Genomic DNA, 72,089 nt, shown 5'->3' with positions numbered 1-72,089 from the left:
TGGAGTGGCCAGTCCCATCAATTTACTTAACATTAATAATAGTAATATTATAATAATAATAATATTAGAGCCAAAGTCGCATCACATTTCAAATTAGTGTCAAATTTTCACATGAGGTTGAAGTCTTGAGCAAATAAATTGAGGGAAAACCGGAGAAGGAAGTCTTGAGCAGATAAAAAGAGGGAAGGGTAAAAGCAAAAAGTAAGAGGAAGAATAATAAAAGAAAGAAGAGACCACAGGTGAACTGATCAGTGCTGCTTGGGTCATTAATTTTATTTGTAATAAGGTCTAGTTAATGTAGGAAGGTGAGGGCGTTAATTCCCTGGAATAAATGGGGACCCCTTATTAGTGGCCAGGCCAAAACTGAACGTGGCTTCGTGCAAGCCTGACTTTGCCCTGGAATAAATGTGCAAGCCACGTTCAGGGTGAGTTTGGTTGGGCTTTTTGAAAAAGTGCATAATGAAAAAGTTGAGTTTTTAAAAAGTGCATAATGAAAAAGTGATTTTTCAAAAAGCTGAGTGTTTGGTAAAAGCTGTTAAAAAGTGCTTTTTAAAAAAGCTGAGTGTTTGGCTAGCATTTATAAAAGTTGCAGTTTAAGAGATAAATTACCAAAAAGGACAATGTATATATAAGGGAGTTTATTTCATACTTAAATCAACTACTTCATATACTTAAATCAATTTTTCTCTTTCTAAAAAAATTATTTTTTTTCTCATCAATATTAGCTAATAATAACCTACCACTTAAGATTTATTGTGAAAGTATTGTGAAAATATTGTGATAAAAATTGATACTGATTTTAATTTGAACATACTATTAAAAAAAAATTTCTATAAAAATTATTTTTTTCTCACCAATATTAGCTAATAATAACCTACCACTTAAGATTTATTGTGAAAGTATTGTAAAAATATTGTGATAAAAATTAATACTGATTAAAATTTGAACGTACTATTAAAATTATTTTTTTCTCTTTCTATAAAAATTATTTTTTTCTCACCAATATTATTTAATAATAACTTACCACTTAAGATTTATTGTGAAAATATTGTGATAAAAATTAATACTGATTAAAATTTGAACGTACTATTAAAATTTTTTTTTTTTTCTTTCTATAAAAATTATTTTTTTTCTCACCAATATTTACTAATAATAATTTACCACTTAAAATTTATTGTAAAAATATTGTAATAACATTCTCTTCTTCTTCTTTTTTTATCTTTTTTTTCTCCTCCACACGTTACTGCATTTCCTTATCTTTCCCTTTTTTTTTTTTTTTTCCACTCTTTTTTTCTCCTCCACCCACGTATAACTCCTTTCCTTTATTTCCTTCTTTCCTCACTTTTCCCAGCCACTTCTCCCATTCTCTAGAGCATTCCACAGAGCTCTCCAACTTCCTCTTGTGTTTTTTTTTTTTTTCTTCTTCTTCTTCTGCAAGAACTCATCCGTCCACAGAGGTACTCCCATCTCTTTTTTCATCTTTTTTCTTTATTTCTTTATTTCGTATTTCCTTCTTTATTCTTTTTTTTTCACACTCCATAGAAGATGATGATGAAGAAGATGAAGATGATTGAAACATAAGGATTTTGGGTTTGATTTTGAGTTGATTTTGGGTTTGATTTTGGATTTTGAGTTGATTTTTTTTTTGTTGTTGTGGATTTTGGGTTTGATTTTGAGTTGGGTTTGGGATGGGTTTTTTAATGGGATTTGAGTTGATTTTAAGTGATTTTGTGTTGATCAGATTAGAGAAATAAATTTAAAAAAAAAAAAAAAACTGAGGAAGAGGCAGAGGCGTGAGTGAACTTGATGAGAGGTGTTGAAGAAGACGAAGAAAGGAGAATTTGGTAATTGTCCAAGATTGTTCAACGGATACCTTAGAACGCGCACTGGCTTTTGGCAAAATGGACCGGAGGAGCTCCATAAGAGATTGCGCGTTTTATGCCTTAACTGAAAACGCAACTTTTGAAAAAAGTTGCGTTTTGGGCTGAACCAAACACGCATAAAGGTCTGACTTTTTGAAAAAGTGGCGTTTTGGGCTCAAAACGTTGAACCAAACGGGCACTCAGTCGGCCACTTTTAAGGGGTCCCCATTTATTCCAGGGAATTAATGCCCTCGCCCACCGTCTTTGAACGTGTTCTTTTTCCTAGGAAATCACATTGCCGACTTTGAAGCAAATTTTTAAATTCCCAGAACATTCAAGCGCCTATGTTGCTTGATGTTGCTTGATGCCGTATACTCTTTTATTCAACGAAAATCTAAGATGTAAAATATGTGAGGGAGCTTTAATGTACATAGTAATTTATTCTTTGATTAGATTCTATAAACGAGTAATTCTATGGTACCCAAAAAAAAAAGGGTATAATACCCACTAGAAGGTAATCTGTTATATTAAGTTATTTTTTTCTTACATTTGACAATTTCATCTTCATATTGTGCAGTTCTAACATCAAATGTAACAGTTATTTTCTCAAATTTGGTGGTTCCCTTAATTTTTTTTCACATTTGACGATTTCATCCTCACATTGTGCAGTTTCAACATCAAATCTGACACTTCTTTTCTCACATTGTGCAATTCTCTTAATTTGGTTTCATCCTCACATTGTGCAATTCTAACATCACATGTGACAGTTCTTTTGTCACATTGGATGGTTCCCTTACTTTTTTCTCACACTTGACGGTTCCATCCTCACATTATGCAGTTCCAACATCACATGTGACAGTTCTTTTTTCACATTTGGTGGTTCCCTTATTTTTTTTCTAACATTTGACGGTTTCATCCTCACATTGTATAGTTCCAACATCACATGTGATAGTTCTTTACTCACATTTGGTGGTTCCCTTACTTTTTTTTCTCACATTTGACAGTTTTATCCTCACATTGTGCGATTCCAACATCACATATGACATTTCTTTTCTCACATTTGATGATTCCCTTTTTTTTTTTTTTCTCACATTTGACGATTTCATTCTCACATTATGTAGTTCCAATATCACATGTGATAGTTCTTTGGTCACATTAAGCGGTTCCCTTTTATTTTTTCTCACACTTAACGGTTCCATCCTCACATTATGCAATTCTCACATCACATATGACACTTCTTTTTTCACATTTGGTGGTTCCCATACTTTTTTTCTCACATTTGATGGTTCCATCCTCACATTGCGTAATTCCAACATCACATGTGATAGTTGTTTACTCACATTTGGTGGTTCCCTTACTTTTTTCTCACATTTCACGATTCCATCTTCACATTGTGCAATTCCAACATCGCATGTGACAGTTCTTTTTTCACATTTGGTGGTTCCTTTACTTTTTTTTCTTACATTTGACAGTTTCATCCTCACATTATGCGATTCCCACATCACATGTGACATTTCTTTTCTCACATTTGGTGGTTCCCTTACTTTTTTTTCTCACATTTGACGGTTCCATCCTCACATTATATAGTTCCAACACCACATGTGATAGTTCTTTGGTCACATTGGGTGGTTCACTTTTATTTTTTTCTCACACTTAACGGTTCCATCCTCACATTATGCAATTTTCACATCACATATGACAGTTCTTTTCTCACATTTAGTAGTTCCCTTACTTTTTTCTCACATTTGACGGTTCTATTCTCACATTGTGAAGTTCCAATATCACACGTGACAGTTCTTTTGTCACATTTGGTAGTTCCCTTAACTTTTTTTCACATTTGACGATTTTATCCTCACATTATGTAGTTCTAACATCACATGTGACAGTTCTTTATTGGGTGGTTCCCTTACTTTTTTTCTCACACTTGATTGTTTCATACTCACAATTTGCAGTTCTAACATCACATATGATAGTTCTTTTTCTCACATTTGGTGGTTCCTTTACTTTTTTCTCACACTTAATTGTTACATCCTCACATTGTGCAGTTTCAACATCACATGTAACAGTTCTTTTCTCACATTTGGTGGTTCCATTATTTTTTTCTCACATTTGACGGTTTCATCCTCACATTCTGCAGTTCCAACATCACATGTGACAGTTCTTTTGTCACATTCAGTGGTTCCCTTACTTTTTTCTCACATTTGACGGTTCTATCCTCACATTATGCAGTTCCAAGATCACATGCAACAGTTCTTTACTCACATTTGGTGGTTTCTTTATTTTTTTCTCACATTTGACGATTTCATCCTCATATTGTGTAGTTTCAATATCACATGTAGCAATTCTTTTCTCACATTTGGTGGTTCCTTTACTTTTTTTTCTCACATTTGACAGTTTCATTCTCACATTGTGCGATTTCAACATCACATATGGCAGTTCTTTTCTCACATTTGTTGGTTCCCTTACTTTTTTTCTCACATTTGACGATTTCATCCTCACATTGTGTAATTCCAACATCACATGTGATAGTTCTTTGGTCACATTGGGTGGTTTCCTTAATTTTTTCTCACACTTGATGGTTTCATCCTCACAATATGCAATTCTCACATCACATATGATAGTTTTTTTCTCACATTTGGTGGTTCCCTTACTTTTTTCTCACATTTGACGGTTTCATTCTCACATTGTGAAGTTCCAACATCACACGTGACAGTTCTTTTGTCACATTTGGTAGTTCCCTTACTTATTTTTCACAATTGACGATTTTATCCTCACAGTATGTTGTTCCAACATCACATATGACAGTTCTTTTGTCACATTAGGTGGCTCCCTTACTTGTTTCTCACACTTGACTGTTTCATCTTCACATTTTGCAGTTCTAACATCACATGTGACAGTTTTTTTCTCACATTTAGTAGTTCCCTTAACTTTTTCTCACATTTGACGATTTCATCCTCACATTGTGCAGTTCTAACATCACATGTGACAGTTCTTTTCTCACATTTGGTGGTTCCCTTACTTTTTTTCTCACATTTGACAGTTTCAACCTCACATTGTGCAGTTCCAACATCACATGTGATAGTTCTTTTGTCACATTTGGTGGTTCCCCTATTTTTTTCTCACATTTAACAGTTTCATCCTCACATTGTGCAGTTCCAACATCACATGTGACAGTTCTTATTGTTGGGGTTTATGCCCTAAAACCTAATTTATTGGCATGTATTTAATAATTAAATTGTTTAATTATATGAGACTATCTATAAATGAACTAAAACATTATCATAGTCCATGAGATGCATTGTATGTGATTTATGTGAAAAGTCACAGAAGATATAAATCACAAGTTCTTTGTAAACTCAGAAGTTTAGTTCGTAGTCGGTGATGAAATTGGGCGTTTCATCTGCGAAGACTATAACATATCAACTAAGATGATTTGTCTTGATCATGGAAGTGGAGACTTCTAGTTGGTATGTTGATATGTTTTAAGAGTTAAGACATATTGAATAGGACCGCTGTGAGATTTATTATTCTCCTAACGACTGTCAAATGAATAATAAATCTCACGACTTCTATTTACATCAACTCTAAATCCTGAGAGAATAATGGACTCCGATCATGAGATGTAGGTTACTTTGATATATCAGGAGTGAGATCTATTAGTTACGGTCAAAACCTCGCATGTTGGGCATCCGCATTTAGTGTTGATGGAACATATATTCTCAAGATGGAATTCATAGTCTCTTAATGGAGATACAAAATATTCCCTTGAGATAAGTTTAATGGATTTAGTTATTCAGAGTGTTGGGCCCAACCACTTTAGTAAGGAGTTACTAAAGTATATATTTATGAAATTGGATTTTATAAATATATGACGAATAACATAAAGGATTAAACCGGGTACTCAAGGATTAAGATGTAGTAATCTTCAAAGTGGCAGTCTATATTCAAGACTTTGGATTACTACGAATATTTTAATGAAGGGGTTGTATGCATAATAAAGTCTTGGGAAATAATTTATTAATAAGGCCTAGAGTGCAATTATATTTATATAGTGGTATTAAATATAATTAATGGTAACTTTGGGCTTGTCAAGAGTTGACGGAAAAGCCCAAGGCTCATTGGAGCTAGTGTCTTATTGGTCCCTTTTGGTCCGACTCCAAGCCACACACTAAAGCCCAATTGGAAAGGCCCAATAGGCCAGCCCAATTAGATAATCAGTTAGTTATAAAGGGAAAAACATACAGAATTTTTATTAGTGAAATAAGAAACAGTGTGTGAGAAAGTGTGAGACACACTTTCATTCTCCCTTTGAAAAACTGATTGAGAGACCACACATCTTGGGTGTAAAGTGGAATTGGAGTGAAAATTAAAAGTGTTCCCAAGTGCTTCTAATCTTTGTTTTGAATTTCTCCACACCAAGGTACGCTATCTTGTTCTTAAATTCTGAAATTTACATTGTGCACGTTATCAATCATAAATGAAATAGATCCTAGTTCGTTGCTTCCACTGTGGGTTTTGTATGAGATACAAAATCAGAATTTTTCCTTCAATTTTCTCACATTCGGTGGTTTCCTTTCTTTTTTCTCACATTTGACTGTTTCATCCTTACATTGTGCAGTTCTAACGTCACATGTGATAGTTCTTTTATCACATTGGATGGTTCCCTTACTTTTTTCTCACTCTTGACGATTTCATTCTCATATTGTGCAATTCCAACATCACGTGTGACAGTTCTTTTCTGACATTTGGTGGTTCCCTTACTTTTTTCTCACATTTGACGGTTTCATTCTCACATTGTGCAATTCTAATATCACACATGACTGTTATTTTGTCACATTTGGTGGTTCCCTTACTTTTTTTTCATATTTGACGGTTTCATCCTCACATTGTGCGGTTCCAACATCACATGTGACAGTTCTTTTGTCACATTGGGTAGTTCCCCTACTTTTTCCTCACGCTTGACTGTTCCATCCTCACATTTTGCAATTTTAATATTACATGTGACAGTTCTTTTATCACATTCGGTGGTTCCCTTAAATTTTTTCTCACACTTGACAGTTCCATCCTCACATTGTGCAGTTCCAACATCACTTGTGAAAGTTCTTTTCTCACATTTGGTGGTTCCCTTACTTTTTTCTCACATTTGGCGGTTCTATTCTCACAATGTGCAGTTCCAATATTATATTTAACAGTTCTTTTGTCACACTCAGTGATTCCATTTTTTTCTCACATTTGACAATTCCATCCCCACATTATGCTGTTCCAATATCACATGTGACAAATTTTTTGTTACATTTGGTGGTTTCCTTTATTTTTTTATCACATTTGACGGTTCTATCCTCACATTGTGTAGTTCCAACATCACATGTGACTGTTCTTTTGTCACATTTTGTGGTTACCTTATTTTTTTCTCACATTTAATGGTTCCATTGTCACATTAGGTAGTACCAACATGACATCTATCCGTACTTTTATCACATTCAATGGTATCCTATTTTTTTTCTCACATTTGATAGTTTCATTATCACACTGTGCTGTACCGACATCACTTTTGACCGTACTTTTGTCACATTTGGTGGTACTCTAATTTTTTTCTTGTATTTGACAGTTCCATTGTCACATTGGCAATACTAATATCACATATGATCGTACTTTTGTCACATTCAATGGTTCTTTTTTTTACTCACATTTGGCAGTTTTATCGTTTCATTAAGCCATACCAACATTACATATGAGCGTAACCAACCCAACCCAACCCCACCGAATTACCTAATAATCAACAAATATATATATATATATAACAAAAATACTCCTAAAGTCTCTAAAATTTTGAAATACCCTTAAATATACTAAAATTACCAAAATACATTCTAACAATTAAAAATTACCAAAATAACCTCAAAACTCTCAAAAATTGTCAGGACATCCTTAAAACCTAAAAATGGCCAAAATGACCCTAAAATCTAAAAAATTATTGAAACACCCTCTAAACCTAAAAAATAATCAAAATACCCTTTGATACTAAAAAAATGACTTAAATGACCATGAAACCTAAAAAATTACTGAAATGACCTTGTAACTTAAAAAGTGACAACAATGCCCTTAGAACCTAAATAACGACCGTAATGCACCTTAAACCTAAAAAATTACCAAAATACTCATAGAACCTTAAAAATTACCGAGATTACCCTGAAACCTTAAAAATTTTGAAAAACCCTTGAAACCTATAAAATGACTAAAATACCTCGTTAAACTTGGAAAAGACCAAAATACTCCCAAAACCCTCAACAATTACCAGAATACCCTTAGAACCCAAAAAATGATCAAAATACCTTTAGAACCTAAAAAAATGACCGAATGACCCTAAAACCAAAAAAAAAATGTCTAAAATTACCCTAAAACATAAAAAATTATCTAAGTAACCAAAAATCCTAAAACAATAACCAAAATTACCCCATAACACTTGAAAATAACCAAAATACCTTCAAAACCCTTTAAAATTACCAGGAGACCCTTAAAACCTAAAAAATAACTTAATGACACTGAAACCTAAAAAATGACCAAAATGACTTCGTAACCTAAAAAATTACTCATATACGCTTAGAACCTAAAAAAATGACCATACTTTTGTCACATTTATTGGTATTCTAATCTTTTCTCACATTTAACAGTTTCATCATCACATTGGGCAGAACCAACATTACATGCGAGAATTCTTTTGTCACATTTAGTGGTTCCCTTATTTTTTTTTCTCACATTTTACAGTTTCATTCTCACATTGTGTCATTTCAGCATCACATTTGACAGTGCTTTTATATTTGGGTCCACCATTAAAGTTACTTTTTTACTCACTAATAACTGCACATCACAATAGCAATTTTTTAATAAAAAAAATTGTAGTTCTAGCATTTTCCTCCTTTTAAAAGCTATTAAAAAAAATTTAGATCTAAAATCTAAAACAAAATAAATATCCCAAAAAATTAGCCCAACCACAATAATTACTAATAGTAAAGTTAAACATTATTAAACTCAATTAATCAATTTTAACAAAAACGAACAACTCAACCCTTTTAAAAATTTTAAACTAAATATTTTTGTCCTTCATAGTTTATCATTTTGACCATAATGAAAAGTGTCAGCCTCATTTGAGTTAGCAAAGCCTCCACCAGCTGAGTCTGAGAGAACCGTAATAGCAATGAAATGTATTCTTTATTAAAGACATATTAGTGCCACAAAAGGTCAATTTTAACATAATTGGCTATTAAAAGGTCAATTCTCATTTCTCTCTACTTTGTTCATTCACATTGGCGGCTAACAGTAACCCACACTAACTCCTTAGTGCAAGCAAGACCTATTGATATATGTATTATTATCGTAAATAATATGATGCAGTAGATGACCACTTGAGAAGAAGTAATTTAGACATAATGTTTGCTCTTGTATTTCTTGATGAAGTTATTTTATAGAATCTAAGTGTAAGTTTGCCTCCAAATTAAAAAAGTCAATTTATTTTATTATTCAATAATTTTTGTTACTATTCATAGGCTCCACTGCACTTTTTGGTACTATTTATGGGCTTCATTGTACTATTTTAGCCAACTTTTATATTTATCTACAATACATTCAGAAAAAAGTTTTCATTTTCAACAAAATAAGCGGATCCCAAAATGGTGGTCTTGGTCAAACTTTGATTATTTTAATGTTTTTTGCCATCGAATATTCACTTCATTAACATGAATCAAACAAAAGCTAGCAGGGTCCCTACCATCTCATTCTTCTGATGGAGGAATTTGTTTCACACAAGAGACATATGTGGCTCCCACCATAACATAATGGCTCTTCTAAGACCACAAATTTTTTTTTTTTTTTTTGAAGTGCTAAGACCACAACTTTTACCATAATTTGATGAAGTAGTCAAATGTGAATGATGTACAATTACTTTCAAATTTCATCACTTTATCTCCAATAATCACAACTAGCCACTTCAAAGTTATGTCTAAATGCTTTATAAAAACGAAATCCACAAAAAAAAAAAAAAAAAAATCAGCTAAAATTATCTTGGTTTCTTACATAAATATTTGAATATACCAATTAACTTTCTACGTATCTCCCTTGGTAGCTCACATCACATTCAAGGCATACCTCCCTCTAAAATAACATAGTTGAGATTACATTCTTGATGTTTATATTTTTCTAATTAACATTAATGCGTGAGATTAATAGGGATATATTATTTATTTATATCAATTTATATATGTTTTAAGATATGCTTTACATCATCTTAGTGGCATTAGCTTGCTAGTAATATAGACATGGTTTTGCCAAGCAGGTACATGTTCTAGCAGGGTAATTTGAATAGGGTTCCTTCAGAGAAAGCACCAATGTTACACAACCTGCAAATTTCCATTAAAGTTTTATTGGCATCAACTGAAAATCGATAGTGTCATAAAACAAAAGGAAAGCAGTTATTCAAAATAACAAAAAAAAAAAGGAGACTTCTTCTGGATCGCTACAAATTCAAAAAAGTCTGCTCAAAGACAAATACATTGAACAAAGCTCTATTTCTTCAAAATGGCTCAAGAATGACTCTAGCTGGCTTGGTTCATTTAGAAAGAGTAAAATAAAAATCCAAAAATGTTACAGTTCACAATTGAACGAGCTACCAGAGAATCTCATGAACCTAATGTACAAATGTTATTTTTGTTATGTGACAACACTGTTCCAAAATCAGAATAGTCCTGCTATTTTAGTCACTGATAATATTCCATGTTCAAGAATTGTTACTAAAGGATCCGGTTTATTGAATAGAAAAAAGCATTATGTGGGAATCAGTTATCAGTCTCCATAAACTAGAAAAGAAAGTAAAAACAGAAGTCATGATTAAATTTAGAATGTTCTTAGACTATGTAGGTACCACTCCCAATTCTAGAACTGGCAGATTGCATGCAAACCTTGCAATATTTGCTTGTCATAGACTATATGCACGAATCCAAGGTGCGGTTAATCATCTTGATGTTTTCCAGAAACTGTCAGAACTAGGAATGCTAAGAGTGGACCTCAATCAAAAAAATAAGCAAATACCTTGGACCCAAAATACTAACATATATAAACATAAGAATAACTTTATTACAAAGAGACTATTTCATGAAAAAAAAAAAAAAAACATGAAGTAGCCTAAAGAATTACAACTGAAAAATATTTACATATAAATTGACGCTATGAAATTTTGAATAGAAGTACTATCTGTGAGACCCAAAGCTAAGGACCACTCATAAAGAGAACTAATGAAAGATGTTAGCAATTGATTTGATGTGCACTCCATATCTTCAAAACACTAACATATACTTGAAATTGCCACTATATATCTGTACACATTACAGGTTAGACCTATCACACTTGATTGAAGAAAGGTGAACATGTAGCAAAAATTTCAATAGAAATACAAGCTCTCACTACATAGCCTAAGGTATTTTTCAAAAATGCAGATACACTCATGTACAATGGTCACTTCAAGCCTTGAAGCATTTGCACATGTTGAACTCATCCTAAAGAAGCACAGTGACCACAAAGGATGCTAATTTCTAACATAACAAAAATTCTCAATGCCTAGAACCACTAACCAAGGTTTTGGAATCTCAAGGCTTTTTTTTTTCCTTTTTCGGAGTAAGTAAATCTAAGACTACAGATTTCAAAGTGCATTACTTATATTCTCTCTTATTATCACTTCAACTTCTTCCAAAGGACAATTAGCACCCATCTTCCTAGACATAAACCTCATGTAAAAGGAAAGAGTGGAATTGAATTGCTCATCGGATGTAACAAATCCCAAATATGAAAGCTATAAGGAAAATAAGGGGAATGTAGCAAGAACAATTCTAATAGCAATAGCATACCCAATGAGAAAGGGAATCAAGCCTCAAAAAATTAAAAATAATTTACACTTGACATAAAAAAAATAAAAATAAATAAATAAATAAAACCATGTAAGACTGTCAATGCAAGTCCAAGATTCCTATTCAAGATATTCCTTATGAAAGCCATAAGAGAGGTCTCTAACCATGCAAACTCCAAGTTAACTCTTAAGTCTTAATGACCAACGCTAAAAGGGCCCCTTTGGCATGTGTTCACCAGTATAGTGTTATCAAGACAATTGAGCACCAGTATCTATCAACACCTTTTGATTCTCAATGCAGTTAATGTAATTGCAAGTACCAAGCAAGGGCCAAGCTCTACTTAGATAGAATTTCTAGAATAACAACACCAAATCTAAAATACAAGAAATAACCCTCACTTGATGCCACATGACTCTTCATGCATGCTCCAGGTTTAAGGAAGCAGACGCCTCTACTGAAATCATACCATTTAGTAAGTTAATCCAGATGTAATGAGAAAACATAATAATATAAGCTGTCTACACCCTAAGAGACATTTTAGTTTTTGGTAACCACGACTGGCCAACAATTCACTTAAGTTCTAACCATCTTGGCCTCTCCAGCTCTCATTTCTGACACCACACCACCAAATTTTCATCAAATCTCATAGGCAACATTTGAGCAGCATGAATCAACTAAGATAATCAAATTCTTTATGTTCCCAGTAATTTCTCGGTGATTTAAGTACACGGTCTCCACAATTTGTCAACTAAATCACAGTAGGCTCATTTGGACTGCAGCTTTGAGAACTATTTTGACTATTGAGAATTTATGTATGAGGAAGATGTTGACATAAATAATATAATGTTTACAGTTGATAATAAATAGTTGAATACCATTCCTATGGATTTTCCTTTGTAACTTTTTCCAAATCTAAACAATGAAGAAAAAAAAAAGGAGATTTGACCCCCCCCCCCCCCCCAAAAAATTTATCAAATTCCTCATGGAACTCATTTTCTGTAACAGTGGAAACATAAAACATTTAGAATCATGACCATTATAGAGCAAGACAAATATTAAATAATAATGATCTTATTTTCGAAATATAGAAATCCGTGTATTCAAAACTATATCCTGGCTGTGACTTGTCACTAACATAAAATGATCATATCCAATCAGGCGCAAAGTAGTGGAACCCAAAATCTGACATCTAGAGAAAATGAGAGCAAAATTAAAATGTTGGTTTGAAACTTTTAATTTCAACTTGCCTAAATCCCAAACTAAAAGAATAAAGCCCAACTATTTTGCTTCAGTAATAAAACTGAAGGATCTAAATCAATGATATTCGAACACCAAAACCATATCCTTTGGGAGTTTAGGGTTCTGAAGTCATTCAAATCCAAGAAACAAAAAAACAAAAAACATCAGAGAAGAAAGAAAGAAGAAAAACGTGATTCTGATCGTTGAAAATGAAAAAAAGAAGAAGAAAGAGTTCACGCCTTGCCTTGCCCATCTTGGAGTTTGCAGAAGCAGTCTCAACTCTCAAGAGCATCGACATCGTCTTCCCTGGATTGCCTAAGAAATCAGAACTGAAGGAACGCAAAACAAAAAACTTGGTTGCTTTTATATGCTTACATGTTCTGCCGGTAACTGGTAACTGGTACCCATTAAATTTAATTAAACGGCCAAGATTAAAGCCAATTGAATTGCGTGGTTTAGATTTTAGTGGTACCGTACCCCTCAAAAAATAAGAGGTACCGTAGAATGACCCTCTATAAACACCAATAATAAAATGTAAACAGTTCAATGAGTAAATAAATAACACAAATAAATTAAAACTTATAGACTAAAATAAATGTAAAATTATTCTCCAAATTGATCAAGAATAGTATTAGACAATTGATTACCTGAACATTCTTAATTTCTTACATATCATCGTTAGTGTATTATACAACGAAACATGGAAAATTGGCAACTACAATTATAAAAAGCATAAGCTTGCAAAGACAAAACAAAATTAAGAAAAAGTGAAACGCCAAACCTCAGCATTGGATTCAACAGTAAGTCGAAAGAAAGCAGCCGAAACAAAATGCTTGCCCACAGACTCCGCCAATTTGATCTAACTGAGCCAATACGGCGAAGTCTCGAGCCTATTGAACCAGCATTTGCTACAATTCTCTGCATTGTGGTATGACGTGCCTGGACTCTTAGCCCTCGTCAAAGACCGCAGCACCACGGGAGTCTTCGACAAAACCACATTGATTGCGTCCAAATTCGTCGCGTCTTTTTCTTCAACTTCTTCTGGAAAGGAAACACTTTTTTTCTTCAACTTGGGTAGTATTGTTTTTTCAGGAGTACTCTGCTATGTAAAAAAAAAATCACCGATTTCCTGATAACCCTCTCTCATTGTGGGTTTTTACAACAGGTAGAAAATAAATTTTTTAATTTGGTACCGGTGTTTTTTTTTTTTTCTCACGTGTAAATTTAGTTTCTAATTTTTTAATTAAAAACATACCACATCATTAAAAAAAATGTTAAGTCATTGTTCCGTTAGCTACGTAAGTAACACCGTTAACAACAGTTAGTAAAAGGACCAACACAACTCAGTTTTAAAACTCAAGAGACTAATTGTGCTCATTTCAAACTTGAGGGACCAATTGCGTACATAGGGTAAACTTCAGGGACCAATAGTGTAGTTTCGTCTATCTCTTATATATTACATTTAAAGTTTACCATGTATCAAGGAATACTAAATTTTGTAATAAATTCCTTAACTCTAAAGCCACGCTACCCTAAATTTTCTAATATAAATAGTATTAAGTTGTTCATATCCTATCTTACACCTATTCCAAACCCAAAAAATATAAATATAAATATAAAAAAAAAAAAAAGTTTTGAGAACCAAAAACAAAAATCAACTTTGATAATCATTAACAAATGATAAATTGATGAGTATGACTATAATAATAATTAAATAAAATCTAAATTTAAGAAGATGCGACATAGAAAAAGCACATTTAATTTGACTCTACTAGAAATATTTAGCATTATGTTATACTAACAAAAATTCATACATACATACAAAAAAAAAAAAAAAAAATCAAAGCATAGTATATTCTTCATTCTATTTGTTATTTCAATAACCAAAAATACAGATATAGCTTTTGAAGTCATAAAAAGAAATTAATAAGATTGATTTTTTTTTTCTCAAAATTAATTCCAAAGAGAGAGAGATGAACAAGGGTGAAAGCCCTTACCCAGCTCATATTTTTGGCAACATTGAGGATCTCCTAAACTTTATATTTTAATTTTGTGTACTATATAACAAAAACATAGCCGATGGTGTTAATGGGTTATTCAAAATAGTAGTTGATGATGATAACTTGGATCATAAATAACTAAATAAGTGATCTTGATTCTTGAGACAGAGGTGGTGTTGGGAATGAAGATGACAATAACAACATCGTGCTGGCTGCGGCAATTTAACATTGAAGATAATGCAAATAGTTATTGTGGCACCCAAATCCAGTGGTACTCCCAATTTATTTGTTGGGGGTTTCCTTGCACTCCTACTAGGGTTAGCTTCGAACACTGTCTTGATAGCCCAATCTTATAACCCTTGCACCTCTCACACTTAATCCTTACCCTTCCTACTCTCATAGTTTCACTCTTATTTCTCACCACTTTGTGTTTGCCAACCCCTTCCCATTCATCCTTTCTTCCTTTTTATAGTCTCCCCTTAGTGGGGATCCAAATCATTACTATTGCATCAATTCCCACTCAATCCCACTTCTGGCCAAAATTCCAAGGAAACTAATCCCTTATAAGGATTCTCTTGAAACTTGCACCTGACGCCGAATATTGATCGACAGTGGATTTCCCCAAGGCACTAAATGTGCTCGAGGGACCAACTTGAGTCTTGACTGTTCCCTCCTCGGCTATCCCCAGCCTACTAGTCGGTACTGGGCCTAACCCGGCCAAAATACGATAGGTCACCTCCAAGCGCTGATCCTATACCCTTGTTCTTTTGCCATTGGGCTGGGCCTACCCCAACAATGTTGGGCCAGTCTTGGTTACTGACCCCAGGTCCTTACAGTTATCATGATGATCACAATGTACTCTATACAATAAAACAAGTTGAGTGCAAAGTAATAAATGCAATTTTCATGGAAGTTTCGACAGTAGTATTAACTACTGAGTTACCAACTCAATAATTTCACAACCAATTTTAACAACAAAATTTAATTGAAAAATTGTTATCGATTCTCATCTAAGTCTACTACAAACATTATTTTTTTTGCAACCACTAACAGCTAGCTATCTAAGCTTTATTGTGAAATTGTTATAAAAATTTTGTGCTCAATAGCTTTATTCTTTGGATTAAAGTAGTGAAAATGTTCTACTTTAATGAAATATAATATTTTAGTATGGTTGGATATTAAAATTTAACTTGAAATCAGACAAATCAAAACTCAAACCATGTACACCTGATATATATATATATATATATATATATATGAAAAACATAATTTAATAAAAAGATTTAAATTACATAATTAAAATATTGTTTTATATAAATGGAGAATATGTTATTAAAATGACTTTTTTAAAATATACCATAATTGGTTTACTAGTTTGAACATATCCAAAAATATGTAAAACAAAAATTAATGTACACCATCATTCCATAGAACACATATAACATGTTACATTAAGTTTAAATTATTATATAATTTTAGAATTGTAAATATTTTTTTCTTTCCAAATATAAGTATAATGTCAATATTATTGAAATCTGAATTTTAAGGCTATCTTTTGAAAGTTTATCATTTTTATTGTTTTTTATGGCCCATATCTCTAATTTTTAATGCTTATTTTATTTTCATTTTTTAATCCAAAACCAAAGAGTTTGGCCCAAATAGGATAAAATTTCATTCTTTTCAACCCAAAAATTAAAAAGAAAAAATAAATAATTTTGAGCCCAAAATTGAAAATGCAACCTACAAAAGAATCAACTTAAGGCTCAATTAATCCAAATAGACCGAAATGGATTTAATAGATTGAAGTGGACCAAATAGACAGAATTGGATCAAATAAACCGAAGTAGAATGAAATAGACCGAAGTGGAATGAAATGGACCGAAGTAGCTCAAATGGACTAAAGTGGACCGAAGTGCTATGCTGATGTGGTTCAAAAGGAGCGTAATAATAGTAAATGTTACGCTTCAATATTTAGATATTTTATAGATTTGTAAGACTTGTATGTAGTAAAATTTGTACTAACTACAGTATTACTATAAAATAATTATTAGTTTGTTTATTATATTGTTAATGTGAAACTAACCAATTATGTCACTTTGTAAATTTTTTTAGTTAGTAAATGATATCGTTTAAATGTTCTTTATACAATTAAAATTTTAAATGAAAACATTCATAAGATGCATTATTTAAAGATCTTGTTTGATTAATATTGATTTTAAAAAAATTAAAATGACTTCATGTACTAATAGATTTGGACAAAATAATTAAATTAACACATTTACTTATTAACTAATAGATCTTACAATTTAAATGGACCAAATAGACCTAAATGAATCGAAATGCTACGCTGATATAGTTCAACAGGAGTGTAGCAACAATAAATACTATTTTTCAACTTTTAGATATTAAATATATGAGAAATGTTAACAGATACCCTAAAGGCATTTGTTTAGGAATTGTTTTTAAAAACATTTTATAGAAAAATGATAAAACAATTAATTTTTTTGACAGCTTTTTATATTTCTCATGTGGTGTCAAAACTTTCCTAAGATAGTTTATTAACAATTACTTTAAGGGCACCCATTAACATGACCCTAAGTAGATATAGTGGGAATGAAACAAGGATTTATGCTACTTTATACACGAATTTTGTACCAAGATTCATTTTATTCCATCCTCTCTCTCTCTCTCATGGGGTGGCACACGCATGTAGAAAAGGGGCACATTCAACTTCATAGAATTGACATCAATTTGTGTTCTTTTGTAATTAGAAGAACGTAGTTACGTAGCCATTACAAGATGAATATATACCGACAAGTCCTGAGGAAAGAAAAGGCGTTAGCACCGATAAGAATGAGAAATAGTATTTGACTTAATTCAGATGTTATGGAAACCAAAAATGGAACAATGTCCCTTCAAAACTTGAGGCCTTTATGACGAGATTGCTCCTCCATAACCATAGGAAAAACCGGGGTTCAACTTCAAATTCAACTCTCACACTTGTTATAAACAAATAAATAAATAAAAATAAAACTTGAAGAGTGATATATCATAAATGGACTCAGTCTCTACCTTCTAATTTCTAAACCTTGTTCAAACTTGTTGGTGGTACTGCTAAGTTAAAGGTTTGCATCAAGTTAAACAAGTTTCGATCATCTAAAGTTTAGAGTGCTTTACACAGACGTTAATATCAATTAGCCTCAGAACCAAAAAAGAACATATATAAAGGAAGAAAAAGCATAGCGCCAGTATGGCTTTGCTATGGAGGGAGAGAAAACCTCAAAAGAAGTTGAAATGAGTAGTTGAACTAAGACAACGTACCTCTCTTCAGTCTTCACTAGTAGGAGCTTAGCATAGAGTATATATAACAGGAACAAAAAGAAGAAGAAAGAATGAGAAAAACTACATGCAAAGGCCTAGAATGCCAAAATGGCAAAATACCCATTTCGCCGAAACTTTCCTGCAAAATACTCCCTGTCTGAAACTATTTAGGAATATACTCCTATTTTGAAACTCGATTTTTAGAAAATCGAGTTTCAATGAAAAACTCGATTTGGCAAAAATAGAGTTTCTTGAAAAAACCAGCATGGAACTCGAGTTCCTTGCTGGTTTTTTTTTTTTTTTTTAAGTTTGATTACCTATAACTCGATTTTCGCCAAATCGAGTTTTTCATTGAAACTCGATTTTTAGAAAATCGAGTTTCAAATAGGGCATATCCCTAAATAGTTTCAAACAAGGGACATTTTGCGAGAAAGTTTCAGCGAAAGGGGTATATCCCCATTTTGGCCCCTAGAATTTATACCAAGATCACAAGAATTTAGTTTTGTCAATCAAAGTCTTAAATTTATAAAACCATTCAAGTCTCTATCTACCAGAAAATGATTAGTTATTCTTAGAGTATAGTAACATGATATTCCCTCCTTACATGGATGGCAAATTCTACTATGAATTTAATTAGTAAGTCTCATATCATGTGAGATAAACAAGTATTGAATAATTACTCATATCCATCACTTTCTCTATTTAGTGGCTATCAATTTGATTTATGAATAAATTCTAACTAAAATACATAGCTTAATCAATAGTTTCTCTCTTATTTTTGTTTCATTACTTTTCTAAATAACAAAAACAAAAGATCAAGATAGATAAATGTTCAATTTTATGAATAGTTTCATAAATTTGAATTAATTGATAAAATTAAAATATTTAGAAATTAATATAAAATATTATTTAAATTATGAGCCTTTTTTAAGTAATTTGTCTGAAGAATTTAATTATTAACCTTCAAATTAAAGTGACAACTCCTTGTGACACATACAAGCTCTGTCCAGCTATGGTAATCTTCAAGGTTGCATTGGAAACTTAAATTTGGATTTGGATTTATATTTTAAATCAATAGATTTGAAATGTTTTAATTTCCAATCCTAGAATTTTAAAGGAAGTGGATTTCATCAAATCCAAATTCTTGATCTTTTAAAACCATCCAAATATATAAATATATATATATATATATATATATATATAAATATATATATATATTTTTTTTTTTAATTACTCAAATCCAAATCCACGTGACCAAATTTTAATATCCAACTGCACCACAAGGTAAAGCGGGCCAAATCACAAGTATCACATGCACTTGCACTACTAGGCTACTAGCTAAAGCATTTGCAGCCTCGCTTTTTCTCCCTGGTTGTGAAAGACAATAGTGTAGAAATTGTTTCCAGGAGAGGCATACAATCTTGAAAAATCATCTCCCTTACGTTATAAGTTGAATTAGATGTGTAAGGCTATGTTTAAATCTTGTTATTATCAGCTGGGAGACGTGAGTCAAAAGCATAAGGGTCCGTTTGGATACAGCTTATTGCTGAAAACTGAAAACTGAAAACTGAAAACACTGTATCAAAATAATTTTTAAATGTGTAAATAGTGCCGTGGGTCCTATTTTTAATTTTAAAAATTCTGAAAAGTGAAGTTTGTGGGTCCCGTGAACAGTACACGGGACCCACAAATTTGCTGAAAGTCAACAAAATCGGCTACTGTTCATGCACAGTAGCATGAACAGTAGCCGCTTCTCCTATGAAACGCGTAAAGCAGAAGGGCAAAAAAAAAAAAAAAAAAAAAAAAACGCTGAACGCAGACGCTTTCATTTTTCATCCGTATCCAAACTCAGCCTAAGTTTCAATTTTCTCTAATTTTTATTGGGATCAGAAACAACATATATATCTGGCTCGCATCTGAAACGACATTTCTCTCAGCAGTCTCATGGACCATGGACATGGTCATGGTCCTCATTCAGTCATGCACAATATTGACCCAATCACTTTTTCTTTTCCAAATTTTATAAGTATTAGCATTATGCCTAAACTACACACACACCAGACAAGATTTACATCTCCAAATTCCAAGATAGCCATGAAGTTTTCAAAATGATTAAGATGCTGTTAAAAAATTTAATATAAAAAAAAAAACAAAACAAAACAAAAAAACAAAACTTAGGTATAATACCTTGAGTGCCGTTCTTTATAATCTCCTCTTAAGATTCAGTCATATGGTTACTTAATTAAAAAATGCACTTCCATCTCATGAGAAAAAATCCACATGGCAAAATCTTAACATAAGAACCTAAAAAACATCACCTAAGAACTATACCTAAGTCTTGCTCAAAAAAAAATCAAAATATTTCCATAGATCTCAAAAATGACAAAATATTAGAAAATATTTCGAAATGATTAGTACCCTAAAAACCTCCCACCAAAAAATAAACAAAACTTGAATACCATTAAATCTCAAAAATGACCAAACATTCTAAAACTGCCAAAATGACTAATATATATATATATATATATATATGAAACCTTCAAATAACCAAAATATCCTTAAACCTCTAAAATGACTAAATATTCCCCGCAAAAATCCTAAAATGATCAAAATACTCAGACCTTCAAAATAACTAAAATACTCCCAAAACTTCTAGAATAATCAAAATATCACCATCAACTTCAAAATGTCCAAAGATTATAATCAAATTAGGATTCGAATCCTCCTCCCCCATTGTTATAACAATCAATTGTCAAAAAAGAAAATACACACTACTAACAGAAATATATTTGTATTATCTTATTAGTGATTAATGTGTAATCCCAGAGCTAGGATTTATCACAACTAGCCTAATCAGCCACATATTTTAAGGGTTAAAGTAAAACATGCTTGAATCAACACGTAGGATTTCTTCTGTCAATAGAATAGTCCAATGGCAAAAACCACAAAACCTTTCGAGGGAAATCTTATGAAATTCAAAATCATTGATGTCCATCTAGAGTTCAAAATTTTGAATGACCAATAGTACATGTTAAGCAATCAAAGCATAATGGATAAGAATTGCATAAACAAATTGTGTGGCACCTAGTTTTAAAGACAGCGTTGTCAATCTCCATTATTGGTAAGTTATGCACCTGATGGGTTTTATATCCATAACCTCACCCTCCACCTAACTCTTATAAGAGGAAAGGTACTAGTTGAGCTAGAGCTCATTGGTGAGAACAAAAAACAAAATTTAACTCTTTTTTTTTAGAAGGAAACAAAATTTAACTTCATAAACCAAAATGGCTATTGATCCAAACTTAAAGGGCGTAAAAATGAATTTTGACCTTCATTTTCCTTCTCTTCTTCTGGATTTATTTTTACCAATGATTCATCTTAGAGTCAATGTAAAAGTTTGAGCAAGAGCTAAACATACATAACATATTTAAATGAAGTACTACTGAGTTAAACTATCATCATATGCCTTATCATCAACATCATTACAATTAAATATTTCAATATTCACATCACATTTTAAAGAAATTCCTTACATATGCCCGCAAAAATTAATTGCGCATGGTGCAGTTGCGAGTAATATCCCCAACAGAAAGTGACCCAAAAACATCTTGTCCCAAGCACCGTTCATTCTGGCCACCGATCACCGGCCTTGGTGCACACTTTCTCCAGGATCTCAATCAAATCTGCACCAAGTAGGAAAACAATTGAATAGCAATCAAGCCTAATGCTAGCACAAGGCAGTGGAAGTAAAATGAAATTAAAACCAGCCCCATTTGATGTAACCAGAAGTCAAGTTTGTAGTTTCAGAAATGTGCTCTCAACCCAAATGTGCTCTCAACCCCTAGTGACTTAACAAAAAACAATAAAGAAAAGAATAGCCACTGCTGTAAAGATTTGCAGTTAAATGTAGGGATGAATTTTCCATTGAATTACACTCATTTTAGGCATTTAAATAATAATAAAAACATACAAAACTCAAGCTGCAGAACAATATTCAAGAATCACAGCCGAAATCCAACTAAGCAAATACAAATAAGAATAGACGGCTGAAATCTCACTAAGCGACTTATTTCAATCCCTTATGAAGAATAAACAAAATGCCATCTACTTGTACTACACAACAGCAAGAGCACTCTGGGATCAGCTAGGAAAATTGACCTGTGTCAATCATGCTATTACATTACTCAGTTGACCTTGGCATTGCTGGATGAGAGATCTTTCGGAAGCCAGAATTTAACAAGAAAAGAATCCATAATAATCTACAACAGAAATTTATATGTCAGTAATAATAAAGACGAAAAAATAAAGAAAAACACAAAATAAGGATGAGACGTGGCTAACCTGATTTAAATGTGCCACAACACAAGGAAGAACCAGCAAACCAGATTCTCCAAATGCACCACCAAGCTGCTCCACAACTGCCACCATCACAGGAAGAGTTTTCTACAACACCATGGCAACCTGTCAAGCCTCAGTAATATTTTCAAAACAAAAGCAGCTACTGAAAGTATACCCCCTTTTTCCCCCACATTCACAGATCAAAGTGCTCAGATAAAGTTATGTTTTGTAAAAGAGAAACCCTAGGTATGGTTGCATTTTACTTGTATTTATTGAAAAAACTAATTCTTAGCTCAAATCAATAATCACCTGGCTTGCAACAAGTACAAGAGCACTGGCATTTTCTCTCTTGGAAAATATTGATTTGTCACCACCAGAGACAGCTGAGAAGCTCTTTATAGCAAGAGCATTAAATGCCAACAAGATGATATGCAGAAGTCTGCAGTAAAAGAAAATAATCCATTTGTTACTTGATGCAATTATGCTAAAAGCCCAAAAAGTTAGTTCCTCAAAAATGGGAGCCAGACAGCTAGTGATTTGACATTACATATTATTCTACTCTGACCTATGTTAGCACAGCTACTATTCATTCTGGGCTGAAGCCAAATCTAAGAAACAGATATGAACCCAGACCAAATTAGAAGATACAACACAAATGCACAACTGTTCATTTATATAACTAAAGGCACAACGTTTGGTTTCTATGTCAAATGCTTGCTGAAATCAAAGAAATTCCCAATAGCAACATTGGAAGCTCAGTAAGAAAATCGTCAAAATAAAAAGAAATTTCACTGTGTCACAGTTTCCAAATAGCCTATTTTATGATCATTACTTAAAAAGAAACCACAATGGTCTTAGATTGAAGCCTATATGGGCCAGATCTAGCTGAAAGTAGTGCATGGAACTACAGATAGACATATAATATCTTACACCCTAGAAACTAGTCAATGTTGACAGCAGCCTTCACCTATGGTCCTAAAAATTACAAAATCTTAAAAGTCCACTACAGAGGCAACCAATTGGTCCTCAAATAGAACGCATGTTAGGTTATTAAATTTTCATGGCAAGTTGACAACAAACAACCTGCTGGAAAGGAGGTAACTAATTTAACAACTTGTGAATATTATAACAAAGTAACATATGATACTCAAAAAGGAACATAAGTGAAGAACTTACACCCCCATTCCAATAGCTACAAGAAAAACTGCAGGCTTAACCCTTAACAGCAGTGACCTCGACCTGCTCACTTGTATCCATGGTACCTGAATAACCATTAATATTTGACCCATAATCACTTCTAAACCCAAAAGGCACATGCATGTCCCATGCCAACAGCAAATAAAATCTAGATTAGCCTCTATAAGAACTATTTCTGAAAACTAAAAGAATTTCCCAAAATATTTTGAAAATATAACTATGCACAGGAATTGCACACCAAAGTATCAGAACAATTCTAATACTAACCAATTTTCCGACAGTCGTGATAATTATGAATTACATGAAATTATTATTTACTTTATGAAATAGTAAAAGACCATGGATATTGCTTGTAAGTGATTACTTATGAATCATAACTACAATGTATCCAAACATTTTTTAGAAAAAAACAATGTAGCCATGCATTATATCAGATTCTAAGTGAATTGAAATAGGTATTGAAAATATTTCACAAAAAGAAAAGGCACGTTAAGTTTTGTAAATATGTAAAAGATCCTAGGTACAACCACACCATTATTTTATTTTTTTTATAGGTAATATTTACGCACACACATATTAGGAGAAACAACACAGGAAGTATACAAGAAAATCTCCCAAAAAACAAAAAGGAGAGCCATTAAAATCACTAAATACCAAAAATTAATTGGAGGACATAACCTTGATAAAAGCAAACTATATAATCAAGCTTCTGCATTAAATTTGGCATGTAGAGATCTTTGCATGATCAGAAAGGGAGTACAATCAAGGTTACACCACAAAGAATGAATTAGTCATAAACTTCATTAGAACCATAAGATATATGCCAAGGCAGAAACCTATAAACCTCAGCATTAAATGGGTGAATATCCAAATGAATGAAAGCCCCGCACTGTCAACCCAACATCTTAAATGAAAACTAAAAAAATTATTATTGTGGAAGCAGCATCTAAAGTATTCATGACTTAAAACAGAAGCAAAAAACAAAACAAAAACACTAAACAAGGTATAGTACTTACTAGACTGAGGAAGAGTGCACTGAGCTTCGAAAAAAGTCTACGGTTCTGATCAACAAAGTCTCCCAAGCCTGCAATGCTCATTTAATGAACACTAATTAGAAAAGGTACTTAAGAATGTCAGTGTCTTATAACAACTTGGTATATTAAAACGAAACAGATCAGTCTTAGGAAGGAACAAATATTGTATTTCCATAGGTGAATTTTGTAGAAAATATATATAAGTGGATGGAAGGAAAGAATTACTTAATGAGTGGCCAATGAGATAAATATGTAAAATTATATGTCATCCCTTCTCAATTTTCCACTCCATGCCCCTCCCTCCTCCCCCTTTATCCATCCTTTCCCTTTTCCCTCATTCCAAAAAGTAAAAAAAGCACCACCCACCCTTCACCCACTTTCCTTGCTCCATTCTCCTCTACCTTTCTTCAGCTGCCAAATAGACCTACTTTCTTTTTCCTGCTCTCCCTGAGCAGCTATTTTAACAATATGTACAAGAGAGGCTCCACAAGCTCAATTTCATCTACCACAAAAAGAGCCAACAAACTTCTGAATCAGAATGAAAAAGATAAACACTCACCTTTAAAGGATTCTCGAAGGACCTGTTGACAAGAAGAATGAATTACTACCGGAAACAATATTAACACACAAGGAGGTTAAAATACACTAATGTGATAAAACTTCCCTGATGAAACAAATTCACATGCAAGAACCATAGAACTAAAAGAGTATGTATCACACCAGTTTACACCAACTAACAATAAGACCCAAAGCAATGAAGCTTGCTTGCAACTTGCATGCCTAGTTTTTCCTGTTGACCTTCTACAGAGAAAAAAGAAAAGTAAAACCAAAAGCTAGACAGCAAAAGAATGCTGAAACAAATCATTTTATATGGTTTCATTCACATCCCTCAATTAGACACTGAGGAATTTATAAATAAAGAATTGTCTTAAATCCATAAAGAAACTACAAGATCGTGACCACATATAGAAGACATTAGCACTCAACTTTCCTGATGCACCTACTGTGCTGCTTTCCTGATACAAATCATTTTATATGGTTTCAATCCAACAAATGTGATGCACACCCCACGTCTATCTTCTAAGCTAGAAAGATTTAAACATATATTCTAAAATTGTGACTCTCGAAAAGCCTAAGTCATCAGTTCCCTTGGTAGTTGCAATTTTCAAATACATTATAGTCCTGTCCACCTTCAACCCTAACAAATCAAGGCATCATCAAGATGGGACAGAAAACAGTACATGTTTGTCAAACAGCTATTTCAAGACACTCAAAACCTCAAGTGACATGGGTGTGTATGTGTGTGTACTTAAAGACAGCTATTTAACATATATAGACATCATACAATATGCCAGTGTAACAAATCCAAAGGGTACAGACAGAAAAAGACATAACAGTACAACCAAATGGCTTCAATAAGAATACTAAAAACCTTTGAATGATTCTTATAAACAATATTATAAGTGATTTTTCAGCCTGAAAATCTAAAAATAATTTTACAACTCTTCTAATTCATACCAACCCCTTATTAAAAAAAAAATAACATTTGTATTGAAGTTGGAGCATGCCAGATGCATCATATTGTATGTCAACTCAGTCACAGATGCTTTGTAGCTGCATTCATGTTTCAATGAGTCAGTTAACAAGAAACAGTCATGTCCAGCTGAGCCCAAGTGGTTGGGACAAACCTAAGTATCTATAAGAGTAACATATGTCTTTAAAATGAACAATACTCCAAGCTTAAATATGTAGTATGATGACAGTCCAAGAACTACTCCAAATTCAACTCTAGGCAGTTCAAGAATATAATTAGTATGTAAAGGCAATAGTCCAAGCTTCTATACATGCGTTCAACAATATGACGTGAAAGAAAAGATGATGCTGTTGGTGAACAGAATATATTCTCCAAAAAGGGAAATTCCATAACAAACTATCATGCAATCCATCCCAAGAATAAATAACTTTCTTAAGAAAGAAATTGTATTCACTTAATTGTATTCATCTTGAAGAAACAATATCATAAGATAAAAAGACACTGCTACAGGAATTTCCTTATTTAACAATCTGTGAGGAAATTAAATTACCTTTCCCAAGATTAGGGGGACTAATAGTGTGAGAACAAGGCTCCTAAACAGTTGCTCAGTTGGAACAGATACACCAACTCCATCAGCAATGAATTTTGATATGGAAAATGGGATCTGAAAAACCATTAGCATACATGTAGTGAGGACACAAAAATTAAAATCTGATGTAAGCAAGACATACTGAGGCAAACACATTGTATACAGACAAGAAACTGATGACTAAAATTTAGCAGCTTTTAAGCCATATTCAACTTCAAACCTTATGAATATAGACATCAAGAAAGAAAATAAAGATATCTCCTCAGTTAAGGTTCCAGCAATGTAGTGAATGTTATACTACACACACTTAATTGCAGGAATATAATTATCCACTAATTATATACCAAAGTAATTTATATCTTTCTAAATCAAACAATGAAATCACCAATTAGCAAAGACTTGATTTTTGCTGGAATATTCTGTATGAAAAGTATAGATGAAGAAAAAAAATACAGCAAAAAACACTTCCCCTATGGAGAGAGGAACATACCAACACCCTCAGTCAGGACATGTAAGTCTAAGGAGCTCTTCCTCGATCTTTTTTTAACATATTAATCCAGCCAAAAAAAAAAACAGAAATTCTTCTTAAGAAAAAATAATAAAAATCTATCAATAGAAAGGGAAAAAGGGGCACAATCCTGGTACACTGGAAGACGAAAAGCCCAACAAAAGAAGAAAATAAAGATTAATGGAAATTCAGAGACTTACAATAAGTACAACTGCATTGGGATACCCCAAGGAAACTGGAAAAGAACAGACAGGCAAAGAAAGAGAAGAAAGAAGAAATAACTTCTTTGATGTATAAACAGATTACACTACTCATTTTTCTGATAAGATAAGAGGCAAGAAAAGTATAACAAAAACAAGAAACAGATCCTTTTCCTCAAAATCATTTTCCACTACAAATATTTTCATTAGGAAAACATTTTACGCCTAAACAAATGGAGACAAGTCCCAACTCCTTTTTTTCTTCCTACAGCTAAGATCTGGCTGCCTAAAATTACAACATTAATTTATATATAATACAACAGAACTAAAGCACTTCAATAAACTCTGAATATTAATAACACTAAATTGCACTTCAAAGATACTGATGTTCTGCACAACTGCTAAGATGTGTTATATGCATAATGATGAAACAACTGTAGCAAATTCTCCAAGAACATTATAATAGTATGTAAATGTAATGACAAAATTAAAAGTAATGCTGGATATATAACTCCCTGTAACTTACGATCAAAATGCCTAACATATTAGATATTACTGTCATTGCAAGAGCAAGAGCAGAATTCCCTCCAGCAAGCTGCATTTGAGGAATACAACACTGTAAAACTTCAAACATAAATATTTAGAAATAAAACTAGGAAGGAGAGAAAAATGAAAAACTAGCATACATGAGTAAGTGCCACTCCACTTGATAATGTAGTTGGCATGCAGCTAAACATAGCCAATCCTGTAGAAAAAGACAAAGTATAGAATAGTTTGCAAATAAAGTAGAGACAATAACAAATGACTGCTTCACAACTTTGTGAACCCCACAGTAAGTTAGAAACAACACGAGTATTTTTTTTAAATCGAGTAGCCAGAATTAACAGCATCAAGTTCAAAGAAAAAATAAATAAATCAACTTCACACTGTAAGGTGCGTCAAATGTTAGAAGAACGCCTTCTTAGAGATACTCATTAACAAACACATGTACATTCATATAAAGGTGCCCTTGTCCATGGACATATGCACTAGCATTAAGAAGAGGACTGCATGCTATCTCTCTCTCTCCCTCTCTTCTATATGACTAGACATATGACTCAGCAAAAAAAAAATAAAAAAGACAGTACACATGTATGTATTTATGCACATGCATGTATGTAGAGAGAGAGAGAGAGAGAGAGAGAGAAGAGAGGATGAATCCAGTGACACTATTGTAAAACTATCTAATCTTTTGCATCTATATAGCAGTGGTACTCATATTTCAAAATGCCACCATTTGATTCACACATTCATGCTTGCCAAAACAAAAAAGAAAACGAGGTCAAGAGTTATCCTATCCGTATACATTGACAAATTAAGTTATTAAATAAAGAAATGTGAAGCTATCGAGTAGCAATTAACAACAGATCAATTTGACACGTGTGTAGATATTTAAAGACCATATAAATCCAAAAATGGTTTTCAAAACTAGAAAAAGTTATTAAGAGATGCATGAATAATGGTTTTACACTGGTTTCAATAGATCCCTCCTATATATAATTTTGTATATACATATACCTCCTACATGTGCACATATGTATATTTTTATATTTTGTGTGTACTATGTATGTTATTTATGTACTTTGTACCAATGCTATTAGAAAACTGAATTTAATTGTAACCTGTAACAAATTCTTGAGGGTGCAACTGCATTTGCAATATTGCCCTTGAAAAGTAAGGAGTAATCATTAGAATGGAGACCTATGATGAGAAAAGGAGCAACAAGTTAATAACAAATCTGCTTGTCTAGATACAGCACCAATAAAAGTCATTCATAAACTGCTAATGTTCAATGATTATGCTACCAAAGAGCAGTTGCAATATGCAATAAATTATATGCTATATAGAACACCACTTAAAGAGGAAAAGAAGCTGGGATCCTTGCCAATGGCCCTTGGGTCAAATGGCAACTCCACCCCCCATGTGACCGAGATGCGAGATAGGGTGTGAGAACTTAACAATTAGGAAAAGAAGAAGCAGACAGGCTCTATTTTAGGCAGCTTGCTTCCACCAGCAGCAAGCATCTGTTGACCAGTCTAAGTTGTTGCGAGTTATTTACAGTTAGGCATCAAACACTAAGTACCTTATAATGACAGGAATTAATTATATATATTGAGGGTTAGTAGCTATTTTGATAGATAGAGCACTCAAAGCATAGAATGTAGGAATCTACAATATGCAGAGATGCTTGTTTCTAACCTATGCTCTTTACTGAATGAACATTAAAAATAAAACATTGAAAGAATTATCAAATATGGTGGACAGTAATAGCGACCTTTCATTGGTCATTTAAGATAATGATATACATAGAGCACAGATATTTCTCTTACCCCTAATCCTTCTACTTTTATTTTTCAATTACCAGTTGGATCTTATTCAATCCAAGACTTGCTTTGCATATATTTGGGTTTTCCCCTCTCACATATTTCAACAAATTCTTAGCAGAAGTTAGTACCTACTTCTAAAGCTTAATTAAAATAAAATAAAAATCTTAAAAAACGAGAGGATAATAATCATTTGAAAAAAAAAAAGATGAACCTCAAAATGCATGATGGCAGATAAGAAATTCAAGGTCATACTAGCCCAAAAACTCCGACAGGCCATGCTTCAGCGGCTGCACCAATGTCTCCACTACGCAACGTCAACCCTATCAAACCACCCAAAAGTAAATAAAGATATAAAACTAAACATGTTTATAGTGAGATGTCCATCAATATAAACATTAAAAATAATAATGCTAAAACTCAAACCTGAGATAATAAATATCCCAAATGTGCTAAATTTTGATAGATAATATCTATCTGCAAGACAACCAAGACCCGGATTGGCAAGTCCTAACAGTACTCCACCGACAAGAGCTGCGCGAAACATTACACAAACCAACAAATTTCTAATCAATAAAAATGACAATGGTACTAACACATTAGCTAGCCTCAAACACATACAAAAATTGTGTACATCATATCACATCACATTACCTAATGGAAGAAAGTTTTTCGACGCGAAATTCAACAGCGGTTTTTCCCAACTCAACCCACTTGCTGAACCCGAAACCCGATCAACTTTATCCCCATTACCATCTCTCTGATGCACAATTGAATCAAAATTCCTTTTAAACAACAGTACGAAATCACATAACCAATTTTGTGACATTTCAGTCTTAACTGCCAAAACAAGAAAATTAGGCAACACGCAAAAGATGCTTCCAAAACCAATTTGCTTGACTGATTTTCAGAAGTGAATGGAAATTGTAAATTCGATTTTATTTTTTTTTTCCTACATTTTCTCGGTAACCAAACAGATAAGAGAAGCAAGTAATTGAAAGAAATGGAATCGGAGGAGGCCGAACCTGATCGGAGCGGTCCATGGCTGCGATGGGTCTGCGAAATGAGCGGTCGCGATTGAAAGTGATGGAGGGGACGTGGAAGAAAGCGCGATTCGAAGCGAAATGCCGGCTCCGGTGACGAAGCGGCGGCGTTTTGGTGGTTGGAGGAGTAAGAATTAGGGTTTGAAGTGTTCCCGCCATTGGAACGGTGCACAGTGTAGTGTACATTCACAGTCAGCGACGAAAGAGAGCGCGTGTGAACTGTGTGTACTTCAAAATATTTAGAAAATTTCAAATTTCAGTGAAATAAATATTGTATTACACAGTGTTTTTAATCCGAACTGTGCCGAGTATTAAAAGATTTTAAATCTAGTTTGTTATTTAATTTTATTTCAAACACAAGTCAAATTTCAACACATCACTAGACAAATAAAGTATAAATGTTTAACTTAGTTTTTTTTCTTGTGAGACAAGTTTGAGTATGTTCTCAAAACTACTTGATTAATTTATTATTTCATCATATAAAAAAACTATTTTATCCTTCTATAAATTAATGAATTTTTAGTATTTTACTACAAATGGACTAATTATATACTAATATATAAACTACAAATAATAATTTAATATCATATGAATTCATTTATAAACAAACTTACGCAATCCGAAATTAAGTCTAGAAGTATATTTTTAAGTAATTGTACAAATAAAAATATAATTATATATAGTTAAATCGAGACTCAATGTTCACAAGCTTGTTTACAAACATATTATTATACTTGAACTTGACTATTTAATAATCGAGCCTAAATTTGGACTAGAGCTTAGCTTTTTTGCTAAACAAACAAATATAAGTAAATCATTTATTGAGTTGAGCTCAATTTTTTTTTTATAGGAATCAAGCTTGAGTTGTTCACGGACAACTTGGTTTATTTATATATTACCAACATCCTATATGATGTAGTGCATAGTAACACTTGACCTGAGAGTTGTCTAGTATTGTGCACACACATGACAATGTTCATAATATTTTTCACAATAATTAAGCGGTTTTTATTAATTTTTATATAAGTTCATTGTTAACATCATTTTATCATGCATGATTAACAACGTGTCACATGCTATCTTTTATATTTGTACTCAACACAGAGTTTCACCGACATTTTCACACCATCCATGCGATTTTGTGATACAGTGGACCCGGTTGAACACTATCTCAAATATTATTTAAGACATGAAACCCAAAAAAAAAAATTGTTGATTTTTTGGTCCGCTAGCAGGACGATATTTATTTCCAGGTGTTTGCTTGCCCTGGCTGAATTTTCCCAAGGTGCTATCTATGTTATACCATATAATATATTCAAAAACTTTATCTTGCAAAATTTAAATAAGTAGGAAAATTAAGTATCAGGTCGAGATATTTTATTTTTTTGGTGTACCAAAAGTCCAAAACTCTATTACAGTGAATTCAAATTTTGTTGCAACATATTATAATATGAAGAGATTTCATATCCCTCTTTCGATATTTATGCAGAAAGTGACTTTAGAACCTTCAAAAATGTAAATTAACATCTTTTGCAAACTGTTTTTTTTTTTTTTTTCAAATAAATAGACCTCATAATTACTTTTGGGAAGGATCATCATTCAACACTCGATTTTCATGCAAAATGGTTCAATGTCAAGAGACTTGCGTTATTGACAATTCAAACTCACCTATACGGCCAAAACCACTAGTAGATACTTTCTCCCAAAATCTTATATCAACTTAAATAATTTTAATTCATTAGAAAAGTACTGCTAATATATATACATATATATATATATATATATATATATAAATATATAAATTTATGAACAAAGTAATTCAATACTTTGTACGAATTCATATTATAATGTGAACAAAGTGCATTTGCTTAGCCAGTAGGCCAAGTACACGGACAAAGTTTTTACATACACTTGATGGGTTTGAACGCAAGATCTCACACATTCCACTTTAAGAATGCGTCATTTGAGTAATAACTCATTGACACTTGCTCTGTATATTGACGACTGAAAGATGGTTAAAGTTTGAAATCATAATCTTATTACATGAGAAGAATGTGTCATTTGAGCTATTCATTGACACTTACTCCACATTAATGACTAGTTGTTGTCTGGACTTTGGACAAACACAAGATGTGGCCAGATCAATTGCATCAAGCCAACGTTTATAAGGCTACTTTTTTTTTTACTTTGAGTAGCGAGGTTCATAGGTATAGTTGCTAGTTGATTTCCCATGTTTTATTTGTGGATCAAGATCTTTACGAATTGCTTTAAAAGGTTAGTGTCAATACAGGTATGAAACATCACGTTTTTCACACGACATGAGCAGGTTAATCTCCTATTCATTTTCCCAAAATTTATTGTTCCCTTCCTAAACTTCAAAAAATCTCAATCTGATTCTAGGGGTATGCCCATTCAAATCAATGTTAAGCCTAGTCAAAGTCATATTCACATTATGCGACATGGAGAGCTTTCTAAGGTACACCAGATCAGTTCATTATTGTTGATCAACATTCAAAGAAATCATGCTTGGACACTACTGATTGATTGTCATCAAACAGTAATTCTGCATAGACTAAGGAAAATAGCAGCACTGAAACTAAATAGCCACACTACCATGTCGCTCACAAAAAAAATACTAGTCTCGGAAAAATCCATAATCCCCATTCAGGGTCATCAACAGGCTAGGAACATAACATTACTCAGTAAAGATCACCTTCCTTATGTGTGTGTATCACACAGTCTGAAGACGGGTATGAGACACAGGTCAGCACATACCCCTTCTCCATCTGCTTGTCATCCAGAAATGATCCATCTGATTGATCAACCGATCCTGAAGCCAACTGCCCAGCACAGGTAGAGCAGGCCCCAGCCCTGCACGAGTATGGCAACTCCAGTCCAGCATTTTCAGCTGAGTCAAGGATGTAAGCATCATCAGGGGCATCAAACTCATTCTCTTCACCATCTGGTCCGATCAGTTTCACTTTGTATACTGCCATTGCAGACATTTTGAATGGAGAAGACTTCAAGCCAAATCTTTTGGAGACACTCTTTACAGAACCAAAGGAAGATGGACTTTTAATTAAGGCGCAGGATCTGCTCGGGGGTGGAATTTTGGGCAAGCAAGACATTGGGACTCTCACAGTCGACATACTCACAGTTGACATATCCACACTTGAACCTTCACAAAAAAAAAAAAAAATAATAATAATAATAATAATAATAATAATAAATATACAAATATTTGAGTCAAGCAAATAACTCTATATTTGAGGCCTACTTCTGAGTTTTGAAGGACAAATGCAAAGGCATTCAATATCTTCATATTTTAAAAGAAGCCTCTGTTTTATGCATAAGGATGCACATTTTGAAAGCTCTTCATAGTTTTTCTTTACTTGAACCTAAGATCTAGCCCAACCCTGCCCCACCCCCTCACCTAGCCAGGGCCCAAGGTCAATCTAGCAAAGCAACTTTTCGCATGCAAAAAGGTAGAAAATCCCCATGTGAGAAATTAGAAACATATGCACCAAGATGTTATTCAACCAGTTACAGCATCTTGTCTGAAAAATACTTCTGTATTTTGATGGAGGCTATCAATGACCCAATAATTTGTCATAGTTATATCTAAAAACAAGACCATTTCCTTTGACAGCTAGTCACACAAACTTTGCTGCATTTCAAATAATAGAAATACAGTTTAATAAGTGACAACTTCTATATGACTAAAGATGGCGATGCTCACTTAATAACAACCTTCATTTACCACTTGCAGTTTTAAAATGTCAATCTCATCTTGAATCAATTTCATATCATGTCCAACAAGCAATTCAAGCACAATGAAGTCAGAAATACCAGAAAACACAGTTTGAATGATAATAACACACTTCTCATCATTTCGTTAAACAAAAAAGGGGGTTTCTGATTTATCTAAAACAAAAACTTTTTTTTTTTTTTTAAAAGGATGTTCGGAATTAAGTGCCTGTTTCACTGTTTGACATTGTTGTAGGGGGTACAACTTTAGTAGTAGAGCTTTTGCGATATAGAGCATTAACTGAAAAAACACTCTTTAGTGTTCTGAGTGTTTGGCAAATTTCAATGAATAGCACTTGATTTATATATCATGAAAAGTAAAATTAGCCTTAAAGCACCACTTAAAATCTTTTTTGTGGGTTTGCAGACACACTATTTATGTTCTGAAAATAGCTTTAGAGCTCTTAAAGCTCTTTTTTGGCCCCTAAATCTCCACCTAGATAGATGAAGGTTTAGACTCTTCCTTTTTTTTGCCTCTAAAACTTACAGAGTGAAAAAATTTCTGCCAAAACTAACTGACCCTCAAGGGAAAAAAAAAACAGATTTGACATACTATCAATTAGATAATTTCCATCAACAAAATAGACCCATAACTAAAAACGCAGCAGATTAACCATTGAAGAAAAATCACCGCCTATTAGTATGAAGTATTAACTATTTTAAAAAAAAAAAGCAAAATTTTGACCATTACAGAAATAATCCAAGATATTGATCTCAAACTTGAATCCTTTGACTTCAGAACCATATGGACTACAAAGATTTTTTTTTTTTTAAAAACGAATCCAAAGAGTCAAAAAGAGCAATATTAAAGAGATGGAGAAAATGAATAAGTACCCAAAAAAGATGAGCAGAAGATCTTACAAGATTATGTGAGAATCGGATCAGAATCCTAGTATGGTGTGTTGGGGGGCGGCAAGTCCAGGTGTGAGGACTGCGACCGAGAGTGCCCTAAAAAACAAGATGGTGGTGGGTGCTTTTGTGAACACTGATGTGTTAGTTTTAGTTTTAGTTTTATTATTATTATATTATATATGGACAGAACAGTGAAGTGTGTGAGAGTGAGGTGTTGTGGTTGGCATTGGAAAGTGACGTTTTGGGTGTCGTGCAGTGCGGGACCGAAGTTGGGGGAGTTTTTAGATTTGTTGTATAGTACACTAGTCTGTATTTCTTCTGCTCTTGCTGGAATGGAAAGGTTGGTGGAGAGAGTCGGTGCCTTCCCGGATCTAAAATCCAAATGAAAATTTCCTCTTTTGTTGGTGGTAGAAAAAAAGGTTGGACGATGGCTTCCCCGTGATCATAAAAGCATCCTAATCACTTTCCAGTTAAGACCCCACCAATGTTTTAGTCAAATGAAAAATTCTAAGGCCACATGATTCACAACTTTTACACAATTGTCCACACGATCGATTATAAGAGCATTAGCATCAGTATGTATAAAATTTGTTGTCTATTTTAGTATAAGAAACTACTTTTTTTTTTTTTTTACATGCTCACTTTTACTAAACACTCCATCAAACTATCTTTTATACACCATTTTTATCTAAATAATCATTTTTATTCATTTTTTATTATTATTTTATCTTTTAGTATTTTGTCCTTATCTCTCTATCTTTTTTTATTTTCTCTCTATCTCGTTAAACTCTCAAACTCAAATTCTCTCTCTCTCTCTCTCTCTCTCTCTCTCTCTCTCTCTCTCTCTCTCTCAAATGTCCTTCCTTATAACAAGCACCAATCTTATCCACAAGCACTGATCCACCGATCTAGTCAACCCATAAACACTAATCTCTACCACCGATCCACTTTCGTTGACTCACAAACGACATCTCTGCCACTGATTCATAAGCCATCAACATTGATCAACAAATCCACAAGCCACTAGCACCGATTTGTATGTGTTGGTGTGTCAATTTCACAACAATGCTATCTATCTGTTGTTGATTATCATTTTAGGAAGCCCAGTAGAAAGAAGAAGTCCAACAACATGAGCAGAAGAAAGTTAGTAATTGGATAGAAAAGTCATTAAGTCCAAGCGGCAAAAATAATGGATCATAGGTCCATAAAACAAACAAATGGATTTTGAGGAAGCAAACGGGCCTAAAAATGCCCTAAAAGAGAGAAGTAGCAAACCCATGGGCAATATGTGATGTAGAAAAGTGCGAATGAGCCACAGCAGGCCCAAAGTAATGCTAGTAAAGAAAGTAAGGGGTTGATGGAAAGTCCATAAGCCCTAAAGGATGAAGGATAGAGTAATTAGGCCGAGGAAGCCCCAAGGAGTTAGTAAAAGTCCATGGGAACGCAGAATTAGAAAGGACCGAGGATGCCCAAAAGGAAATAAATGGGACACAGGAGCCCGCAAGTAATGTAGTAAAAAGCCCAATGATCATACTAGTTCATCAAAAAAGGAATAAGTAGTTGACCCAAAGAGGCCTAGCAGGTTTGGGCCAAATAACATCACAGCAGGAATAGCAGAGTGATGCAGCAGGAAATGATAGCAAGACCGCAGGAAGAAGCAAATGAGTGTCCTGAAAGAAGGAAAACCCACAATCAAGCAAAGCTCAACCCCTAAAAGGAGCAAGCCAATAAAGAATGAGAAAACAAGAAACAGCTTACGCCGTAAGAAGTCAAGGATGGAAGGCAGAATGTGTAGATGAGCCTCTAGACCGTGGCAAACACATGAGCAACAGGTAGGTTTTGGATGAACATAGAAGTGAAGCACGCACAAGGCCCAGACACCACCAGCTTGTACCCAACCAATACAGCAAGTGGTGAGTCATGGGTCAGAGGTAAAAGGGCATGGTCTGGCGATGGAGAGAGGGGAAAACCTATTCTGCAATTTCTACTCAGGCTCTTTTGGGAGAAATGTCCTACTGGGATAACATACTGCCCAAAAGAAGTAAGGATGAGTTGGAACCAATAAGTACATGCCATGAGGGATAGAGAAAGAGAGAGCACCCACACCGTGGCAGGTAAGAATGCCACGGCAAGCAAACAAACAAAATTGTTCTCTTCGTCTGGTGATGTGGAATGGCACAACCAGCATAGGTAAGTGGTGCTGGCTGGGCAACTGACTAATCAGGAATGGTCGACAAGGACACTCACACCAGACAAAGGTGGTTAAAGGTTAAAATAGTGAAAGCCAGCCGCGGCAGGCATTATATAAGGGATTCTTGCCGTGCACAACAAAGGGGAGGAGGAACAGAGTAATAGTAATCTCTAGGAAAGAATCACAACAAAGAAGCAAGTATTGGAAAAGAAAACGAAAAGAAAAGAAAATGAGAATTAGAAAGAACAAAAATGAGAGAACATAGAATGGCAGGCATGCACCAAATAGGTTGATCCCCTCTCTCCCTTTAAGGCCCTACTCTTTACTAAAAATAAAAGACTCTTCTGGGCATAAACCATTTAACATCGTTCCCTCAAAACAATTAATTTCTTTTTTGGAGGGAGATTATTTGCATTGAGGAAATGATTTCCTTCTTGGTTCCGGCCTTGTAATATAGTTTGGCATGACAGACTGATGTTCTACTCTTTGATTCAATAAAACTTATTACTATCTTTTCTCCATTTAATTCTGCTGTTTTATGTATGGGGTGTCTTTTGTTACCCCCTTTATTTATTTTGTCTAGATAGTGAATACATTTCCTTTGTTATTTTTATTATATCTGTCTATCATAACTTTCCCATAGTAGCTTCATTTACCATGGGCATGTGATCAAAAATCTTGACAAACGGGGCATAGTTTGTGCACAAGCCGAACCAAGGTGGGTTACAATCGGACCGGTCCCAACTTCCTAATTCAAAATATTTAGGCCTAGTATAGCAGGAGGTAGCCTAGTCCGAAATTACAAAAAAGGTCCACCACATCTGTTGGTTTGTCTATGTGGATGTGTTTGTGTGTCTCTATGTTGGTTTGTCCTTGTGGTTGTGTCATTGTGTGACAAAGGAAAAAGGTGATGAAGGAGGAAAGAAGAAGTCTGAGTTCATTTCAGAGGGAGAAGAGAGAGAGAGAGAGAAAAAAAAAGGAGCCAAATTGAAAATTTAATAAAACAATAAGATGCAAAGTTACAATTAGAGCACTTGCATAATTGGTGCAAAATAGAAAAAGTGTTCATTTTAACACATTTTTGTTCAAAAACTACCCACATCAATCTATTTATAACACTGTTCATACTTCATATGCAAAATTGTTACAGTAACCATGCATATTTACACGGTTACTATAGTTTTCTATCCTATTATTTTAAACTTTTTTCTCTTTCCTCTCCCTTGTCTTGTCAGTCTTTCTCTCACCCTTTCTTTAATGTCAAGACGAAGATGAAGACGAAGACAACCACCAACATCCACCCACTACCACAACTAACCACCATCAACCACCACCATTACAAATAACCAACCACTGCCACCACCACAACCAACCCATTACAACAGCAATTTAATCCAAACACAATCAACCCAAAATTAATGAAAATCATCACAAACCTAACTCAAAATCATCTCAAAATCAAACATAACAGAAAACCCATTTGACAAAATACAAATCAACTCAAAACCCAAGCCAACGTTACCATGAAATGCTTGTCGTTGCCATGAGAGAGAAAGTGTGAGTGTATTGAGCCATGGAGGTTTGGTAGAGAGAAATTTTTTCAGATTTAAAGAAAGCACTGGTTTGATATATATATATATATATATATATATATATATATATATATATATAGAGAGAGAGAGAGAGAGAGAGAGAGAGAGAGAGAGAGAGAGAGAATTTTTTTTTTAAGAAATGAAAAAGAAGAAGAAGAAAGAAAAAAGATAAAATGCAAAAGAAGAGAGAGGAAAGAAGAAAGAGAAAAAGAAAGAGAGAAAGAGTATTCAAAGAAGTGGAATGTGCGGTAAGGTGGTGGAACTGTGTATGGGTAAATGTGAAATAATAAAAAAAATGTGAGAAAGTATTATTTAAATAAAAGAGGGCGAATTATAGAAAATCTGATGTAGTTATGCGGGTGTTTTTGCAAAAATGATTGTGTAAAAAAAAAGTAGGTTTTTATTGTAAAATATAATGAAAATTTTACGCATACATGATGCTAATGCTCTAACCGTGCATATATGTATGGTTACTGTAGCAAGTTTAGATATTTACAAAGTTTTACAAGGTCTAATGCTTATGTTTTTTATGCTATATTGTGTATATTTGTGCACTTTTTTGTATTTTAGACCCACTAATGCAATTGCTCTAAGTGGTGGGTCTATGTAAAAGTGACAATTAGTCGTTCAAAATTTGTCATGTGAAAGTAAGTTCCTCCAAGTCTCTAAAACATACAATACATCGTAGTGTAACAGAGTGCGACCACCTCGCAACTCTAGCTTGTAAGTACCAATTCCAAGTACGTCCACGCTAGCTCTGTTTCCCACCTTGATGTCTCTACTCCCAACAAGAATCCAGCGATACTCCACAAATTCTACTCTATCTCTTGCTACATGTTTTGTTGCTACTAAGTCTACAGTCCACATAGGACCAGAATTAGCAACAAAGACATGACTTGTTACAAAAACATGGTGAGATGTAGGAATAAGTGTTACATTTTTTGGCCCAGTGCAATCACGAGCAAAATGTCCTTTCTTTCTGTAGTTATAACAAGTCAACTTAGACTAGTCCTTCTTTGCATGCTTTCCTCTAGTATTGCACTTGACAAACTTAGCATTTTTAGGCGGTGGCCTAGTAGGTCTCTCTTGTCCAAAAGCGTAATCAAATTGCTTGCATTAGGCTTAGACCTTACCCAAGCTAGTCTCAACCATGTGCATAAAATTAATAAACTTGGCTACTTCAAGGCGCTTAGTTTCAAGTTCTAAGTGATGAGCCACATCATTAAATGTGTTGTTGTTCTCACTATGTGTCGTGTTTTGACACATGGTCTCCCATGAACTTGGTAGTGAACGAATCACTGCCTGGATTTCTTATTCATCAGTAAGGTTGTTTCCAGCTGATTTGAGCTCTCGAATCATGGAGGACATCACCCTAAGATGCTAGTTCATCGTATGTTTAGAGCACATTTTATATGAATCAAATTTCATTGTTAATCCACACAGTCTAGTGGCTGATGTTCCTTCATATCTTAGCTTAAGAGCTTTCCACATGTCATGTGCAGTTGTATATTGCTCAAATTTACCAAGATCATTGTGCATGCTACTCAACATAGTAAAGCGCGCACACAAATCTTTCTTGCGCCAACTTTCATAGATAGCAAGATTACGTTGGTGTTGCTTAGTGCTTCCCTGATTAGGTTTACTCAATGAATTAGTCAAAGTCTCCGAGACTTCTTGCTCATTTAGCACATATTGAATTTTGTAGTGCCAAATATTATAATTTTTACCATCTAGTTTCTCTCTTTTGTTAAAGTCAACAATTGTACCTTTGGAAGCCATTTGTCTACAAAATTTCCCAAATGAGATATTACATATGCATTTCAAAATTTTTGACATTGGATCTAAAATAAGCTTAGATAATACAAGTCACAAGATCGAAAAATTCACTAAGCTTCTTAATCATCTCTTGCGCCACTGTGTCTATTATAATCTATTTGTGCAAAATTATATATGGGAGATAACGCAACTCAACCATACTCCCACGATTCCATATTTCAATTCTAATATTTACAAAAAAATATTTATTGAAAATAATTTACCAATTTTATCAATTAACTATTAAGTCAAACATGCTATCACAATTTAAACTCATGAGAGCAGTTCATATAGGCATCTCATTATTTCACTAAGAAATAATTATTGCTTTGTCACATTAAATATAATATTTAACATTGTGTAAATATTTTTAATACCATATTTCACTAAGAAATAATAACGGAATTGAATGATTTAAAAAATTAAATCAATCAATTAATTCCATATCATTCAATATTTCTTAAAAATATATACACCACCAATACAGGGCTACATCATCATTAGTAAATTGGAATTTGCAGCCACCCCTTAAATCCAAGAATTTTATCTTCGTGATATTTAAACTAGAAACATTATTCACATGTCATGCTACACGCCTAAGAGCAATTCCAAAACAAGCAAAAAAAACTTTCAAGCCACAAGAAAATTTATGACACCACCATCTTATTTTCAAATGCTTTATAATAAACACAATTTCATGTAGGTTGAATGACAGCCAAACAACATAACCGTTTCTGGTTTTGTGTTTACTATCCTCAAAAGTTTATTGATTTATATATTTGTTACGTTAGATGCATGTATTTCACTCTGCATTTTTGTGTGTTTAACTGTAATACTAATAATCCATGTAAACTGTACTAGGCGAGTGGGACTCCATGTAGTGCTTTATGTAGAGGACAAACCTCTATAAAGCTAACAAGCTTTGTACACTATGCTAGAGAGTTGGTTTTGTTGGAATTGGTTGTCTTCAACCTCGAGCCTTCAAAATTCGGTTTAAAACAGAAAATTCAAGTACTTATATCTTTTTCATTTCAAATCCATTTTTAACGTACCATATACCGATTTAAAGCTTATAACATATAGATTCATAATATGAAATCATATTTTGCAAATAGAAATCATATAGGAGCAGTTTGTCCTTAAATTTTTGGTGTTCTAAGTTTTGTCAAACTATATCTTATGGCACACTTGGAGATTTGCTACGAAACTTAAGGTAGATATTAATACATGTAATATAACCAACATATATTAATTTCAAGGCACCAAATGCTCTGAATCAAATTTTGCCATTAAAGGCCATGTGAGGTGCATGAAATTTCATAGCATATTAAGCATAAAACACATTTTTAACTAATCATATATGCATATAACATCGAGAACAACCTATAAAGGCTCTAATACCAATGTAAGAAATAGAGACTTTGCAACAGAATATAAACAATTAGTTTTTCGGCATACCTCTCTTGGCCTAAATCAACGATCACATAGGAGTTTCAAGATTGTTCTACGCTATCCAAACTAGCCTCCAAGCAGACCAGCAATTCAAACTCATTCTGAATTCCAGTTTGTATAAACCACGAACCAAAAACATATCTCTGACGGTGTTGCACACTACTAAGGGTCCGTTTGGATACAACTTATTTTGCTGAAAACTGAAAATACTGTAGCAAAATATTTTTTAAATGAGTGAATAGTGCGGTGAGACACATTTTAAATATTTTTTCTAAATAAAGTGGTTGTGGGTCCTATGAACAGTGCGTGAATAGTAACTTTTGTCCCCTAAAGCTGAGATGCATGCATAAAAAAAAAGAAAAAAAAGAGAGGAAACGCTGAAAATGCAAACGCAAAATAATCCGGATCCAAACACATACAAAGTGATGCAAACATAACCCATAATCTAAGAGCCTCACAACACTCTGCAAACACTATGAAAAATACTGATTTTGTTTCAGTGCAGTGGGTACCACTCTTAGTGTTTATATACACACCACTCCATTAATATTGAGTGGGATAGTGGGCTTAATGGGGCAAAGTAACAGTTCAAACCATTACTCCATAACTCTTGGATGATACAATTATCCTGAGGTATGCAGAGGGACATGATCGCTTTGGGTGTCCTTCCATATTCTTTTTAGTTTCTAACAGTAATAGTTGTTTTAGACATTGAGACAAGAGTTGAAATGCTAGAACAAGCCCACAAAATGTGGTTAAATAGAGGGATTCAAGCTCAAAATTCAAATACTAAGTGACTAAAGTTTAGTGGTGTTGAAAATATTTTAGTAAATAAACAAGTTTGATACAACAAATACTATCCTAAATAATTAACAAGAATGTACAATAGAAATAAGAAAATAAATATATGTAAATTGAGGAACAATCTCACAATGCTATAGAATCGTACAAAGAGCATCGTCCTTCAAGGTTGATTCGTGCTACTGGAAGTAAAACTTGGTATGATTGGTTTTCTTGGCTAAACAACCCTCCAAGATTAGACTATAATATAAATCTTCGTGATGGAGGCACTTCCACTTATGGAGGTTCAAGAACAATCTATTGCTTTTCCTTAAGATAATTTTAAATTGTAGAAAAAATATGTGAGAGAGAATGAAAATTGTCAGGTGCGAAAAGCTTTACCTTCGACAAAAGTGTGGTAATTGGGTGGGGGTCAAACCGAGACTCGATAATGGGCTTGAAGCATGGCCCAAAGGCTATCAGTGAAACTTTTGATAAATTCCCTTTTTAATGCTCTTCGCTTAGGTTAGGCCCGACAAAGACCCAAAACATTTTCAACAGCAAAAAAGTGAGCACAAATGGAAAGTCCCACAACAAAAAGAAACATCCCAGTGATAAAATATTCCAGCAGTAAAATAAGACAAAATTGAATAAACCTCTAGACATTAGTGATTTCATAAATTGAGTAGAGTGTACATCTCCAAAGTCATTATCTAAAGGTCCCATTGAGAGAAAATCCTCCATTATAATAACATGACAGAAAATTTCTATAGTAATAAATACATTATAGCCTTCAATTGTAAAGCAATAGACAAATATTATGGGATCCATTATAACAAATGATGAAGAAAGCTTAGTGTGAAATGAAGGGAGAGAAATATTCCAGCTAGCGTAGCAAGATTACTTTTATGCTAGGATATGCTCATAATATTTGTATGTGTAGTGAGTAGTAAGGGTCATTTTGGTAGTATGAATGAGTAATAAGAGAGTATTTAGCTATATTGTTGGGATTTTTTGCTAAGGATGGATATGTATTTATGAGTAGTAGTGTGAGGGGTATTTATGAGCCAAGGACTGAAGAGCTTAGTTTACTAACTTGAGAACTAAGAACTCAGGAGCTTAAAACCTCATTTAAGAGCTAAGAAAATAATTAGAGCAAGGTATTAAGTAGAGAAGTTATGAGAAATTAGTCCTTTTCTTGTGGTTTGGTGTGTCTTGATGTGGGGCTCTATTTACAGCTGATTCAAGGGGTATTTAGCAAAGAATCTCAACTTAAATTTGTCTCAATTAGCAATAAATCTTCTAAAGATCCATTCTAGGATTTGACCAAGTATTCCTATGTCCAGCTTTAAGAAGTATTTGTTGTTTTAGGTAATATTAATTGGAGGTTTTGACTTAGCATTAAATGCTAGATAATACTCAGCCAATGAAATTAGAGCATGTATTAGGGCTAGTGATCTTGTTTATCTGTTGCTAATATTAGAGTTCTTAGGGCAGATTGTGTTATCCCAAGCCATGTGTTAATCCTGGAGCCCTTTGCTAGAAACTCTGCCAGAGATCTCCTTGGTGCCTTCTAAACCACATTTCCCTAAGTTTCCCCATTAGGCTTTATGTGCTTGGTTCATGAACCAAATAATACATATTTTTAGTAAAATAATGAGCTGTTTAGTAGTAATTCCAAAAGCTTCTTAGGTCTCGTTATGGCTTCCTTTAGCTTCTTAACCAAATTTGTTGGAAAGAGAGAGGAGATGACTGACTTCAACCTTCATGCATCAACACAACCTTTATGTTTTGTCAACATCATTAGAAATTAGCTTGCCAAGGAAGGGTTTAAGCTCAACTTAACATGTGGCCCCCTCTGACCTGATTTCACAAGTTGAAGGTGATTGTGGTGGGTTCCAACTGTTAGTCTCATTGTGCTAAAATTGAATTGTAATCGGCCTAACCATTTTAGTCATCCACACGAACTTTAGTTGTTGAGGTTTGGCACATGGACTGGATTATTTCAGTTGGGCCTTGTTATTAAGCTTTTGGGCTCACAAATTCCTACAAAATAAATAATTTTGCCATGGGTTTGTAATATACATGGACTTTTGTATTTGAAATTTTTTGTGGGAAAAGTAAGTATAATTCCCATAAATTTTGTAGAAAATAGTTTTATGAGATGGATAATGTAAGCGTACAATTGTACCTGGACCCAAAAACAAGTGTTGGGCTCAGGCCCAATGAGCCTTATACAATTAAATTTGTAGAGTATGGATTTGGAAGTCTAGGTTCGGGATGTTGGAAGTTTGATTAGCAGGCTAGAGAGCCACAATCTGTGCAAATGATAAACGAATATGACAAAGGGACCTCCTCGGACGTAAGCCGAGGACGATTTGCATATCTATTCTCTTTCTATGACAAAGTTTACAATACTTAGTTCCTATTTTTCCTTGACAAAAAGTGCAGATCCCCCTCTCTTTCCTCTCTCGTCTCCTTATATACTTCTTCTTCCTCATTGGTTCATCCACGTGTCATACAAATCTTCCCCTTAGATACTTGTCCCATCTGCCACCTTCTTGAAGTCTTCAAACAATAGCAAGAAGGCTGAATTCTACTGTTCAAAGGTCATTTCCTCATTAATGCGGTCAGGGAGATAGATCTAGGGTCTTTAATGTGGTGGTAGCAACTTTTTCCTCAGATATTTCTCACACATCCTTATTTCTAAAGGGTGCTTGGATCACCCTCTTACCCATCAGTTTTTCCAGGATCTTGCCTCTAACCTCTTTAGCAAGTCCCAGGGTCATTGCCGAGCCTGTCTGAGGAGACATTCCTCCTCGGACAACTCCTCGAACCTTTACAATGCAGACTGACTTATGGGCCTAGAGGCCCTGATTAAAACAAACTGATACCAGCCAACTAGGCCCAAAGCCCAAATGTTTATTCAAGAGCTTTTACCCCTTACAGATAATATGTCATAAATAATTTATGTTCCCATGAGTTAGCATATTTGCTAGGAAATTTAGCATGCTAAAATATGTTGTTGCCAAAAATTATTAACTTTGGGCTTTGAGCATTAGGGGGGGGGGGGAGAGGACCTAGATGGCAAGCCAAACTCATATGGTGGGGGCCTCGGGAGACATAGTCAGATTGTTTTCAGAAGGTACGTATTTAATTCACACATAGGCTACCTAACTATATCCGATGAGGATGTCGAGGACACTTGCCTAACCCCGGGTGGCCAAAGGATAGAGTCAGAGGCTGCATAGGGCAACCTAAGGGTGAACAAGGGAAACTTAATTCTGAACCAGGAAGAGGAGAAAGGAAGTACAAGATGGTCATCCCCTCCGCATTAAATGCACTGCAGCCACTTAGCTTGCCGCATTAATGGAAAAATGGTTGTAAATAGTGTTACTACAGCAACTGCCCAAGTGTAAAAACCTTCTAAAAAATTCCTGATGGGACAAGTATCAAGATAGTTGATCATTGCCTTCCAAATGTAAGGCCCAGATGCATCCTGGCTAAGTTATATAAAGCCAAGAAGCACCTAGATCAGGGGGAGGAAAAAACGGAGAGAAAGAGAAAAACCATTAAATTGCATCTTTATCGTCGAACTGAACCCTAGGACGAACACTTAGTTGTTTTTTTATACAAATTCTAGTTGAACATTTTCACTTTGTATACAATTTGCCTCTAATCGTTGTTTCATCTTACATAATGGGTATCACGGGTTTGACCTTGCATCCCACCTCTATAAACCAAATTGTGTGAGCAAACTGTAGCATAAATCAAAACAACAAGTCTTGATTAACAGGCCTACTTTACGCCCCCCACAAGCATTTTATAATATTTTTTCCCAAATAATATTTGGGCTTTAATAGAATAATTGTTTGCCAAAAATTAATAGTTTTAGGTTTTTGATAAAATGTTGCCAAACTAGTATTGGGCTTTTTGTAGAATGTTGCCAAAATAATATTTGGGTTTTTAATAAGATATTGCCGCCAAAGGTAGCATTTGGGCTTTTAATAATATTTTCAATATTTTGTAAAATATTGCTAGGTGCAGGCTTGGGCTTTGATCAATACTACCAGGTGTTTCTCTTGGACTTTGTAATAGGTGTCGTGTAGCAATAGACTTTGTAAAGGGCGTCATGTAACAACGGACTCTGTAATGAGTTTTGTGTAGCAACGGACTTTGAAATGAGTTTTGTGTAGCAACAAGCTTTATAAAGGATGCCGTGTAGCAACATGCTTTGTAATAGGTGTCGTGTAGCAATGGACTTTGTAAAGGGTGTTGTGTAGACAAATGAGTTTGAGATTTTTATAGAGACGGTATAACTTTATGGCCCAATTTTGGTAATGATATGAGAAATATTTGTGTGGGCCCAATTTTGGTAATAATACGGGAATATTTATTTGTGCTCAATATAGGAAAAATTTGTGGGGGCCCAAAATAATTTATGAGGCTTGTATGTGAGTGGGCAAATGAAATTAGGACATGTGGCATGTGAAAAAAAAATTGTACAACAACGAGAATAAAATAGTGTTTTTGAAAATATAGAGTAGTAAAAAAGACTCATAGGACAGGGTGCAATGATAAATATTATATAGGCTATTTATGATAATAATAGTTTAAAATTATTGGTTAGTAATAACCCATAAAAGCCCAATGGCTAGTTTATTCATTATTTTCCTATGACCATTGATCATGTGAAGAAAATCAATAGGCTGGATGTTTCGGATTTGAAAGACCTACTTGCTATCTTGATAGTCTGAAAAAGAAAGAACAATGATCAAAGGTGACCGGGGGTGTGATGATAAATATTATATAGGCTATTCATGATAATAATGGTTTATAATTATTGGTTAGTAATAACCCATAAAAGCCCAATGGCTAGTTTATCCATTATTTTCCAATGACTATTGATGATGCGAAGAAAATCAATAAGCTGGATGCTTCGGATTTGAAATACCTACTTACTGTCTTGATGGTCTGAAAAAGAAAGAACAATGATCAAAGGTGTCTGAGATTGTCGGCCAAGAACCCTCCGATGGCAAAGTTAGTTTTCTCTCTATAATTTTGGAGTTCTAACTTTTCAAGAAATATAAAAACGTACCATTGTTTGGTCTGAATGAACGTTTATATAGTGTCCTAGAAACAATTATTAAACTTATAACCTCCCTTGGATTTGAGGAGGTGTGAGGGTTCAGGGATAACTTCCATAACTGTTTAGGAGTTACATTTTTCTCACATAGCGGTTACTGGAAGTTATGCGTGTGATAAGGAGTTGTAGTACACACTCAGGAATTTTCCTAAGTGTCAAGGGCTCGTCCAGGGGTCCTCCTGTCGAGCGCACCTCGCTTCCAAGGAAGGTCGTTCCTCTATAGATGACCTTCTTCAAGATGAGGTTGATGGCTCCCTTGGACGAGACGGTGTGGTTTTGTCAAACTTGACCATGCGAAGCTCGTCCAAGCATCTTCCTGCGTGGATGAGCTTTTTATGGACGAGGTTCTTACAACCTTTGCTTTCCTGATCTTGTCTTGGACAACTTCCATGGACGATGTTGGAGTTATATTTTATCATACCCCATCAACTATTTTATCCTTTATTGCCTAATGGCTAGCAATAATAATAATAATAAAAATGTTTGGAACACACACCCATACCAACAAGTAGTGTATCATAAGAACAAAATCACAGTGCAAAAAATAATAAAAGTGTTTGAAATACACATCCACACCAACAAGTGGTGCATCACAAGAATGAAATCATAGTGCAAAATAATAATGAAATGAAAAATATGCACAGTACATTAAATCTGGAACTGTTTTGCACATATAGAAGAAAGAATAATTTGGGAGAGGTGGTGAAAGAGATAAAGAAGACTCATTGATACTACTATTTTCACCCTTATACCTCAATATTTTGTAACTCTTTCATGGTTGAATGAGATTTTGTTTCGAAGTTAGGGTTTTAGAGGCAAATCATGGTTTGCCTTGTTTGATAGTTAGGGTTTCAGAGGCAAAACATGGCTTGCCTTGTTTGATATGAATGACAAGTTTTTATACTAAGTTTTGAGTGTTCTTAAATGAGGCTTTGGACCCCATATATGTTAGCCTGGTTATTTAATTGGCTTTTGTTTGGATGAAAAAATGATTCGCCTTTTAGCATAATTTATGAAAAGTTTTGTACTAAGGCTAGTAGTTGCTTTTCCCTAGCTAGTTCTTGGGAAGCTGGTCTTAATGGTGTCTAACAATCAAGGTCAGGAAAGGGTGCTAGCTAATCTAAAGGGGTTAAAATAGATTGGTTATAATGTTTAGCGACATACAATAGGAGCTAGAAGGCTCCAATTGGGTGAAAATTTTGGCTACCAAATCCTTTCCAAGAACCTTAGGTGCTACAAATGTCCTTAGACCACTTTGCAACACTTATGATATGAACTCATGCAGAAGGCCTAAAAAAAAGTCTACTCATGCTCTCAAAACTACACTCTTAAACTCTTTTTATGTTATGTAGACTTGAGCCATGTTTAAAATAATAAAGCAAGTTATAATATATAAATTGGGCCTATAAGGAAGTTAAACTCGCACGACTCAAGCTCGTAGAAAATGTGTTACAAGAATGAGTATTAAGTATCAACAATAGTGCAGTGAATATTCAATTTAAGACATCCAAATTTACATTACCCATTAGTCACCCACTTTTTTTTTTAACTCTTGAAATATTAATTTTCTTCAGACTCTACATCTGATTAATCAAATTTTAATTAATTAAATAAAATAATTAATTCTGTCGATTTACCAAAAAAAAAAAAAACCTAAAAAAGTAATAGTCGAAAACCGGAATACACCTATTCTAGAAAATACATTTCCTAGTCCATGCATCCAAACACCCGACCTCGCTCCCATTCCATCTCAAAAACCCTAGCCATCTCTCAGCCACACAAAGTACTATATAAACCTATTATTTTCCCACTGACTCTTTCGTTTTGCTCCGCAGCATCTTTCTCCTAGCAGGCAAACCCCAGAAGCCCTAGAAATCAATCCCGAAAGATCACCCAATGGTACAAACCCTAATCTTATTGCTCATCCTGGCTCTCTCTTTTCCTGGTAAAATCGTTTTCTGGAATTGGGTTTTTCATCTTCCATTGTTTGTTTGTTTGTTTTTGATGTTGTAGGCACCAAAGAAGGAGAAGGCTCCTCCTCCGTCCTCCAAGCCCGCTAAGTCCGGCGGTGGCAAGCAGAAGAAGAAGGTAAATTTAGGGTTAGGGTTACAGTTAGGCTCGAATTTCAGTATTTTCAAGGCTTATTATCGATCTATATTCTATATGATAGTTATAATAGGACGTTGGTTTTGTTTTCCAATTGTGGGTTTTGGTTTTTGTTGGATTTGTAGATTTTAAGGATTATTGGGACAATGGGTTGTTGGGAATTTTAATGATTTTGGTGTTTCGTGTTGAGATTTGGAATATTTTATGTAGTACTGTTTTGAGGTTTAATTTGGTTTTTGAGGTTGTTTGGGTTTTTATTTTTTGGCTATTATATGTAGAAATGGAGCAAGGGTAAGCAAAAGGAGAAGGTGAACAACATGGTTCTGTTTGATCAGGCAACCTATGACAAGCTTCTTGTTGAAGCTCCCAAGTACAAGCTTGTCACTCCTTCAATCTTGTCTGATCGCATGAGGGTATGTTTGAGATTTGCTTTTTTCGTTGCCATGTATATGTTTTGTTGGCTGGTATTTATGTTTATTTGTTCGTACTTGTTAATGTGAATTCTCTGCATATAAAGTGTAGTAACAATAGCAACCACCTCAAAGCAAGCATGCGAGTAATACAACCCAAACTTTACACTAATTCTAATATACACCCTCCGAACCCAAGTAGCGAAACACAGGGAACATGCTCTAATGGTCAAATACTGAATTTGAGGACTTTTTAGGCCTCTGTAATAGATTCCAAATAATATCTGGGTATTCTTCGCTTTCCAAAGTATTTTCTTAAAATGTTGTTTCATCTTTTGTGGGCTGTCCCTTTTTACCATGAAGGAAATGTGAGCATCTAAGTCTTTGAGTTTTCTTTTTCAATTATAATGAGATTTTCAAGACTAATAACTGGGGCTTTCCCTTCTTTCCTTTGTTAATAATGTCACTGCTATTCGAGTTTTAATAAGTAGCCAATGAGCTATGGCTCAAACAGGCATTCTCTCCTTCCACAAGAATGGGTGGAGGTTGAGGTGGTGTGATCAAATCATTAGGTGTATGTGTAACCTACCAATAAAAAAATATGTATGTGTACTGTGCCTTTGGATCTGATTGTTTTTATCTTTTTTTCTCTTTATTGTTGCCTCCTTCCCTTGTAAAACCAAAGTGGAGGTTAATGCCATGCTTCAAGACCCACTGTGTGTATAACTTACCCATTAAAAATATTATTAGCTTTAGTACTTCTATTGGCATCATTCCAGAGAGAATGTGTAAGATGGTGTAAAGGATGAGAAGAGAGTAAAGAAGTTATAAAACCATGTCATTCCTCTTTTTCCTATACATGGACTGAATCCTTTATGCCATGTTTTACCCTAAGAGGTAGCAGGTTGGTTAGGGACTGCACCTAATGAAATGGAGGTTTCTAGTTCAAATCCCTCTTTACCCCCCACTCCTTGGCACAAAACTTTTAAAAAGATCTTTAGTGTCGGTTTTAACTGCAGCGTTGTGATCATTACCTTGAATTTTGTATTCAAGACAAGTTGCTTTGCTTGCCATTAGTTTAAAGCTAAATGTATAATAAATGATGATTATTGATTGTTTTTTAATACTGCCTTGTAATTTTCAGATTAGTGGATCTCTAGCACGCAGGGCAATTAAGGATTTGATGGCAAGGGGTGCGATCAGGATGATCTCTTCTCATTCCAGTCAGCAAATCTATACTAGGGCCACCAATACCTAAATGATAGAATTTTGTTCTCCAGTTGAATATGGAAAGCTAGTTGTTCCATTTAACTTTGCTTTTTAAAATTTTGTTGGAGCTTTTATCGTCATTTGCAGTTTGAATGTTTAATTTCTTCTGTACTTCATACTCAGTTTAATTTTCCATGGAAGTAACATTATAATCAGTTTCCCAGTTTCTATTTTTGTTATGAGATTTTCAATGTTCAATTCTCCCATATGCAAGCTGTGCACGGTCCAAAAGTGCATGGAATGTTTAGTTTTGATCTTTAACGTTCAATTCTTGATGATGAATGTTGATTGTAAGGGACTAGTTCGCCGATTTGTAGCTATTAAGACGTAAATTGCTGATTTAATCTCTTGGCCAAGAAACTCATTAGAGTTTTCTGTGCCATTTGTTTATTCATCAGATCTAAAATCATGGTCAATTTGTAGCTCTCAATACTGGTGACCAAATTGACTGTGCGGGCTGCTTTAGGGTGAGTTTGGTTGGGCTTTTTGAAAAAGTGCATAATGAAAAAGTTGAGTTTTTAAAAAGTGCATAATGAAAAAGTGATTTTTCAAAAAGCTGAGTGTTTGGTAAAAGCTGTTAAAAAGTGCTTTTTAAAAAAGCTGAATGTTTGGCTAGCATTTATAAAAGTTGCAGTTTAAGAGATAAATTACCAAAAAGGACAATGTATATATAAGGGAGTTTATTTCATACTTAAATCAACTACTTCATATACTTAAATTAAATTTTCTCTTTCTAAAAAAATTATTTTTTTCTCATCAATATTAGCTAATAATAACCTACCACTTAAGATTTATTGTGAAAGTATTTTGAAAATATTGTGATAAAAATTGATACTGATTTTAATTTGAACATACTATTAAAAAAAAATTTCTATAAAAATTATTTTTTTCTCACCAATATTAGCTAATAATAACCTACCACTTAAGATTTATTGTGAAAGTATTGTGAAAATATTGTGATAAAAATTAATACTGATTAAAATTTGAACGTACTATTAAAATTATTTTTTTCTCTTTCTATAAAAATTATTTTTTTCTCACCAATATTATTTAATAATAACTTACCACTTAAGATTTATTGTGAAAATATTGTGATAAAAATTAATACTGATTAAAATTTGAACGTACTATTAAAAATTTTTTTTTCTTTCTATAAAAATTATTTTTTTCTCACCAATATTTACTAATAATAATTTACCACTTAAAATTTATTGTAAAAATATTGTAATAACATTCTCTTTTTTTTTTTTTTTTTTTATCTTTTTTTTCTCCTCCACACGTTACTGCATTTCCTTATCTTTCCCTTTTTATTATTTTTTTTTCCACTCTTTTTTTCTCCTCCACCCACGTATAACTCCTTTCCTTTATTTCCTTCTTTCCTCACTTTTCCCAGCCACTTCTCCCATTCTCTAGAGCATTCCACAGAGCTCTCCAACTTCCTCTTGTGTTTTTTTTTTTTTTTTTTTTTTTCTTCTTCTTCTTCTTCTGCAAGAACTCATCCGTCCACAGAGGTACTCCCATCTCTTTTTTCATCTTTTTTCTTTATTTCTTTATTTCGTATTTCCTTCTTTATTCTTTTTTTTTCACACTCCATAGAAGATGATGATGAAGAAGATGAAGATGATTGAAACATAAGGATTTTGGGTTTGATTTTGAGTTGATTTTGGGTTTGATTTTGGATTTTGAGTTGATTTTTTTTTTGTTGTTGTGGATTTTGGGTTTGATTTTGAGTTGGGTTTGGGATGGGTTTTTTAATGGGATTTGAGTTGATTTTAAGTGATTTTGTGTTGATCAGATTAGAGAAATAAATTTAAAAAAAAAAAAAAAACTGAGGAAGAGGCAGAGGCGTGAGTGAACTTGATGAGAGGTGTTGAAGAAGACGAAGAAAGGAGAATTTGGTAATTGTCCAAGATTGTTCAACGGATACCTTAGAACGCGCACTGGCTTTTGGCAAAATGGACCGGAGGAGCTCCATAAGAGATTGCGCGTTTTATGCCTTAACTGAAAACGCAACTTTTGAAAAAAGTTGCGTTTTGGGCTGAACCAAACACGCATAAAGGTCTGACTTTTTGAAAAAGTGGCGTTTTGGGCTCAAAACGTTGAACCAAACGGGCACTTATTCTATGATGGGCTGAATATGTCAACTTCGGTTTATTAATAAGTGATGTTCAAGCACTCGACAAGTATTTTAGGAAAAAGAGAGATTATTTTACATAAATAGTGCACATAATTTGCAAATGGAAAATAATCCAGCCTCTTTACCGACAATCCTTTTAGTATTATTTTGAAATTGATAAGCCATGGACAAATGAGAACTGACTGAACTTTTTGCTAGTAGTTTTTAATTTTAAGTAGGTTTTAAATTTGTGTTTATTGCACATTTTATCTCAGTACACAGTTTCATTAAAAAAAAATAATAATAAAATTTGCCCAGATTTTGCTCACACATTAGCTTTTAACCTTTGAAGTAAATAGTATATTTGTCAAAACATGATATTATATTTATCAAAATATGAGGTATATTAAGAATCAATTTTTTTAAGTAAATAGTATATTTGTCGTAAATCAATCTTCTTATATCAGATATTGTAAAATATACAAATCTTTAATAATTTAAAAAAAAAATATAGATATACATGTATAAATAGTATATTTATTATAAATTTTAAATATATTCAACTAACAAATTTATTCATCACATATGTAATAATATTTAATAATAATATTTAATAAGCTAATTAAATAAATCAAAATAGTCAAAACAATGTCAAAGTTTGGAAAATCTTTTAACCAATCAAAATATGACTCGACTCAAAGACTTTAAAAGGTAGGAAATGTTTAGGCCAAACTCAGTATCCATTTGGGAGGGCTATTTTTTGAAAAGTGGTTTTTTATAAAATAAATTTTTTTTTAGAATACAGAAACAGTTTACTAAAAAATATATTTAAAAAAAGAAAACACAACATGAAAAAGAAAACCATACTATACTGAGTTATGCTCACGAGTGCCTTTAGGATATTGATTAATAATCTATTTTAAAAAATTACACTATTTTTATGAAAAATGAAAAAAACTGTTTAAATATTAATTGTTTTTTTTTCTCATAAATACTTTATTTAAATGGATTGTTAATTAATGTCCTAAGGACATTCGTTAGCATTTTCCTTAAACTATTACTAATGTTTATTTTTTTGAGAGAATTATTACGTGGGTTCTAGTTAGTTTAATTAATAAAATACCTAATAGTTGAACAAGAGATACGTGGTTTAATCTAAAAAAAAAAACTATCACTACTGCTAAATGATAAGGAGAAGGGAATTTGCAATCCTTGGTTGGGATTTAATCCTCGAAATTCAAAAAATGATAACTTGTTTCCATTGCATACAATAGGTCTCTTCTAATCAGTTGGCACTTGTACATATTGTGAGAGCCTTGTTGCATACCATCTCCCCTAACTAAGCCCCTTATTCAAAATATTTTATCATCACGAGTAATGACATTTTTAGAATGTGTGTTTTAGATATACTTGTTCTTATTGATTTATTTACTTCAAGAACTTATATGCTAAAGTAAAAAGCAAATCCAATGTTCACAAGCCAGCCAAGCAGCCAAAGTCCAAGTACTAAATTAATGAATTCACATGTTCCCGCCAAAATATCCACTAATAATTTTGAGTGCCTTTGAAATCCCCGCCTTTTTATCTCTCTATAGAAAGCTAAAAGTCTGAAACCCCAAAGTCTCTTTCACTTTTAGTATCGATACGAATTCGCCATACCCATCAGATTTTCTAGCGTTGGAGCAAGCTATTATAGGTAAAGTTAAAATCTTTCAGTTTTCTCAATCAAGAGGGTAGGTTCTAGAAGCAGATGGTGTGTATGTATGCGTAATGGTTGTTAATTGTTCAGTCTGTACTTTACTGGGAAGTTGGATCAGATCTGAATTCTGACTCTCAACCTTTCTCTTGTCCTTTGCCTTGCCTTCCAACTGTTTGATGTTAAGCATGATTCACTAACCAATTTTGTATTTTTGACAGCTGGGTTTTTTATTTTGCTACCCTTCTTAATCTTTAAGATGCTGAACAAATATTTTTAGACATTACAGTTATATATATATTTTATTGTTTGCTTGGTTATGATTCTCGTATAAACTATAACTCTGACGTGGTCAATTGTGAGTTGTTGAAAAAAAGGGTAAGCTCCACTCATGGTTGCCCACTTTAGCAAGTTATGGAAAAAGTTGTGATTATAAGAAAAAATTGAAGCTATAAAAGTTGTTATCATTGTTGTATGAAGTGTACCCCCGTTTGGTTTATGTGGTTAGTCACATAGATAGAGTTCTTTCTTTCAATTTTGGCACTCTCCTTTTAAGGCACTGTTTGTATATACAATAAGAAGAGAATTGTTTCATATGGGGCTCTAAAATACAATAGAAATATCCTTAAAATACAAACCCGATTAAGTATAGTGTCACTCTGTGTTAAGTTCCTACTATTCTCAAAGCAAAAGCTAATATTGCGATTGCATTCTTGTTAATAGCTACTTATAGTAGCCCATTAGCCCGTTTCATAATACAAAGGCTAATTTACCACATTAAGAAAATATTAATGCTATTTTGAAAACTAAAGTAGAGATGTTGCGCTGATTTGATGATCTTTAAGGAATTTGGTTTCTTAATTGATTGAAGGCATGTATTCATGCCTTTTAATTTGGCCAATTTGGGAAGTGTGAAGTATAATTTTACTGCAAATTCAAACCTACAGATCTGATGCCGGTTTACAATGCTTGTCACTTTTTCAGGATATGGATACATCAAGCCCTTCTGTTTTTGTCAATGCAGAGTTGTTGCGCACGTATGTAGGAAAGAAGGTGCGTGCGGTGGTTCATGTTATTCAATCTGACGGTGAAATCACTACTGGGAAATCAACAGATGAGCACCAATTGATTGTGAAAGGACTGCCGCATGTATCTCTTATGAGCTATGTTGAGGTGATTGGTATTGCTGAGAGTGACCAGTCCATTCGTGCTGAAACATGGACCAACTTTGGTAACACATTTGGTATGAATTACTTGCAATAAAATCTTTGGTGTTCTTGCTATTGCTCATATATTCATTGCATTCATACTTGTAAATCTTCCATTGAAATCTCATTTGGATTAGCCAAATTTCTTTAGGTTCTTATATTGATTCCTTGGTTGTCAGCTTACTTGAATTCCAAACAAAGTATAAACTTAATTAAGGATTTTCATACAATTGAGTAACAAATTCATGATTATCCTGTTATTCTCTCTCTCTCTTGCTCCCTCTCCTTGTGTTGTGTTATACTTGATACAAGATTCAAACATGGTGCTACATTTCTGACTTCTGCTACTTGGTATCTGAGTTCTGGAACTTCTTTTTTTGCAGACACACAATCGTACAATCAGGTCTGCCAACTTGCAAATGGGGAGTTTAAAGGTTTGTTTCTTTAGGGAGCTGATCCTTGAACAAAGACAGGTGGGATTGTGGGAGTGTAAGGAAAGGTAGTGTAGTTACAATTGCGCAAAGTTGGTGTTTAAGATGGACAAATTATTACATGTTTATGGGTGTCAATACTATCCAAAACTTTGATTAAGGTCCTGTATCTTATTAATGAAGTTTTCAGGTCTTGTATCCTCTTAGTATAGTTGAACGGACTATTTTTTGTTCTTTAATTTACTATAATTAGATAATATCTCTTAATTCCATTAAAAGGACCCCTTTCTGTTTCAAAAGGCAGGGATCTCATACTACTGGTGCTATAGCAAGTTTACAAGTTGATGTGGTAATCAATGTGATTAGTGTCATATTAATAATATAAGTAAAATTTTAAATTAGTTCTGTTATGTTTAAAAGGTGTACTTTTTAAAGGTTTTATGTAATGAAATTTGCAAAAGATATACCTTATGACTTTAAATTAAATTTACATATGTTACAAATTTGGATAGAGGCTACATGTCGTGCAACAATGCCTTTGGACATTCCCCCCAATCATCATATTTAATATAGGAAAATGTTAAAAATATTACAAGTTTTACTAAATAATTTTTACAAATTGATGTGACAATAAATGTGACTGGTCTTATCAAAAATTAATAAATAAATGTGAGTGGTGAATTTCAAAATATAACAAAAGAAAGTTTGGATAATTATTGTTATTATTATTTGTGATTAATGACATCAATTTATAAAAGTTATATGTAAAAATTTGAATTATTCTAGCATGGAAAAAAATTCTATGCCTCTTTGATGATCAATTTCATTAAAACTATAGGATCAATATTGTTTCAGTAATTAGTACAAGATGACTTGAGATGATATTTAAGATGTTGGCAAATAGGCTAAAATTGTTATTCCTTGAACCATATTGGAAACTCTAAGAGTTTTTTGTCCCAATTATGGTTTTTTTTTTTTTTGAGAAGGTTGTCCCAATTATGTTGATCACGAATAATATACTTTTTCGTCCATTAAATTTGAAAATTTGCACTTCATGAATATCAATTAATAAAGGAGGACTAAAACTAATGTATTTTCTGTAAATGACAACCTACGCTTATGTAAGGCCTTCTATAGGAGGATCACAGAGTATGATGTAGATCCTCCAATGCTATGAGGAGGCCTCTAGACAAAAGATAAACCTAGAGAAAACAACATGTTTCGAACATTCACTGATAGCGAGAATCAAAAGCCAAATGTTCAATAAGGGTATGGAAGAAACTCCAATGTTGGAAGGAAATGCTTCTTTTATAGGTGGGTAGAGAGATCCTAATTAAGGTATCGACTTATGCAATGAACTATTTCAAACTCCCAAATAAACTAAGTGATAGCCATGACAAAGGGCCTTTTGGTGGGGACAAAGGCAGCAGGGATGTAAGATTCATTAAATCAACTGGGACCAATCATGCATGCCCAAGAAGACAGGAGGAGGCATGGGATTTAGACATTTAAAAAATATTTGAGTAATGCTTATTATACACACATACACTTGTTTTTAAGTGAAATTATTAGTTCATGCGTATGCCAAAAACAACTAAAATTTAAAAGTGGCAACTGAAATTCACCGTTGAAACTATTAGATGACAAATCTAAATAAGTAAGTTTTGTAAGGTTCCCAAGTGATGTTGGAATTGACCCAATAAACTTGTTTCTTGATAGATATAAAGAAGTAATTTGTGTGAGGTTACTTAGTGATGTTGGAATTGATCATGTAAAATTGATATCATTGAGAGCCAAAACTTTCAAGGACTTCAGATTACCAATAGAATCAGGTAATTCTCCTGAAAAGCTTATCTCAGAGAAATCTAAGAACTTCAGGGAACTATTGCTCCAATTAGACTTTGGAAGAGAACTTTCAAGATTGTCATTTTCCCTTAGATCAAGGGTTTGTATACTGGGAAGGCAGAGGAAGAGGGCAATCATATGGTGTGTTGTGTTGTGTTGTGACACATGATGCCATCCCAAGTACAACAGTCAATATCTCATGTATGCATGGAAAAGCATTGTAGGGATTGACAGGTTCTTTTTGATAATGCAATAGTTGGAGGAGGGGGTTGGGGGAGGGGGGATTTGAACTCTAGATGTCTATGTTGGAAACACCAAAAAGTGCGAGTTGAGTTACAAAGCTATAAAGGTTCTTGAAGAAGAATGTGGCAGTGGATTGGAATTGGGGAAAAAGTGAGGAAATTGAAGGATAACTGGCTTCCAACTCCAACCAGTTTCGAAGTGACTTTTCCGTGCAAATTTCTTAAGGAAGATGCTTGTGTTGCAGAACTGTTAGATCATGCCTTTGTGTGGAAGTCTAATTTAGTGGATGTGATTTTCCTTTTCCACAAAGCTGCACTCATCAAATGTTTGCCATTTAGTAAATGACACTCTCATTTGGACAGGTAATGCAAGAAGGACGCTTTTTGGTGAAGAGAGCTATGCGATGCAAATAGAAGAACACTAGCAAAACTGTCAAGGGAAGAGCTCTTGTATTGTATGGGGAGACAACACAAAATGTGGAATAAGATATAGCGATGAGGAGAGCTTTGGAGTTTGCATTGGACATTAGAAGCGGAGAGCGAGTCCACTTATATTATTGCAAGATTGCAAGAGAAAGAGTCATCTCATTCAAGCTTCGGACATTTCATGCCTGAGTTTGTTTGAGCATGTTTCAAAGGTATGTAATAGTGCTGCTTCAGCCTCAGCTGAGGCAAAAAAATATTGGCAATGCAGTGATATGGCTGGAGGAATCTCCATTTGCATTGCTCACCACATTACTCAACTACAGATGTATTTTCCCCGTTACAAATAAAAAATCAGCTATCAATTAATCGATTTATCCAAAAAAAGAAAAAAAGAAAAAAGAAAAAAAAAGGAAAGGCCCGAGATCAAATTGTTTTAATATACTATTTTTGAGGTTATTGTAAGTATAAAATACATATGTTGCACCAGTTCTAAAATAGATAATACTTTCGACAAATATTATGTATTTTAATAAAATTATATGAACACGAAACATTTCTAAAAGATGCTTGATCAAAAAAAAAAAAAAACATTTCTAAAAGATGCCATTTTAAGAAAGATGGGTTTAAACTAGAATAAAAGAGGATTCAAGTTTAGGGGTAATGTATAGGAATTTAAATAGATAAATATTGCTTTCATGCTCAGAAACTCTTACATATTTTAGGAAAATTTTAAAAAGAAAATACGTCTCCAATTTTTGTAAAGAAGGAATAATATTTTTACCACAAATATTTAATGATGTCCATACCAATTTTGGCATTTTTATACGGGCAATAAGTACTGTATGAGTGTAAGCAGCATAAATCCACATATGTGCTTGGTTAAACTTAAAAGTTAAAACTTGTGTTCTTAGTTTTCCCCTAATTTATGCTTGGGTTAAAAGACTGAATTCTTGATACTATTGCAGCTCTCATCAGCAGCATTTCAGAATTATGCAGTCAGTGAATTGCTCTACCTAGCACAATTCAGTAGCTTGCAAGTAATAACATTTTGTAGCCTTGAAATGTAAAATATTGTGAAACTATATAAATCAACAAACGCGAAAGAGCCAACTTCTAAATAAAAAAGGAATTTGCCTTTAACAGATTGTACAATTTGTTTTTTTTTTTTTTCCCCTTTTTGTCAGTCATCGAAATCTTTATACAGTAGATTTTCATTTTCATCAGAAATCAACTGGACAAATATGGATTAAACATGTCGTCATGGCCTACAAGGCCTTACCTTATTTCTTCTTTTTCTTATATGGGCTTATCCTGCCTTTCTTGGGGGATCTATTTTCTGTGAAAAGATCATTGTACTTTTCCAGGACCCTCTGCTTTTCCTCTAGTAAGCCCAACATCTCATACGCATCGGCCACTCTCTGCACTATTGATTTCTCAGGAGGTTTTCGATCAAAAGCTTCAAGGTTTTTGAAGAGCTTTCATATGCAATTATGAAAACAATATATTAGTCTAATATAATCTGAAAAGTAGTTGATTAAATCTACTCAAATAACAACTTAATAAGTCTGCCAAGCATACCGCATCTCAAAAGTGCATATGTAACCATGTAAACTGATAATAGCAAAAATTCCACTACTTCCTTAACTTCAGCCAGAGGTGAATCTAATGATAAATAGCACATCTTCATGTGAATTGAATTTCAGTGTTCACTTTTCTAAACAAATTAAATTATTAATGGTGATTATGTAATTGATGTCTTCTTTTAATTACTTTTTGCTTAAATGAGAATATTAAAATGGATAAGTGAAAATATACAGAAAGATGGGATTCGAAATAAGGAAATTCGTTTAAAGATGGGAGTAACCCTATCAATTAAAAGATAAGGGAGAGTCACTTGAGATGATTTGGCCATATTCAAAAGAGAGCGCCTAATGCATTGGTAAGAAAGGGAAGGTAGAGGAAGACCGAAAATCACATAAGTAGAATTAATAAAAAAAAGGACATGTCAATTAAGGAAGTAGTAGAATGTATGACTTTACATAAAATAGAATATAGGAAAAAAAATACATGTGGCAGACCCTAACTAATATGTTGAGTTTAAGTATTCATAAACGACCCCAAAATATTAATGGTGATTATGTAATTGATGTCTTTTTTAATTACTTTTTGTTGAAACGAGAATTTTAAAATGGATAATTGGAAATATACAGAAAGATAGGATCCAAAATGAGGAAATTTGCTTAAAGATGGGAGTAGCCCCTATTGTTTAAAAGATGAGGGAGAGGCGCTTGAGATGGTTTGACCATGTTCATATGAGAGTGCCTAATGCACTGGTAAGAAAGAGTGAGTTAATCCAAGTATAAGAAACAAAACCAAAAATCACATGAGTAGAATTGATAAAAAAAAGGACATGCCAATTAAGGAAGTAATAGAATGTATGACTTTACATAGAATAGAATGGAGGAAAAGAGTACACCCTAACTAATCTGCTAAGTATTCATAAACAACTCCAAAATTTTGGGACTAAGGCTTGTTGTTGGTTTCTGTGAGTTCTGTGATTTATTTATTTATTTATTTTTTTTATGTCGTGCATATCTGTCTTTTCTCTTATGAGGGGAGGGGGGAGAGGGTTTGTTTGGGTGCGGTGAGGGTGCAGGGAGAGAGAGTGTGGAAATCGCCGCCGTGTGAGTGTGAGAGTGACAGGTGGATGAGTGTAGAGGAGGACATGTGGAGAATTTGGAGTGGTGAATGAGTAGTGAATTTGTGAGTGTGAGTATTTTTTGTTGTTTTAATTACTTTTTGCGAGTATGACAGCTTTCATTTGGGGTTTGCTTCATGGAAGAGAAAATGGGGAGGATGGAGAAGGGAGGAAGGTAAATTGTGGAAAAGGGGAAAGAGTTTTTATGCATTTGATCCCTCAATATTTAAGGTAAAATCAACGAACCACTCCTTTCCTTTTACTTTTATATCCTCTCCCAAAAAGCACACCAATGGCAAAGCAATATCCTCTCTACTTCCCCTGCTCATCATATCCCTCTTTCCATCCTTTCACAGATAATGAAAATCGGGGTGAAATAGGGAGGGGAAGTAGAGAGGATATTGCTTAATAAACTAGATATTTTCTTCATTATCCCCTTGGAAGGGCTGCTAGAAACAATCAAGCCACTTGTAGGCTCAAACTTTGCAGGACATATAATAGGGCAGCTAGAAAGAATGGCTGTTAGAAACAATCAAGCCACTTGTGGGCATGCAGTGACATGAAGTTTGACTGAATGAGCTGCTAGAATGGAAGTACCTTCACACTTTTTAAGCTTTAGCTTCTTAAAAGGGAATATTTCAGTTCAGCCATAAAATGGCTGCCAAATTTCACATTAATGCATATCCTATCCTTTGATATATCTCACCAAAGCATGGTACAACTGGAAGAAACCAACATGCCTTCTCCTTCATTTTCCATTTAAAAATATGGAATAAGTACTACAAACTCATGATTTAATATGATTAGGAAGGAAAACAAATTGATCCCAGATCAGGAATATGGAATGCTAATGTGCACTAAATTATTGAATAATTTTATGTAAGAAAACAGTAAGTTATTATCTTTCACACTTCATATAAAGCATATAACTGGTGGCAAAAAGGTAGAAGCAAACCTTTACAAGATGCTCCAGCATGTTGTTCCGATGATATACAGATATCATGAGTCTGCACAACTGCCAAGGAACTGAATGTAGATCCATGCCAATTTTCTGTACCCAAATCTTGTGTGCTTCTTCTGCCCTATGGTCCATATCTAAAGCTCGTATTAGCTGCCCATATGTTCCCAGTGTGGTTCCCTGTCCCTTGCTTAGCATCCATTTATTCACCTAAGAGATTAACAAAGGAATATAACATATAAATCATAAAAGAAACATAATGAATCAGTCTTACGTATATACTATTATTATTGAAACAGAAGTTGAAAATAATTAAATACTAATTTTATCTGTTCTCAAAAAGAGATTAGAACACAACCCAATACTTGCATGCTGCAGAATTCTACAAAGTTTGGAAAAAGGTTGCACAAACATGAATTGCAAACTTCTTCTGTAAGTGTTGATGAACCACAAAAGCCTTTGAAACACAAAGGTGGTAATAAGGATTCCTTAAATATGACTCATTTTATTAATTACTTTTTTTTTTTTATAAGTATCATTTTATTAATTACTTATATACGACTTTGTGTAATATAAGTCACAGATAGCTAGTCTCAACTGTCCTTAAGGCATAAATATGTATTACTGTATGTATGTATGTAATGAAAGTCTCAGATAGCTAATCTTGCTGTCCTTAAAGCATAAATCAGATTCTAATAATTAGCTACTCGTAAATGCCCTAACCATCTTAACAGTTGGTTCTTGACCAATATCTGCTGCAGAAATTATAAAGTCTTGACATATGGCAGAGAGGGAAAGAAACCAAACAGGAGAGAGAGAGAAACCCAAGACACACAGACTCTTCTGCTTGTAAAAATGTGACCCCCAATTTTTATTTGGAGAAATACTTCTAGGTTTATGCATTCTACATCAGTTCTTCCATCTAGTAGATCTACTCACAACCAATATCTGCCAGCCTTGCCCTCATTCACTAATTCACTTCAGGTAATAGTCCACATTTTATAGGGACATTTGTTGTATTTTAATACTTCAGACTCCTTTATTATTCCTTTTTAATTTCTGAATTTGGAAATAGCTGGTTGCTAGCATTTACCATAGTACAGTTTCTCTCGTCTTGTTACTGTATGAAACAAGTTTTCAGTGGCTAAAAATTTATATCAACATTTTAAATGAGTGATTAAACATAAAATAAAAAGCCTTGCTCTCTCAATGATATTTCTATTACATATTATCCTGAAGACCTGTTAAACTACTTAACCTGTATTGACTAGCATCAACAAGTTATCTGCCCCAAAACAACCCACAATTTTTAGAAGTATGTATACCCTGATCGAGCAGTCCAACTCGTTTTCTCTGTCTTGAGAACCAGGACATTTTTTCTTCTTCTTTGGGATACAAAACTCCACCTAATTCTTTTTTGAAAAAGAAAAAGATGAAAACTCCTCTACCTGACCTGACAACCTACTTCAATGTCAATATCTCAGTGGACCAAGTTCCTTTACAAAAGTAAAGAATATTAATCTCAGGTTGGACAGCTGCAGCTACAATGACTGTGCATTTCAGTTAGAAATTAGATGTCTAATTATTTTCTTCCCTTTTTTCCTGAGTAAGCTGAGAGGCTTCAATGTCTTAACTCTCATCTGCGAGAAGTAAGCAAGCCAACTAGGATTCATTCTTCTTTTGGAGAAAGAAAAAATTTTAAATTTAAAGATTGGCCCCATTGGAACCTTTAAATTATATCAGCGCCAACTTGGAATAACTTCAGGATATAATGTTTCAAATCTGTATCAATTACTGCAGAACCAACTAGGAATTCATTAGAAACTGGAATTCATACATGCGGGCAGCAGTGTTTGCCTATGTATGTATATCCTGGGACAGCCAAGTGGGCAGGTCAGATGAATATATCACCAACTATGCTCAAAATCCTTACCCAGGTAGTTCAATTTATGCAAATTTAATCCCCCATATCAATTGAATGCGGGTCAGTCCAATGTGTTTATCTGGCAAAACCTCTTTAGCTAGAGAAAATGAGCATGAACTCTTGCAGTGACCCAGTGATACACGTGTTTCTCCATAAAGATTAGTTGTATTGCCAGTAGAGGTTTTTAAACTGAGATCTATAAACAAACAAAATTGCTAATAAGACTAGATTAAGATATATAAGCAAGAAAAGGGAGCTAAAACTCTTAATTAGATGAAGACTTCTTCTTCACCTCAGTCTTGCAGTTGTCTTGAGAATTTTTTTAATACCCCTCTCCTTCACGTTTCTTCATTTTATTCTGGAAGAGATTTTCTTCTCTTCCTCATTTTTTAAGTTAAAAAAAAGGCATAATTGCATATGCTTCCTTCTTTCATGTGCATGCTTATAAATACAGACACAGAAGAAAGAGAGAGAGAATGGCTCATACCTGAATAATTCTATGCCATTGCTGTTCCTTCTCAAGAACAAGCAACGCCCTCTTAAGAGATGCAATAGGAAAGTTTTGCTCCCATGCAACCCAGGCATCTAACGCACCATAAACAGCCTCCTTACTGTCCTTAATATCAAGAAGCTGCAGAATTGGGGTTATTTTAACAGCTTGTCTAGATAGGCATTGTAAGAGGTAGAAAAAATAAAGAAAAATAAACCCAAGCCCGATCTTTTGGACAACAAAGAGCAAATAAAATTAACATACCATCATGACAAGAAGGAGAAAATGCTTGGGAAACAGTAAAAAACTCATGGACAAAATCAACTAAATGTCATCTTATGAATAAGCAAGAAAAAACTTATAATAGCATAAAAATATATTTGAGCAGAACTCAAGTGCAAAAATTTGCTAATAAGTTTACAGCACTTCTCAAGAAAACAAATTGCATGTACATGGAAAACAAAACATATTTGTAATATTTACTATATATTAAGAACAATTAATAGCAATAATAAATATATAGTTGACATATGAAGGCCTCAATCACCAAAACATAAGCATTTAATACCTTTTTAGCCAAAATACACTATTGGTATCTAAAATTTAGCCCAATAGTGATTTTATCCTTGAAGATTAAAGTTATCGCTTTTAGTCCCTTAGATGATGTAGCCAAACTTAAATCTAACACATAGAGACTATATGTGATCACTTTAAGTTTGTTAGTGACTAAATTCAATCACTTTTAAGTTTTTCAGGTACTAAAAGTGATCTCTTTAAGTTTGTTAGGGACTAAAAATTATCCATTTACACTTCATGGACTAAAATTGCTCATGGGCTAAACTTTAGGGACCAGCAGTGTATTTAAGCCTACTTTTTTCATTGTCAAATCCATGATTAAGGACCGAAAAGCTACTAACTAAGAGCCTAAAGTGTAATTTTAGTGACTTGTACAATAATCACTTCCTAAACAACATAGAAAGTCCAGGTAAACTGTCTAAGCATAAGGATAAAAAGAGTTCTAGATGAAATCATAGCAAAGCCTTATAATCATCCCTTCTAATGATCATGGTACATTGTGTGAACGATTGAATTTCGGACATGTTATATAAAGCGACAGGCTCTGCCGTGATTTACAATGGTTCCAACAGCTAAAATTCATCCTGAATGGAAAACAATCCAAGAAAATTAAAGTATGACCATACCATAGGATTAGTTTGAGGTTTTTATGAAATGATATTATTCCAAAGAAATAATAGTCAAAAACAAAAAAGAGAAATATTGAAAAATAATTTACTTTCCATTTGGAATAAGCAGCTAGGTTGTGGTATATAATGATCACGAAATGGCTGATAACATCATATCCATAGAGCTCATTGCATACAACATATTTGAAAGGTGCTAGCTACATTTCAGTTTCAAAGGTCTGAATCAATAATCATCATTGCTATCAAAAGTTAACATTCACAAAATTTCCATCCTATTAATAAAAGACCATTGACACTTGACTTTGCATTTATTTAAAAAATAAATAAAAAGTTCATATGGTTATACTTACCGTATTCACAAGAAAATTGATCTTGTCCTTTCTCGAAACGTTCTCCCCAATTTGACGCCCTTGTACACCTCCAGCATTCTGATCTGGAAACTGACTATTAGCTGGGCTGTCAGATTCATCCTAGAACATCACAAGTCATTGAAACAATCCATTAATCAAATCCCTTAGATTCTCATAAAAGAAAAATTACAAATATCCTACCAAATTATCCGAAATTTTTGTGCCAAAACAAAGCTGATTTATATTAAATTTATATTTGAATGGATTTGGCCAAAACAATCTTTTTTATTTCTTGAATGAGTAACCTTTAATCAATTAATTTATATTTATAATATCTTTAATTTTATTATGCAGGAAAGTATCATTTGGTATTATGCCTAAAAAAATACATTAAAACTGGAAATTAACTTTGCTGATTGGCTGTGTTTAATTTGGACATTTAGAAAGTGCTTTTATAGTTTTTATGTGCAAGGTGCATGAAAATCAATAAGCAAAAGAAGAAAAGAGAACGAGAATTAAAGTATTTCATAAAATTCTCATTCTTACTCATTTGTAGAGGCTAGAGAAAACTAATGTTGACAATCTACCGCACAATAGAGATACCAAACACCCAACAAACACTGCAAATGCATTTTTCTTTTTTCCCTCGAAAGCATAACATAGTTTTGTAGTGTTGCCAAACACTACCTTGATTATAAAAAATGCAATAAGTAATTCGAAGAAAGAGAAATATATACCTGAAATGATGCCATAGCTTTTGTAGTGCTTTGGTTAGATATCTGAGATTGATGTAACAACATTGTACTGTAACTGGAGTTCAAAAATTGAGCCCTGACCGCACCACGCTGTGCTAATCGGTGAAGCTGTATGCAATAACAAAATAAGCAAAAAAAAAAGCAGAGAAAGGAAGTAAAGGAGAGATGCAGAAAACTCACCAGAGAAGACATAGTAGGTGATCTCCACATGGCTGTGAATTCGGGAAGAGCCCAAAACAATTGTCACTTTTTAAAGAATGCTCGCAAGGAGCATATCGCCAAGAAATAATCTAAACACAGAGAGAGAGAGAGAGAGAGAGAGAGAGAAGGGTGGGGTTAGATTCAATACAAGACTAGGAGTGGGATATTAAAACCCTTCTTAAACCCAATAAAAGGATTAAAACTTATGATTACTTGAACAAATTTAGCGGTGCCGGTGCCGGTGCCGAAACTAGAAATAAGGGGTTCATGTAGAGCCGCACTAAGATTTTGTTTCGTAGCCAAAGCCTTTAGCCTGAATGGGCAACTCTTCACGTACAAATTGTTTGGGAATTATCTCTAAAAAAAAATTTGTTTCATTGGCTTAAAAAAGCCAACTTATTTTGTTGTATAGCTTATTTTTACTACTAGTTAAGTGTTTTATTGTACATTTTTATACTACTTATGGGTTCTACTGTACTATTTCAACTAATTTTTACCTTATTTTATTTACAGTACTTTTAATAAAAAAATTTCAGTTTCAGCAAAATAAGTAGATCTCAAACCGACCCTAAGTTGGGAATGTATTTTAAAGCATGAGTTAGGACAAAATGCTTTTTTATTTTTGATAGTGATGTTTTTTACAAGCTGTCAATACGTTAAGGAGGCTGACGGGAATATACAACCCGTCAACCAGTCTCATTAAAATGCCTCCTTTTGACGTTTGGGGCCATACCCCTTACGTAGCGACGTCAAGCTAACGGATCAAGCTAACGAGTCAAGGCTGACGACCTTGGTTGTAAAGGTCCTTGGCTGACGTTCTTTGTGGAGACATACATAGGCTGACGACAGTGTAGGAGGTACACGTGGGCTGACGACCTTGGCAGGTAAAAGCTGAAGGAGTAATCCAACCTTCATTCTTAGCCTATCTTGACTTCTACATACGTGAATATAAGGAAAGTTCTTGCGCTACACGTTCGACTTTAGTCAAGAAGATTCCTATAAGGAAATGGCTCTATACAATAGGCAAAAATCCACGAATTACTCTTCTAAAAGGAAAGTACTTCTTCACTAAGGCGTTTATTTCGGCCCCAAACCACTATATATACCCCAAAACCCTCATGACCCAAAGGTACGCACAATTATCTCAACTCTGGCACTCTAGGGTTATCAAAAAGACTCTGACTTAATCGTCGGAGGGTTTTTGGCCGGCACCACACCGGTGCTCTCTGTTCGATCGTCTATTTTCTCTTCGCAGGTGTTGCTTCGATCTGAGGAGTGCTCGCAGCTTACTGGTGATTTCTTCGGCATCATCAATTGGCGCCGTCTGTGGGAACGACGATTTCGAGTATCTCAGCCTTGCTCTATTCATGAGACAAAAAGTTGCATGGTACTTACTCGATTGATGGCAACAAACAACAACCAAGGCGACGAACCGCACGCCACAGCTTTAGAGAGGCAGGTCCAAACGCTTGCAGCGGCGGTTGAGTGCCTCACCAAGTAGAATCATGATTTGGAGGAACAGTTGCGACAAAGGACTGCACACCCGAGCGCACCAGAGGAAGACCAGGAAGGTGCTAGTCCGGAAGGAAGGAAAGCGGAAGGACCTGAGGGCAGCAATGCTCCGACTAGACCGGAACGACAGGAAACCAACCGACCATCAGTCTCGGACACCTTGCCGACCCACATCGCCGCTGAGATGCAGGAGATGAGGGAACGTATGGACGTAATGATGAACGCCCTTAGAGAACGAGTATCCAGCAACCTGGACGACCTAGTCCACAGGACGGATTTCCCTTTCACAGCGCTCATGAATTCATGCCCTCTTCCCCCAAAGTTTCGCATGCCACACATGGAGAATTACGACGGATCCAAGGACCCATTGGATCACTTGGAATCCTTCAGAACCCTAATGCATCTTCAGGGCGTACTAGACGAAATCATGTGCAGGGATTTTCTTACCGCTTTGAAAGGGCCTGCAAGGGATTGGTACAGTAGGCTGACGCCTAATTCCATCGGCACTTTTAAGGAACTAGGTGCACAGTTCGTATCACACTTTATTGGAAGTCACCGACACAAGAGGTCTACTGCGTGTATACTGAGTATTAAGCAACAAGAAGACGAGACATTAAGATCATATATAGCCCGCTTTAACAAAGAATCCCTCTCGATAGATGAGGTGGATGACAAGATACTTGTGGCAGCCTTCATGAACGGGCTACAAAATGGTAAGTTATTGTTCTCTCTATGCAAGAATGACTCCAAGACTATGTCTGATGTACATTACAGGGCGACGAAGTAGATGAATGCGGAGGATGCTTTGCTCGCCCGAGAGGACAAGCCCAAAAAAAGGGAAAGGCAGGAAGATGCACAACCAGACAGAAGACAAAAAAGGGAAAAAACCAGAGAGCAACGAGATGATCGACGACCAAAGCCGCCTACAGGAAGATTCACAAACTTCACTCCCCTAAATGCGCCCATCGATCAAGTGCTGATGCATATTAAAGATGACATAACTTTGGCCTTTCTTGGCAAATTGAAGGGAGATCCCAACAGGAGACCAAGGGACAAATACTGCCGTTTTCATCAAGATCACGGCCATGACACCGCTGATTGCTACGACTTGAAACAGCAAATAGAAGCTCTCATTAGGCGAGGAAAGCTGCAGAGGTTCGTCAACAAGGAGAGGGCGGACCCGTCACAAAATCAAGCCCCCCGGCGAGACAATGATCACCCCAGGCAACCTGTAGGAGATATAAGGATGATTGTAGGAGGCACCATGATTGCCGGGTCTTCCAAGAAAGCCCAAAAGACATACATCAAAACGGTCCAGAACGTCCAGATGACAGGTCCCACGCTTGAAAGGTCACGGATTAACAATCCCCCCATTGAATTTTTGGAAGTAGATGCCCGGCACCTTCATCATCCCCATGACGACGCTTTGGTCGTCACCATACGGGCAGGAAACTATAACATACACCGAGTTCTCGTAGAGAATGGTAGTTC

General features: G+C 34.1%; 5 protein-coding genes across 7 annotated transcripts; 2 read left to right on the top strand and 3 right to left on the bottom strand.

Annotated features, from left to right (window-relative positions):
- Window positions 1–21,758: 21,758 nt before the first annotated feature.
- Window positions 21,759–31,362, bottom strand: LOC142614548 (putative sodium/metabolite cotransporter BASS4, chloroplastic). Of its 2 annotated transcripts, XM_075787083.1 has the most exons (15): window positions 31,104–31,362; window positions 30,733–30,838; window positions 30,505–30,612; window positions 30,334–30,401; window positions 29,377–29,455; window positions 28,402–28,460; window positions 28,242–28,310; window positions 26,969–27,082; window positions 25,444–25,465; window positions 24,867–24,934; window positions 23,830–23,915; window positions 22,963–23,092; window positions 22,657–22,758; window positions 22,474–22,574; window positions 21,759–21,998 (listed from the first exon to the last, which is right to left on the bottom strand). In XM_075787083.1, the coding sequence occupies exons 1-14, from the start codon at window positions 31,305–31,307 to the stop codon at window positions 22,500–22,502; spliced, it is 1,290 nt and encodes a 429-aa protein (XP_075643198.1). In that variant the 5' UTR covers window positions 31,308–31,362; the 3' UTR covers window positions 21,759–21,998; window positions 22,474–22,499. The 2 variants fall into 2 exon arrangements, with proteins under 2 accessions (XP_075643198.1, XP_075643197.1); XM_075787082.1 differs by having other exon boundaries at window positions 21,759–22,574.
- Window positions 31,363–33,589: 2,227 nt separating this feature from the next.
- Window positions 33,590–35,928, bottom strand: LOC142617330 (ferredoxin, root R-B1-like). 2 transcript variants are annotated; one of them, XM_075790124.1, is made up of 2 exons: window positions 35,790–35,928; window positions 33,590–34,299 (listed from the first exon to the last, which is right to left on the bottom strand). In XM_075790124.1, the coding sequence occupies exon 2, from the start codon at window positions 34,283–34,285 to the stop codon at window positions 33,821–33,823; it is 465 nt and encodes a 154-aa protein (XP_075646239.1). In that variant the 5' UTR covers window positions 34,286–34,299; window positions 35,790–35,928; the 3' UTR covers window positions 33,590–33,820. The 2 variants fall into 2 exon arrangements, with proteins under 2 accessions (XP_075646239.1, XP_075646240.1); XM_075790125.1 differs by having other exon boundaries at window positions 35,763–35,895.
- A 14,588-nt stretch (window positions 35,929–50,516) lies between these two features.
- LOC142615763 (small ribosomal subunit protein eS25w) lies at window positions 50,517–52,707 on the top strand. The gene is made up of 4 exons (XM_075788591.1): window positions 50,517–50,655; window positions 50,770–50,844; window positions 51,141–51,275; window positions 52,417–52,707. Exons 1-4 carry the CDS (start codon window positions 50,653–50,655, stop codon window positions 52,528–52,530), a joined length of 327 nt encoding a protein of 108 aa, XP_075644706.1. The 5' UTR covers window positions 50,517–50,652; the 3' UTR covers window positions 52,531–52,707.
- Window positions 52,708–56,010: 3,303 nt separating this feature from the next.
- LOC142617490 (replication protein A 14 kDa subunit B-like) lies at window positions 56,011–58,270 on the top strand. The gene is made up of 3 exons (XM_075790373.1): window positions 56,011–56,353; window positions 57,338–57,596; window positions 57,945–58,270. Exons 2-3 carry the CDS (start codon window positions 57,341–57,343, stop codon window positions 58,007–58,009), a joined length of 321 nt encoding a protein of 106 aa, XP_075646488.1. The 5' UTR covers window positions 56,011–56,353; window positions 57,338–57,340; the 3' UTR covers window positions 58,010–58,270.
- A 3,345-nt stretch (window positions 58,271–61,615) lies between these two features.
- Window positions 61,616–69,425, bottom strand: LOC142615006 (pentatricopeptide repeat-containing protein At4g18975, chloroplastic-like). The gene is made up of 7 exons (XM_075787659.1): window positions 69,300–69,425; window positions 69,066–69,175; window positions 68,868–68,993; window positions 68,131–68,250; window positions 66,573–66,716; window positions 64,159–64,371; window positions 61,616–61,980 (listed from the first exon to the last, which is right to left on the bottom strand). Exons 2-7 carry the CDS (start codon window positions 69,093–69,095, stop codon window positions 61,786–61,788), a joined length of 828 nt encoding a protein of 275 aa, XP_075643774.1. The 5' UTR covers window positions 69,096–69,175; window positions 69,300–69,425; the 3' UTR covers window positions 61,616–61,785.
- Window positions 69,426–72,089: the final 2,664 nt, after the last annotated feature.

The sequence above is a fragment of the Castanea sativa genome, chromosome 11 (assembly GCF_040712315.1).
Source record: "Castanea sativa cultivar Marrone di Chiusa Pesio chromosome 11, ASM4071231v1".
NCBI lineage: Eukaryota > Viridiplantae > Streptophyta > Magnoliopsida > Fagales > Fagaceae > Castanea > Castanea sativa.
This window is presented reverse-complemented; position numbering and strand designations above follow the sequence as displayed.

Coding starts and splice junctions, on each gene's coding strand:
- LOC142617490 (XM_075790373.1), top strand. CDS start 57,341: ATGGATACATCAAGCCCTTCTGTTTTTGTCAATGCAGAGTTGTTGCGC. Junction 57,597..57,944: donor CAACTTTGGTAACACATTTG/GTATGAATTACT, acceptor CTTTTTTTGCAG/ACACACAATCGTACAATCAG.
- LOC142614548 (XM_075787082.1), bottom strand. CDS start 31,307: ATGTACACTACACTGTGCACCGTTCCAATGGCGGGAACACTTCAAACC. Junction 29,456..30,333: donor CTGTCGGAGTTTTTGGGCTA/GTATGACCTTGA, acceptor TTCTCATCATAG/GTCTCCATTCTAATGATTAC. Junction 28,311..28,401: donor GTGGAGTGGCACTTACTCAT/GTATGCTAGTTT, acceptor CCTCAAATGCAG/CTTGCTGGAGGGAATTCTGC.
- LOC142615763 (XM_075788591.1), top strand. Junction 50,845..51,140: donor GTGGCAAGCAGAAGAAGAAG/GTAAATTTAGGG, acceptor TATTATATGTAG/AAATGGAGCAAGGGTAAGCA. Junction 51,276..52,416: donor TCTTGTCTGATCGCATGAGG/GTATGTTTGAGA, acceptor TGTAATTTTCAG/ATTAGTGGATCTCTAGCACG.
- LOC142615006 (XM_075787659.1), bottom strand. CDS start 69,095: ATGTGGAGATCACCTACTATGTCTTCTCTG. Junction 66,717..68,130: donor TCAATTTTCTTGTGAATACG/GTAAGTATAACC, acceptor CCAATTCTGCAG/CTTCTTGATATTAAGGACAG. Junction 61,981..64,158: donor TGCTGGAGCATCTTGTAAAG/GTTTGCTTCTAC, acceptor TGCATATGAAAG/CTCTTCAAAAACCTTGAAGC.
- LOC142617330 (XM_075790124.1), bottom strand. CDS start 34,285: ATGTCAACTGTGAGTATGTCGACTGTGAGAGTCCCAATGTCTTGCTTG.